Source organism: Anser brachyrhynchus (assembly GCF_964034855.1).
Source record: "Anser brachyrhynchus genome assembly, chromosome: 2".
NCBI lineage: Eukaryota > Metazoa > Chordata > Aves > Anseriformes > Anatidae > Anser > Anser brachyrhynchus.
In genome coordinates, this window is record NC_137695.1 from 7,838,090 (window position 1) to 7,909,226 (window position 71,137).

A 71,137-nucleotide genomic window follows, 5' to 3' on the forward strand; every position below is an offset into this window, starting at 1 on the left:
TAGTGCACCTGTGTTTTTATCAAACTTGTATTTACTTCCGAGTTCTGAAGCAGAATCTCCAAAGGCACTCGCCTCATTAGTGTCACGCTGTGAGCAATGGGGTTTCTGGCAGAAACAGCGAACAATTTTCCTTCAGATCTCACAAAGGTTTGTCCACACCACAGCAGAAGTGACGGCAGCAAAGCTGCACCGAGATGAGGCACCAGACAGGAATCCCTCACCTCTGCAGACAGTGAAGACAGGGACAATATGGGTTCTCCCAAATCAGCAGAAGCTGCCTTGGCTCAGCTCCAGGGAGGGCATTTCCATGTTGCCTTCTTACACTGTCTTCTATGTGGGAGGAGGGAAAAATCTATGGCAATTAAAGAGTAATCTCGATGGTGGGAGTCGGGTGTCTCATGCTGTGTTGTGGACATTGTACTGCTGGATAAAACACTGCAATGGAAAAAGCTAGGAAAAAAAGAAGCCTGCAATTTCAAATAATGTATTAGAGACATCTGATTCTCTAATTCAACTGTAGATGCTCATTTCTTCCTTTTTAATGCTTTCATCTTCTTTTGTACAAAACATAACCTTTTAGCAGCATGCTAGCGGTAGGTCTTCGCTCATACGTGTCCTTGAGAAATGCAATTACACAAACAAGAAGCTGCGCACAGGTACACGTGGTAGAAAACAAGCTATCCAGCATGAGCTAGGCAACAGCTGGGTTAAATTTCATTAATGACAACAAGACTGACGAGACTGAAGTATTTCAGTAATGTCTTTTATGGCTTATCAATTCCATCTTTTTAATAAAGAAATATGCATATGGGCTGTCCCATTGACTAATATATTGTAATGCTTATACTATATTGGATTCAATGAAGTTATGCATAAATGTAAGAATACACGTAGGTCTTGTCAGAGATATTACTTAATTAAAATGTTAAAGAAATTCAAATTAAATACTCTAGCTCTGCTAGAGGCCGTGAGCTAACCTACAGGCTATTTATAAACAAAAATACATCTCAAGTATGAGACAAAATTTAATTTTCAACCACTACAACCACTCTGAGCTTTTGTAAACTTTGGGCATGAAGATGTATGCTAGCAATTTATCATTTATTTTGTTGTGAGATACCAAAGGTGTTTTCTGAGAAGTTCTAATTTGTTGCATTAATTACATTGAAGAATAAAATTGTAAGACTGCGGTCTCAGCCTAACCCTCACTGAAGTCAGATATTATGCATCAGGCTATTTGAGGAAGTTTGCTTTAAATGAAGTTCTGTTTCAAGGGCTTTAAGCATTTTTCTCTACCATGGTCGTTACTCTTTCTCAATGCCTTGGTTGTCAGTTCTTCCCTTGTTCAGGTCTGCTCATCTGTTCCACCACTGGTTGTTCTGCCATGTGAATTCCCAGCTGGTGCTGCTCATGTGGACAAATGCATTTACCCACTTGGACACAAGTGGAAGACATGTCCTTAATTTGTGTGTATTTGCTGGTACTGGGCAGCTGTGAGTGTTTTATGTGCCAAAAGGGCTTAAGAACTTGTGCCTTGAACAAAAAGAGAGAGCTTTAACAAGAAATAAATACTTACTATCATGCATGTTTCTATGCTTTTGTACTTTGCATATCATGATACAGTAACACACATCTCCACCTAATTAACGTGCTGATTGGAAGTCGAAGTAACAAGTAAACATTTAAGGGCAGTGAAAACTAACAAACCCCAAAACTCAACCCCCTTTTCTCTGAAGAACACGAAAGCAACTCCACTTTGCGCGCTGTATTGAAACCAAATCCTCCTCGTTCGTTTCCACAGCTCTTCCTCCTCGCTCCATCCACGGCTTGGGAGGGGGACAGCGAGGAAGACACTCGTGAAGGCGGCAGTGTCTGGGAACCACCGTGACAGGAGCTTCTCCTGGTGGAACAAACCCTCCCGCCGTGTCGCCCCCTCTCCGCCTCCCTCACCCTGAGGCGCTTCGCAGGGCGGCGGGGCGCGGCTCTGCGCCTTCCCCTCCCCTCACACACCGCCAAGCACGGGGGCAGGGCGGCCAGCCGGGTGTACCCTGCCCTGCCCCGCACCCCCCCGGGGAGCGGACGGAGCGTTTACACGACGCCCGGGCACAGCGAGGGGACGCACGACCAACAAAGACCCCACAGCCACCTCACCGCCCGCCCGCCCTGAGGGAAATGGCGGCGGGCGGCGGCCCGGGGCTGGGGGCCCTGAGGGAGGGGGGGGAGGGGGGGGGGCTCACCTGAGTGCCCGACTCCGCCCTCCGCAGCGCGTCACCCATGGCGCGGCTGGGGGAGGGGGCGCCGCTCCCCGCTCCGGCCCCAGCGGCGGCGGCGGCCACTGCGCAGGCGCGTTGGAACGGCCCGCCTGTCCCCTCCCGGCGCACGCGTGGCTCAGCGCCCGGCGTGGGTTGTGGGGCGCTGCTCTGGGGGTCGCGGGTTCGAGTCCCGCTGGTTCGAGTCCCGCCTCGGCGCTTTGTGGCGCCTTATGGCATTCCCGAGGGACTGATCACTGCAGGGAGGCAGAATTTTGTTTTGTTATTATTATTATTATTATTTTTAAGAGCGTTTCTTTTTATATGTTCTTGGTGTGGGTTTTGCTTTTATTTTTGCTCCTGGTCATTATTGGTGGCCCTGAACCACCACCTTGCCCCTATGGGGAGCAACATCAGGCATGGCGCAGGTCAGCGTCCTGTGGGGTGCGAGGCTGCGGTGTGCCCTGCGGGCGCTGAGGGCATCGCCCCTGTCAGCCTTGTGGCCAGGGAAGTCCTGCTCCCTTGGTTTTGCATGGCGAAATGTGAGCAATGTTTCCCATCCGCGGAAATGGCCGTCTTGGGGCTGAAGTGACTCAAAGGAAACCCATCCGCGTGGCCACCATGAAACCCCGACGCCTGCGAAATTACTCCCGCAGAAGCCAGCTCGCAATTATGGCTTAGATGAAAAGAGCTCTGGAATATTTTGCATACATGCATACACCTGAGCGAGCCGGGCTCGCATGGCGTGCGATGCTCCTGGGCAGGATCCGACCGCCCGGCATGTCTCTGGCGTAGGCGGTGGCGTGCTCGCGGTCGGCAGTGGGATCTGCTGAGGACCGCGGCCTGTCCACCGCCACTGTGCAAGGCAGCAGCGTGAGGGATGACGAGCAGGCGAAAACGTGGAGAACCTGTTTGTGTTTTCCATAGGCTAAATGCTAAACCAGCAGGATAAGAATAGCAATCCCACTCCCCGTATCTGCATATCAAAGAGCAGCGGTGATATCATCCCTTTGGGTTTAGCAAGGTTATCAGCGATACTGCACGTTCTTACAGTTAGGAGGAGAAACTGGTGGTGGTGGAGTTCTTTGTTTCTTCAAAGAAATAAGTTTGTCTGTATAGAAGTCTCAGCTAGCTTGAGCCTGAGTACACCACAAATCTGAAAAACCTAACCTCAAATGAAAGGCATAGGCCTTGTTTACTCTTTCAACCTTCTTTCAGCCCCAAATATTCTCCCTCTAATTCAAAACACCCTGATGTTGCCACCCAAATCAAGGTTTTAGATACTTCCACAAGGACGGTCAGATTTGACCTAATTCCAGACAGTACTTCTAATGTCAAGTCCTAATATCCCTCATTAAATCACTGAAAGGAGATGGTCTCTTTTGGACAGCTGTCGTAGCTTTTCTTATTCTCTGTGTATGGATACATATGCAAAATTATCAAAGCCAAGGAAGGTGATTAGTGAGCTTGGATGGCTACACAGGGACACGTGGCACAAAACACAACTGCAGTACTTAGTTTAATTTTACTTGAAGGAAGCCTCTGCCTCACGTTTTGGGAAAAGCCACCACAAGGGACAGACAACCTTAAGAGTTGTGTTTCTGACTGTTGTTACAGTACCTTAGAGGTCTGAACCATATTCCCTGGAAGAGTTCAAAAGGCCTGTTAATTAGAAGTGATTGCCCTTGAAGCTGACTGATGATTGAACCTAACCCAACAGTAGAGTGGACTCATTGTGAATTATGACAAAGACACTACTCATTGCATCAACCACTTTTTTTTTTTTTTTAATTATAGCTTCTTTGTTGCTGTTCTCTAATTAAAGCTGCTGCGCTAATTTAAAAAAGTGATTGCTGTTTGAATTTGGAAACATCAAATATATAGTACGCATAAATGCCAGTTGACTGAAACCCCCTCCTACCTCGTCACCTATCACTGTCTGTATCCCAGTAGGGTCCTATGGGAACTCTTCTCCTGCATGGGCGAACACAGTTTTGGTATTACAATCTAATGCAAGATGAAGTGTCACAGTTGAATGGAGATCAAGTGACAAAGATTCCAGAGAGGGTAAAAGCATCGAATTCACCAGAACAGTAAAAAGTGGATATTTTAATGGCTTGATATATTTAGTACATAACACTTAGAAATGTGTAAATCAAACACAGCGGTCATCTTGATAGACAGATTGCTGTAACCACCTCTCATATGTTACCTTTGCATTCATTTGCTTAATACAGTGTGGCTGGCATTATGAAGTTAGAAAATTGATGCTTACTTTGACAGCACTCTGCCTTAATAAAGAATCACATTTGTGCTTTTTACATTTATTTGTCAGTACATGTACTTCTTTTCTCTGCAGATAAAAAAGCTAGGTTTTGGCAATGATACACACTTCAGCCTTTAACCCCAAGCCTTTCATAGATCCTTGTATACCTAAACTTCTGCTCCATGCACTTCAGCAGTCAACGCCACTGGCATCTTACCAAATTCAATATTATTATATTTTTTTCAAAACTGTATATGTATTTCTCATCCCTTTGTTGGTCTCATCCCTTTGCCTTTTTTTTTTTCTTTTTCCTATGTGTAGAGTAAATCTCAGCATTTACCTTGCTCCTGTGTAGAGTAAATCTCTGCATTTACCTTGCTCCTTTAGAGGAAAACATAGGTAACATAGGTAAGCAAGAAATCTCTTTACCAGGATTTTTTGCTCTCCTTTTTTTTTCTTTTTTTTTTGGTTCTATTTCCATTCTTTCATATTCCTCTGCTGCATTCTCGAGTGATAGTGAGCACCAGAAGTACAGGATCCTACCTGCTCCTTACTCTGTTTGTCTCCTAAATAGCAGAGTCCTCCTTAATGCAGAATCCTCCTTAATGCAGTATAGTTTTAAGTGGATTGTAGTATCCAGGGATTCTATGCTGCAGCACTCCTGTTTCTACAGGCAGAAAATTAGTCTTCCTTTGTTTGGCATGTGGGGAGCCTGAGGGTGCCCCTTGAGCCATAGGCACTGTTTATGTAGTGATTCAGTAGCAAGAGCAATGACTTTTCTGATAGCAGAAAGATCAGACTCTAGGGGTATGCATCTCTCTCTGTATAAAGTGTATATTGTGGAGAAAATCCCTCTTTCCCAGTCTAGATTTTGAACGTCTTCCACGGTGAGAGATTGTGTTTTCCATTGCACGTGTCTAAGACATTCACCATAGGGAGAGAAAATGACGGTGCTAGAGAGAAAGATATTTAAAGAGGAGTTGCAACCCTAAGTGAATTTTGTTTTTAATTTTTTTTTTGAGGGGTGTGGGTATTTGCTCATTTATGTGTTCATCATTGCTAATTTCAGCCAACAGAAGGAAACTGGGTTGGGCTCTGGGGAAGGAAGGACTTGCACAGGTGCCCCGGGGCTGTAGAGACCTGAGTCTACTGTTTATACAAATATTAACATTTTTTTTTAGGACACAAAGTCCTAACCTTAAATTGCCAGTTGGTCTGTAATACAGAGCCAGCCTAAAGAATTAACACCCTGTCCTGGAACAGGGCCTGAGGTAAGAGCTAAACAAAAGGGAAAAGCATGAAGAAAACCAATGTGGTGACAGGAAATTTAGATTGTGTGAGGATGTTTGCAAAAAAGGTTAAAATACTTCAAGCTACTTTTATATTTAATTAGGTAATAGCTAAATTAGAAACTGGAATTTAAATGTTTCCTCCTGTAAGCGATTTTTTTTTCAACCACAGAGATTTTGTTCCAACATGAGCTTCTTCATTTTCAGTGTATTGTCACTTAATGTTCTCTTGCAAGATTTGTGTGGGTGACATTCCAGCACAAACCAGCTCCAAACAGATCTTCTAGGTTGAAAACAGTTTGTCTCTGTTCATATAGTTGAATTAAACTCTTTCAGTAAAGTCAGCTGTTGTTTTTCTAATTAACCTCTAGACTCTTAAATACCTTTGCTCCAAACGTGACAAATTGGCTATCTGAAAATTCATTAAGCAGAAAAATCACTCCAAAAGTCAAAATAGGTCTCATTTTCTCCGTCTGTCTTATCTACTCCTTTGTCTGGTAATGCTCAAAACCCCAAAGGTTTATGAACTAAAGGCGTTCTCAAAAGTTGTAAGTCTCAGCCAGGATTAATAATAACAATTTTGAAAGTTGTGACTTAAGGTTTATGAACTAAAGACGTTCTCAAAGTTGTAAGTCTCAGCCAGGATTAATAATAATAATAGCAATTTTGAAAGTTGTGACTTAAGGTACACGTTGAGTCTGCAGGTGGCAAAGCAAATGATGAACTGCCTTTCAGATTATGTGCAACCTGTCTGCTGTGTGACTCCTCCAGTTTCACGCGGCTGATTTCTGCCCCACTGTTCCAAGTTTCTCTCAATAACTGAAGTGATCTGTCACTGGGCTTTATTAGATTTTCTTAGAGCAGATGGCTGATTCTTTTTACCTGGAGAGCTGCCACTTTCTTTAGATGCATCTCCGTTTTATGGTAGTATAATTTATCTGTTTACTTGACAAATAAACAGGTTAAATTACAAGGCTGTTATAATTTCAGTGACCTCAGAGAAGGTGATAGATTTGCTGTATAACCTGGAAAAAAAAAAAAAAGAACAAGAAAAAAAAGAATTTAGTCCATTGGTGGATCGACTGCTCGCCATGAAAAACCAAGCCCAAGTCATTACTAAATTCTGGCATCCATGATAAAGTTTCCGAGCTGGTTGCTGGATATTTCACTTTATATTTCAGCTTGCAGAGCTACATGGTGAATACACTTGGTCTGTGTAGCCATTCACATACACTTATGAGTAGACTTCTTATTTCTGGAGGTTGCCTTTTATCGGCTTGTATTCCTGAGTTTGAATTCCTCTTTGTTTATTTGCACCAGGTTGTTCTTTTCCTGCTGCTGCTTCCGTCCTGTTTGAATAATTCTGTGCTGGTTCATTGTGAAACTGCCAGATACGCCTCACGCAGCAGTTAACCACATAGATAAGGACTGGTTTTGTACCACTGACCTGCTGAGGGATATTTTCTTGCCTTTTTTTTTTTTACAAAAACTGTCTTTAATTGGAGCCTGATCTGAGACCCAGTTTAAGGTTAGCAATAAATAAATATAAAACATACAGAGAAGAGCATGCAATTTATATTGACGTGCTTCATAGTCAGTGGTGACTACACACAAAGTTTTGTTCTGAGTACTCTGGCTCTGACCTAGAGCCCACTGAGGGAGAGGTTTTGTATTTTCCCTTGTGAAGCCCCATCGCTGCTCAAACCCCATAGACAGGAATAATGCAAGTTTTGCCCCAGTCAAACGTGCTTTTGAAAAGGTTCTCAGGCTTCTACAAAGCTGTTCAATGAAGTATGGATGATCTTTCTAAATTCTACTCTTGCAAGTTCCCCTTTATTTGACTGTTGATGGTCTTACAAACCCCAGGTTTTACAAATGTGACAGAGAAGCCATACAGCCACTATGATCTTGTTGGAAAATAATGCAAATTCTAGGCTTATTGATAGGAATTAACTAGTACGTTAATTAATTTGCTATCTATGTTGCACTGGGTATGCTGCAAAAAGGTGCATCCAGGTAGTTGGAGCCTAAGCCGACTGGTATTCCTTAACAAAAGTGAACCAGACCTTGCCCCTGTGGTGCAGAGAACTAATGGACTAATGGTGCAGTTGAAATGTGCATTGCTAACCGTGAAACCATGAGATAAAGCCCAGGAAGAATAACTGAATAATCCAGGCCATTCCTTTTTTTTTTTTTTTTTTTTGGGAACTGACTAGGGAATCCCCATTTTACCCTTTTTACACAAATTTAGCATTAAAGTTTCTGTTTTCTGTAATCCCGACGGACCTCCTGTCAGCGTGAAATATACATCTATTTCTTTTCTTTTTGATCTTAACACTTGTAAGTAATAAATAATTGATTGCCAACGGAATTCTGGGAATATATTCAGCCTTAAATTGAGCACTAAACTATTTGCAAATGTGCTTAGGCACCAGCCCAAAAGATACATCAAAAGAATGTCAATTGGATATTGGGAAGTGAAGTGCCATCGCATGTTAGAATTAGGAAGCATAAAATATAAGCAGAGAGATAACAGCTGTCAGATCTGTTACTAGTAGTAATAGAAAAAGGTATGTTTTTATAGAAGGCTATAAACCTCTGTTTAAGCTAGACCACACTTTCACCTCGGTAATGACACTCCAGACCATTTTCAGGGAATGCCTCGTTTGCTGGCTGTAGTCTTGAAAGTGGGGCTTGCTAGTGAGCTTACCCAGGAGACACCTACAACTTTGTCTGAATCATCTAAATAAATCTATTAGAAAGAACTGGGGTGTATCTACTGCCGTGACTAGCCGTCTTTGGTACGGATGACAGATTTACTGTGGCAGTCTTATTGCAGCATGGCCTGGCATGAGCTTGGTCCATAAAGCTATAGTCTGTGCTCCTGTGGCTAGACTATTTTTAGGGTCTGAACTAACCTGATAATACTTACACTGCTGTGTTTGCAATGCAGACAAACCCCCATATCCGAATGTCTGTGGAACGAATTTAGATGTTATAAGATGTTGGCTTTGCCACTGCAAATGAAGCTCAATGTGCTTTTCATGGAGCACATCTCTCAGAATCCATTTCCAAACACACAAATGACAAGAAGGCAATAACAAGGAAAGACATGGAAAAGTGATGACAAGGAAGAGTGAACACGGATTTATTTACCAATGGTAAGTCGTGCTTGACCAACCCGGTTGCTTTTTTATGGTGAAATAGCTAGCTATGAAGACGAGGGGGAAGTGATGAATGTAATACAGCTCATCTGCAGTAAGGTTTTTTGACACAGAATTCTTATCTGGAAGCTGAGGAAGTACGGGTTGGGTGAGCAGAACGTTACATTGGTTGAAAATTGCCTAGACCTCAAGACTTGATGAACAGTCATCAATAGCTGATGCCCAGTTGGTGACTGGTAAGTAGTTGTGTACCCTAGGGTTGATACTGGGGCTGATACTAGTCAGTATTTTCATTGTGATCGGTGAGAATGGAGCCTCAGAAAACTTATGTGTGATGCTAAATTAGGGGAAATGACATGCACACTGAACAGCTTCAGTCCAGAGGTGCCTAAAAAACGTTTGGATTGGACCTTACAAAATTTAAGGTGTGTGAAGCTTCTTATCTGGAGCAGAATAGCTATGCAGCACTACAGACTGGGACCTTACTAATAGTACTGGGAACTGAGGCAAATTTGAGGGCAAAAGCCAGAGTTTTCATCTTGCAAACTGGATGTTAGCAACATTTCTGAAGTAGGAAGAGAGTACAGCACTGGAATACATTATTTCAAGTTGTGGAATCTCGATCCTTGGAGATTTTTAAGCATCAGCCAGATAAGGCTATTACTGACTTGATCTAGAGTTTGTGAGAGCCTATATTTGAGTGGGAGGTTGGTTCAGATGGCCTTCAGGAGCTTCTTGCAGTCAGTGTTTCTCTGATTCTGTAATCTTTGTTTCCACACAGCAGCTGGAAGAGTCACAAGTCCTCTCTACAACTACCTCAAAGTTGTATTGGGCTGCGGGTTGGTCTCTTTTCCCAAGCAACAAGTGACAGGTCAAGAGGAAATGGCCTCAAGTTGCACCAGGCAAGGTTTAGGCTGGCTATTAGGAGACATTTCTTCACTGAAAGGGTTGTGAGGCATTGGAACAGACTGCCCAGGGAAGTGGTTGAGTCACCATCCCTGGAGGTAAAAGACGTGTAGATGTGGTGCTTAGGGACATGGTTTAGGCGTAGACTTGGCAGTGGTAGGTTAATGGTTGAACCTGATGATCTTAGAGGTCTTTTCCAACCTTAATGATTCTATGGAGTGAGTTTTCTTGTGACATCCTCAGATCTGTTAGGTTTGTCTTGTTTAGAAGTTTCTTGCATCCGTCCAAATTGGACATCCGTGACCAGAGGTGTATATCGAAGACGGCCTTGCACTGGTTTTGTCAGAAGCTGTTCTGCCTTCTGGAGCTACGGGAAACTGCATCAACTGTGGCGTAGGTTTCATTAGCCTCAGAGATTCTCTTGTGTAAGGCAACTTGCAGTAACTCTTGTGAGGTAATGCACGTGTGGAGTGTTGCAAGGAGAGCATGCGCTGTCCATGTTCATCTGGCATGCTTGTGGTTCAGTCATGATGATGGAAGATGGTCAGAGGAGTGATATGGAATAGAGTCAGTCGAGTTCAATGATCGGTAGTTTTCCTATCAGGGATTACAGGCTGGTGGAAAACAAAAAGTTCTTATGGACTGTCTTGTGACAGAATGAGAAGGGGTCAGAGGGGATTTTCATCTTCATAACTGCAGGGGTAGGTTTTTTGGAAGTTTTGGAGACATCATCAGTTAACGATTTCAATGCGAAAATTGTCTCATGGAACAATATTCTTCTTTTTATAGCTTTTGAAGTTCGTTATGCTAAAACACTTGAATGGGAAAGGCCATAGCTGAAATGAAACATTTAAAAAATGTTCATGTTGGCTCACTGGTGGATTAGAGTACAAGACTTTGCTCTTTTGGTTTTGACATTTTGAAACTCCCCTAGGATGGAAACCTCTTCCTAGTGTATGAAAAAGTGAATAGCCATCTACAGTTATATTTCATTAGGGTAGAACAAAATATTCTTGTCGCTTGAGAACGTTGTCCTGTATTTTGATTTCTTATATTCACTGCATCGTTACACTAGTGAAAAAAGTCACTTTGTGATAAATAGCATTTCTCTGATTTTTAGATGTATTCACTTTGCTTGTGCTCATACCTATTTTAATACTTGATTTTCTGCAAATGTTCTGACAGTAAGCTGCTAATAGGAATGTTCACTGAGGCAGCAAATTTTTTAGTGAACTTTCAAGTATATCGTGAATGAAAATGAATTCTAAATATATATATAAAGTGCAAGATTTTTCATCAGCTGTATGATCTGTGCGCTCACATAAGCAGTCACAGCCTGAATTTTCGGATGGTGCATATGTATAACAAACGTGGTGAGACACAGTTTACAGAAGAAAACATCTTACAGAAAAGTTTAAAAAAAGGTTAGAACTGAGATCTGGTAATGGCAGTTTCTGGATAAAAAAAAAGTATATGACAACATCCTTTCTCTGCAAATGGGGTTTTCTGAAATGCTATCTCAGATTATGTAGATCATAAAAACATGGTCACCTCTTCCACTACCATAGTTTTTAATTAGCATTGCAACAGTGAATAAGGTTGTATTTAAACATTAACTGTGAAAATGAAGCACTTCAGTAAAACAAATTTGAGTAATTTAAGTTTTCCAACGTGGAGACTTAGGCTGCAATTGCCTTATGCTTCAAAATGGCATAAATTCAAGCTGCTGCTGCAGGACCTGTTCTCCCTCTGGGCTCTAGGTTCTTGCTGCCTCCTTTGTGCTGTACTGGTGGTTGAGAGTGAACCAGCTCAGCCCTGTGAGCCAGATGGGAGCTCATGGAGGCGAGGGGAAGCAGTCTGCCTTTGTTTTCAGCTGCTCAGCTCCCTGATGTGGTGATGGGAACATGAAGCCAGAGGTGAGGGAGGGCAGGACTGTCTCATGCTGGCAGCCTGTATTTAGTTTGGCCAGAAGTGACTACAGAGCCAGTTGCAGGGAGACCTCGAAGCACTGTTTAATCTCAAAAGGTTGATTTCTCCTCTGTGAAATTTACTGTCTCAAAAACAAAGCTTAAAATTCTGAAGCACAAAATGAAGTGTGCAGAAGACACCCTGTTGCTAGGCCATCCGGAGGTGATCCAAAGTGTTATTTGTGCCTGGCCCAAAGCAGGGCACTTTCTACCCTTTAATTTGTGAAGGAATTGCAGTAGGCTAAATTTTTTTTTTGTATAAATCCTCTGACGCCATCAGAGTTTCAACAAGGGTGATTTTGCCCAAGGTAGTGTCTGCAGCAAGAGATGTGTTACAATGCCTCCCAAAGACGTGCACGCAAGCACCAGCGTGGATTTATTAAACAGATGGTCAATAACAAAGAAGATTGTGTAAGACAACATGGTGAGTTGGGAAGGTGTAGCAGACTTGTGGGAGATGTCACCATAGATTTCTGGGAGCCTCTCCATGTCCGTATGGCATTTCACAAGTTACCAGCCATAATAAAAATAATTACAAGGATCCTCTGCATCAAGAGCAAGGTGTCTGATGCATTATGTCCATTACCAAAGGTCACTGGATTTCTGAGAGACCATTTCAGTTGCCAGCAAATCTTTCTGTTGCTGCAGGCATCAAGCTAAGATTAACAACCCAACTTCTAACTGAGCATAACATCGCTGAAATTGGTGAAAAAAGATCTGAATTTAAGGATAACATCATTAAGTTTTGAATTATTTAGACCATCACAGAGCCACGGGGACCCAGAATTGCTCTTTTCACCCTGTTATCTGGAGTCATCAGCTAACTGTCATATTTTCCTATCTTTCCAAGGTGAATCTAATAGTTCCTTTAAAAGGAACTAAATAAAATATCCAGACTTTCCCTCCATTCCCCTTTACCTCTTCCTCTTGGCAAACAAAGCCCTGACAAACAGAAGTCTTCACTAGTGTAGCCTCCAACCCTCAAAATTAAATTGAAAGGTAGCATGGAGGTAAAAAAAATAGTATGATCTGGGTAATTTTACCCATTATTATAATTAAAAGTGTTTATAAGCAAGTGTTCTCCAGCTTCTTGAGAAGTGAAGTGCCTCTGAGGATTTAAACAAAGCTGGGTAGATGAGGAGTCTCAGGAACAGTGAAAGGGAACACAAATAGGTCAGCTTGCTTTCCTTGCAAGCAGTTCTGCAAATGTTTTAATGCAGACATAAATCAGTGGCCTGGAGAGTGAAAAGGAAGCAGTCCTGATAAGTTTGATCGATTGTGGAAGCATCTTTTGGAGGCAGAGTTCCAACTTTGTCTGCATCTCCGATATTTTCCTTTCTCTTGGGACCCTGTCTTGGAAAAAAATATCACATTTCACAATCCAAGGTAATTAGCCAAAAAATGTGATTTAAATCATTAATTATGAGCATCTCTGCTTGCACATGACTATGCGTTGACCTTTGTATGGCTGGATGGACTCCTGTGTCGCTGCTTTCTTACATCTTTTTATCACTTTTTATGGCCCATCTCTCTTGTCCTCATGGCACGTTGTCTTTCTGTGCCTTGCCTGTGGGGCATTTCAAGCCAGGTAGCAGCCGTGCGCTCCGTGGATGTGCAGCTATTTTATTACATGCAGTTATTTTCGTTCAAGCTGGTGTCCTTTCCACTGGCACACTGGCTCCTCAGTGGCAGCAAATCCTCCGGATCTGGCCTAGAAAATGGTGGCTGGTGGATTACAATATTGCTGTCTTCACAGTGGCAGCCGTGCGTTGACCACAGCAAGAGAGATACATTTTTATTTTCTTTTTCTCTGGGTTATCCTCTCTTTTTCAGTTAAACAACAGGTGCATCAGGCTCAGTCGGTGCCGAGGTGACTGCTGACATTCTCCAGCTGTGCATTTATCATCTGCTTCTATTTTTTTTCCCTTCCTTTTTGTAGGATGAAAGTAACGACAATGTGGGATTCTAAATATATCCGAGTAGCTCGCAGGTTCTCTGATTGCGCCGTAGGCTGTGTGAAATCTGCAGGCAACAGGACGCCTGCTTTCAGTGTTGCTTTAGGTGAGAAGCTGTTTAGTGCCCTAAGACAAAGTCAGAGACATACAAAGGCCCAAAGGCTAACACGCTGGAGGAGACGCTGGCAGGGTTTGCCTGAAACCCTCCTTCTGTTAGCAGGCCGTGCTCCTGCTGGAAACCAGTGCGTGTAGCTCAGTGGTAGATCCCCATTACAGTGAATTAGGCACCCACCAGCAGACAAAGGTTTATCCAGTGAAGCAGTGCTGGGATAGGGCAGAGGAAGGACCATCCTCGCAGGGGAACCCTAAAACTAACTGATCCTGGTGAGGCATTAATTTTTTAGGGCCTCGGGCCTGCTGAAACCATCCCTTCTGCTCTCTCACCTCTTCCTCCGGCCAGCCGCTCCTTCCCGCTCCCTTCGTCCTCCTTCTGCTACCCTGGCACAAGCATTTGGACATGTGGTGAAGTGCAACGGGAGAGATGGTCTGGCTGAAAACAATCCTGGCTCACAAAGGAGGGACGGGGGCTAGCCAGCTCAGCTCCCTGGCCTGGTCTATCTGCTGGGGGCACAGGGAGAAATGATGCAGGGACTCCTTAAGTAGACGGAGCCACTGAAAATAATGCTCCTCGGGCTATGGTGGGATTTCCTTCTTGTGATTACTTCTTCCTGCCACCTGCACGGAGACAAGGCTGCCCCATTGCAGGTTACTTGGAGAGGATGGGGCGGAAATCACCTCACGGCCTTCAGCACTGGGCTCCTTAATTTTGGGGGCTGGGATGTGAGCTGAAGGGGGAATTAGAACAAAGGGCCCTGTCAAGATCTTTTAGATCCTTGTCTGTTTGGCATATAGTTCAATTTAAAATAACAGGTTTAAACTAGTGAAGCCCTGCGTGGTTTGAACCTTGTTACCTCCAAAAAGAGGAACTGTTCAAAAGCACTGCTAAGAGAAACCAAGAGACTATTAGAGAAACGTCTACGTAAAGGGAAATGTCTCCTTGGTTCAGGAGTACCTTAACTGTGCTCAAAAACTTTTATTGTAGTGTTAAATATTATCATTACATTTATGTGTATATCAATATTTAAATATGTTTCTTTTATTTTTCAGTGTTACGTACCTCTTGGCCTGAAAAAATAACTGGAGGCTACAGAGGGCACTTTCAGTGAGGAACTTCTAAAGTTGCTCTGAGGATCTGAGGTCGCACGAGTGCTTTGTAAAACATGACCGAGGGTCACACTGGACTATACCCTGCTGCTTCAGGGTGAAATAATGCTTCCTGACCAAGTCCTGGCCGCCAGGTGGTGACCCCAAGCAGCTGAGCAAAGTGCTGGGAGTCTCCAGGTAGTCAGTGAGGACAGCTGAGAGGGCATTTCAGAGTGCCTGAGGCAACACCTTTCCTTCTGTCTGTAATGAGCCCACGAGATGAGGAGGTCTGAGGGAGAAGCTCTTGTGCTACCCAAGGGGAAGTGATGGATGAAGATGTACCCGAGACCAGGTGCTTGATTGGGACTGCCCGGTGGGTGTCTCTATCCCTTACAGGCCAGGAGTACTGAGCAGGAAGGTAGGTAGGTAATGAAAGGTAGGCTCATAAATGGAAAAATGCAAGTAGTCCCCGAGTGAGAATCAGTTTCCTACCTTCTAGAGGTCTTACTATTGATGAGTAAGGAGTCGGATTCATGCTTATTTTCTCCCTGGCCTATTGAATGCTGCCTTCTTAGCAGCTCAGTCCCCCAGCTGTAGTAGGAGATGTACGGGATGGGGGCTGAGCACCTGTGTTCTGATGACTGGAAGGTCTTGCTGAGATATGGGAGCAGGGACAAAGAGGAATCTGGGTCTTTCATATCTTAGGAGGATGCTACAAAACCCTCCTCAGTTATGATGCAGAAGATTATTATCTTCTCCACGTGTGTTCTGCAGTGAGTGCCTGTGTAAGACTCACTCAGATACACAAGGACGGGTTTTGCAGGAAGTACGAAAGTTTCACAGCAAGTTTGAGACAGTGTTAGGGGCTCTGCACTCTTCTTCTTTTCCAGCCTTAGGTAAGTTTGTATTCCAAACTGATGACAACAGCTGATTTTCATTTTGTTTTTATTTAACATTTATTTTAGTTCCTCTGATAACTATTTGATACTATGGTAAGTGATTCGAATCACTATATGAGAGTATCCCCAAATTGGCTAAAGTTGGGATTTGATGATGAAGTAGGTGTGGAGGATCTGGCCTTCTGGCTATTAAATTAAGCTTTTTTTTTTTTTTCCGAATTGAATTGTGTTAGAGAATTACAATATGGAGCAAGTCCTTCGCGTTATGTTTTTTTTTTTCATTCCAGCAGGAATGGCTGGGGGCAGGGAAAGGAGGGGTGTGATGCACAGAGATCAGCCCCGACTTTGTCTTTAGAAAGTAAGGATTTACAAAGTGATGAGGCAGTGGCTGTGTTTCTGTTGTGTGCTGGGCAGATTGTGACTGCTGGATAATCTTTAAACTATTGCCCCACCCTCTAACACTGAGCTCCCAAGTTACATTAATCTCATGTTTCATCTGTAAAGCTGTGAAGCAGATACATTTTTCAAAGCGTAAGAAACATTTTTCTTTCCTATTTTTTTTTTCGTGCCAATTCCATATCTTTCCTGAGAGAGCTATAATGCCTGGCTGAGTGGAAAAGTAATAGTGGGGCTGCAACAAGTAGATAAGATGGAAGGCTTGCTCTATTGTACAGGGTACAGCTGCTTGATTGCATCTGCTTATTTTGTCTGCGTGTGATATCCACTTTCTAGTTGTCAGAGTTTGAGATTATTAGTACTGCATCTTCACCTCATTGCTTGCATCTACTGATAGCCTTTCTTATTTTCAACCCCATCATGTGATAGTCTCAGCTACTGTAATGATAGCTAAATTTATGAAGGAAAAAAAAACAAAAACAAAAACAAAACATAACTGAAGCAAGTCGCAGCACCCACACAAGTTCCAGAGAAGTGCTTCTTCCTTAGCTACTCCACGGAGTTGCTACAAGCCTTGACATTTGTCAGAGTGGGATTTTAGGCAGGGGGAGGTTTGGTATGCAAGGACTCACCCAGTAATGGAGTGGCCACGCATGTCTACCTCCGCTGGGGGTCTGCTCGTAGCATGGGCGAATACGTTTGGTTTGGCTTTGATCTGCTTTGCTTGGGCAACAAGCAGAGTGAAGAGATCACAGGAAGTGCCACCCACTTGGTTAATCACCCACAGCCCGATCCATGCTGCGGTGTTGACGCTGCTGCCTATAGCTGAGATAGGCAGAACAGGAACAGTTTGCAAATGTTTACAGGGGCTGCAATTTTTTTTTTCCAGATGCAGAACAGCCCTGTTGTTCTGTGGTGTATGTGAAGGTATTGTGTGAAACCAGGGGTCCGTGGATTTGAAAGTCTTTGTTTTCACAAATGCTGAAGTTAAGATATAGGAGACCTGAACCAGGGCGTTTGGGCTTTATACAGAATTAGTACCAAAACATTTCATAATTCATTAGCAAAATTCTACCATTTATGGAAACATCCTAGTTCGTCTGTTAGTTGATGTGTATAGCAACCCAAGAAAAAAAGTGGAGGTGAATGCCTGGAAGCATTAGTGGAGATATGGGAGGTGAGAGGAGAGAGTATTTGAGAAAATTAGGTTTTTCCGTGTAGCAGAAGATGAAAACACTAGTTTGGGAAGATGGGTTTCCTTTGATATCTCATGTAGACACACGCTAAGTTTTGGTGGTGACTGGGCTTGCATAACTTAGAAAAATAAGGTGGGCATAAATCTTTATGGTGTTTGAGGTACAAAAGCAAAAAAGGGTAAACCAAGGGACAGTTGTCAACAGAACTACCATAGCTATGAGTGCTCTGCAGTAGGTGGCAGCTGTTGGATGTTGGATCTGTGAACTGCAAGTCAAAACAACACCCCTTAATCTGCATTTTTACTGCTAAATGGAAGAGTGCTTGCTCTGAGTTAAGTCCAACTAGAGATTTTTGGGATTCTTAATCAGCTTTCACCAGTAACTGCCCCCCAAAATTTATTTGCTTAAGGTAGAAGTAAGGTCCAGCTCCAGTTTTTGTGAATCTTTTTGTGGAAAGGCCTTTGTTGGAGGAAATGACCCATTCCTCTGTTGTCAGAAAAAATATGTTCTAATGTTTTCATACTACTGAAGAGAATTAGCCTCTGGCCTCTGTGGAAGGCTGGGCTTCCACCTCAAAGTACTGTGTGGCCAGTACCAGCCTCAGAGCCCTTCTGGTGCGTGACTTGTTGCAACCTGAAGTATTCACAAGATTTTCCCCAAAAGCCTTTCTTAAAAAAAACAGTTCTGCTGCTTGGGAAAGTTAAACACAGACTTGGAAAGGTATTTCATAAAAACAGCGGGGGGTTAGGAGATGAGGAATGGTGTGCTGCTTTTAAAGGTGCCTCTTGGGTAGGTCCTGTCATGTGCATCTTGGATCTTCATGATTTTGGACAGCTATATATAGCTATAATAAATATTTTTGTAAAGCCCGATCAGATCAAAATGATGTTTGTGTTGTGCTCGAGGGTTCTTGTGGTGACTCGGTGAACCAAAGACTTCGTCTCCACAGAGCGGCTTCTTGATATCTCTGGTTTGGCTGAGTAACAAATGCATTTAGTAACTGGAAAAATATGTTGCTGCTTTGTTGATGTGTTGACTCATTTGATGTATTGAAAAAAAAAACACAACAACAAACCGATTTGCCTGTCCAAACTAGTCTAACTGACATGTCTGCGGAGGTAGGCTGGGCTGGAGGATGTCAAGATTGGCTCTCATCAGACCATTGTGATCTCTTGTTTGCTTCATGGTCTTTATGAAGAAATCGGTTCTGTGTTACCAACAGCTCTCCTGGGCCTCAGATGAGGTCTCATACGGCATTGCTGTGACAAACAGATCTGTGCTTTGTGAGCAGAATGTTGTGGGAAACTCACCAAACCACGAAACATGAGCATATTTGAGATTTGATAAAAAACTACATGAAAAAAACTACATTTGATTGATACTGTAATGACTCAGTAAGAAGAGAAAATATTCTATTCAGTGCACAGGGGATGAGATTGGCAGTTTCCAAGCTAGTGTAATCGTGGGTTAGTTGAACCTGCCGGCAATTTTAAGGGTGGAAACTCTCAGGGAGGAAGTTTTGCACATATTTGTGTAGTCGCTTTTGAATGATGCACTTCTCCTAGTGGGGGTGGTTCTATATAGCGCGGAGCTGGGTTATTGTTTGCATCCTGGTGTTCCCATGAGGGAGTTTGAATCCATCTTTTTAGTGTGTGCGTGTCCGTCTAGGCGGAATTGCCATTTTGGGAACTGGCTGTAATGCATCTGTTGTCTAGCAGATAAGGATTATCTGCAACTATCAGAGAGAGAATACAAGCTTTTTTTCCCCAAGAATACCAAACTGAAAACTCAAAGATGGAGTTTGCGGGTGAACACTACAATTAATATAGGAACTAGAAAAATACAGCTGACTTCACGCTATTCCCATGTTCATTATGGGCAGTCTTCTTTTTTCCCCTGAAATTTGCAATTTGTAAGTGTATCACTGGCATTGTTTAGGAAGATAGGGATGAATAGAGTAGTTCAGACCTTCCCTGGGTACTGGCTAGACCTCTTGTTTTCCAAGTTTCTTCAGAAGTGCTGAGGTGAAATCCCCTGACGTAAAACCATAGCTTCTGGTGTATTATTTCTAAAGATAGAGGTGTGATATTTGGCAAGCTCCATGACGCTGCATCATAAAGTAAGTTGAGTATATGGAACAAAATGTTGTATTAGTTTTTAAAAGCATGTAATGCAGTTTTGTCATACATATTGTGTTTATACATATACACATACATATTCAGAGTTTTACCAGAGTTAATAACCAGATTTCAAGGTAGACATGATAAGATATGAAAGTGAACACTAGAATTTACTCAAAGTCTGCTTGCTTTACTTGAGTTTGATGAACTACTGCTTTCATTAATTATGAATGTTGTAGCATAACATTTCTCTTAGAGTAAGAAAGCTAACTAAATAAAAGGATATTATTAAAATAGTTGTCAGAGTTACTGTGGTTGATATTCGCAGCTGAAACTGGGTTCCAGGCCATGCTGGACTGGTTTCAAGTTTCAGACTGTTACTTGCAAAGAGCAGAAGGGTAATTTCTCAGCTGGGGTAAACTGAAGTTGTTAGAACTCGATTTTAAAGGCAAAGAATTGGTGTGGTTTAAAATAAGCTTTGCGTAGCCTCTACCTCAAAGAGACTTTCTAAGGCATTCAGCTACCATGGTGATGAATGTGGTATAAATAGAAAATAGATTAGATAGAATCCAAAATGTTTCCGAGTAGATCTAAATTAACAGTAGCCATTCGGGAAAGAGAGGTAGGAAATCACTGTGCACAGTTTAAGAAAATACACCAGTAGTAAATCTAGAGTGGTTTATACAAAGAGGAAGGTAGGAAGCGGTCGGTAAAGCCATGGCTGGGAATGTAATCTCAATGGGAATACTGGGTTCCGATTCTGTTCAACCCTAGCATGAAAAAAAGCATAAATAGAAGATGTACTAGAAACCTGAGAAGCACAGAAAAATTCTACCTGGGGCACAAAAACCTCTTCTGAGCAGGCCAGTGTTAGAAATGGCAATGTTGCCCCATCTGCCTATGGGGCGATTAAAGGATCCCGCAGCCACTGGGAAGGGCACTCAGACATAAGTCACCTGTTCTGCAAAAGAGGTACAACTCTGTCCCCCTTCAACCAACCAAACCACGGACTCTTTTAAACTTGTCGTAAGAGAAGACCCCAATATAATTTAAAGACAGCAAGTACTTTATGTTCTGTTTGTACACAAGCAGCTTGTGGCTTTTTGCCACAATATATTCAGGTCAACTGTCTGGTAAAAATTAAAGCTTGTTTAGGCCCCAATTTCCAGTTACTTACATGGTGTACAAGTTTAAGGATATGGATAATTTTGTTTTTAGTGGGGCTATTCGTGTGCTTTAAATTACAGATGGTCTTACAAGTAGCTGCTAAAGGCCTATGTAGGTATAAAGAATATACAATAGATTAATGAATGCTCTACAGATACATCTTTGTAAGAATAATTTGTGCTGTGTTGCTGTTACCCCCCACCCTTTGCTGCTTCACCCCTCTTTGCTCCTTGGTTTTCTGCCCTTTGCTTCTTCTTCTTTTTTTTTTTTTTCTTTTTTCTTTTTCTTTGGCTGCAGCTGAGGGAAAAGCTTAGACTCTCCAGCAATTTACTTCCCAGTGATTGAGTAATACTTCTGTGATTTCTAGTGTGTGAACACCATTACTTGGTGACCTTTCCTAGTGATTGTATGATGACAACTGTATAACAGCTGCCCTTAAACTGGCCTCATGTCTGAGATGATCAGAGGATTAAAGACCTGTCTTTCGTGCTGTTACTTTTTGAGCTTCTGAAGTGAGTCTTTTTTCATGTTGTTGTCATTTTTGCTAGTTAGAAAAAAAAACAAGTGCATACTGCAATTATGTATTTGTGACCAATATGTAAGCACATTTTTTGGCTGATCAGATGAACAAAATGAGAGGGTGTGGTTTATCTAACTCAAAAACAATTCACAGAATATGATCTGATAACAGTTCTCTGCTACTTGCCCAAAATCAAGGTCTAGAGGAACAATGCTGACCAGCCATTCATTTAGAGATTGAAGTTTTAGATTTCCAAGTGCCTTTTAAAAAATACACAGCTGAAATTATTTTGGATGGAGGATGATGTCTGGGTAGAACAGAACCTTTTGGGGATGTGCTGATGGTGCTCTCTCACCCTTACGTTACTTGATTCAAGATACCACAGACATAGCTGTGGGGTGCAGGAGAAAGTTCTTGGGGGGCCTCTGTGCAGGTTTCCACTAAAAAAGTAGTGATGGGGTCAACACAACTATCCCTTCAACTAGAATTCATCACAAACATATAGCCTGAAGGAAAGCTGTTCAGGCAATGTGAACTTAAGCGCTAGCAGTGTCATCCTTTAGATCTTAGGTCTTATCAGTACCACCACGTTAGCCTAGTGCTTTTACAGATCAGATCAGCAGTGAAGAAGAGCTGACTTAAGCTGATCTCAAGCAGGGGGAGAGGTTATGTAAGCAAAGAAAATCTTATTTGTAGCTTCGTTTATTTGAGGGTAGGCAAACACAATTAGTTAACTTGTTAATTAATTTGGCAGTGTCCCTGGACTCTGAGCTTTTGCATGCATTTTGTTTAGGAACCCTGTCTCCTCCTGGCAGATTGCATATGTAACTGAAGCTGGGTTTCCATTACCCCTTCTCCAAAATAGCAATGTGATATATCTGGATATGACACTATCAGCTTTTAAGATGCATGATTTAGAACACAATGTGCAGTTCATCTTAATAACACAAAGCTAGTGCAAGTGCATCAAAACCATCCTCCTCTTCCACACTGACTTTTCATAGCTGAGCTCAGGCTCACTATTTCAGTTATCTGACAAGTTTCTTGAGGGCTGCCCTGTTGCTGTTGAATTAGTCTCACAGGAGTTAAGGGTTATCAAAACTTCAACACCTTCTACTTCTTTAGATTACCTTCTTTATTGTAAACATAGAGTAGCATCAACACTTTAAAATAAAAATCCTAAAATAAAAAACAACCATTTGCTGCCTACGCAGTTCTCCCTTTGAGAATGAAATGAAAGAATGGCAGATATTAGCCACATCACTTAACACGTTCCTCAAAGGCATTTGGATGCTGTGGTGAAAAAGGGTGTAGTCAAACTGATCTAAAGGATCTTCAGTCGTGTAACTCATGGTAGGCTCTACAGATATTAAAATTGAGACCACTTAAGTTTCTTGGATGTCTTATTTCCCTTTCAGTATAGCTTAAACTTGGCACAAACTGTTGTGGCTTATATTGTGCAAAAGGTGGAAGGACACAACGATCCCTGTTGGCTAAAAGCATGAAACTACAAATAATAATGGCTGTGTTCTGAGAGGAAGCTATGACATACTTCAAATGATGAAGAAGAATCTATCATTCACTAAGCTATATAGATCAGGCGTCTCCTCCTTCTTCCTCTACCTGAGGAATTACTTACCATTATTTTCATTTAAATAGTCATTAGCTAGTTGAGTTCTAATGCATCACCCGGACAGATGAATGTTCTCACATTTGTCATTGCTGCTGGATAAGATCACTAGCTGATGTATGTTATCATAGTTTTATGGCACAGTTTTTGTTCCAGGTTCTCCATGGACTTGTCTCTGTGTTTCCTAGGCTATGGACAGATGTCCTCTTCTGGATCCAGCTGGAACAGCTCAAGATGTTACTGTGCTTTACCCCTCCCCTCAGTTCTGCTAACAAAGCAATTTGTTTGAGTGCTCCCTCACCCACTTCAGGCACAAGCAACTGAGTTAGCTCATAGCACCTATTCAGACTGTTTGAACTATCTCAGCTGGTTTTGCTTGAAGTGGGTTAGGGAGCACACCAGCAAACAGCTGGGAGAGCTAGGGGGTAGTAATCAATGCCCCAGGGACCACGATAAACAGCTTGAGAAGAGAACAGCAGGGCACAAATGTTTCAAACCTCTGCAGCTGTTTGCAAATTGAATTTCTACACGCAGGCTGCATGTGAGCCATGGCAACGCCTCTCTTTCCAGATGAGGCTTTCTCCTCAGCCATCACAGCTAGAACCTTCTTTACAAGAACAATAAAAATTAAAAATTAAAAAAGTGAAATTAAAAATGGTAAGAAAGTTTAGAGATGTGCCCAGATAGCATACGAGCGCATATTCTCTGAGCATAGCATATTGTGCAACAGCATGAGAGGGAAACTTTTGGCCAAGGAAGACAAAGTATATTCTTTCTTTTATCTGTTGGATCTCAAAGCAGTGCCTTTTATGTGCTGTTCAGATTTGACTGTCCTGAAGAGGAGGCAGATGATTTTCATCCAGCTTGAATCCCCAGTTCCAGAGCCTACTTACTAGAGCCTGCCTGTTAGCTATTTCAACACACTGATAAGGGAGCCTTTCCAACAAACAAATTGGGCTGGCTTCCACTCCACTCTGTTATCTTCCAAAATTTCCACAGGGACTGGAGTGAGCAAATATGTTCAAGCGAGTGTGCTCGGTTTGGGTAAATGGCTGAACAACCCCCTAGGGCGTCTGCACAGTCTACAGCTATTGCACCAAAGACGGCATTTCTGAGGACCAGGGGATGCATTTCATTCACAGTTTTACGGACAACCTGTGTCTGTACGAGCTTCTGTGTAGCGATGTGAGGCTGGAACAGGGCGGTAGGAAGCAACACCCTCATGATTAACAAACTTGTCCTTGAGGTGAACGCTTGGGTCGAGGCATCTGCAGGGCCTATTTCTGGCATGCACACACAGTATGACCACGGCTGAGTCATGTATGAGAAGGCATTATCATATATGTAAATAGGGTGTCAACAACTTTGCAGGTGATGTTTGTTGCAGCCTATTTTTTTTTTCAAGCATCGTTGAGACCTGTGTCTGAATTTACTGCCTTCTGGGCCTGCTTATGGCCAACGGAGAGGATTTGCGGGCTGTGCCACAGCCACCTGCACCCAGAGAAACCCAGCTTTGTGTTTTTACAACTGGCTGATAAATGGTGGTGTTTTTCCGGGGGCAAACCCCACCATCACTGAAACGTTAACCACGAGGCAAGTCTTGCTTGGAAGGGCAGCAGCATCTGTGATGCTCGCTGAGGGGCGGCGAACCCTTTCTTTCTCTTCCTTCCTTCATTCCCCCACTTTGTGGCCATGTTTGAAAGAAGCTTTTTAATCTGATGAACTCAGTCAGCGTGGACTTGCTGAGGTGAAGGGGCGCCCCTCGGAAAGCTGGGAGATAAGCACAACACCCCTCGGAAATCACCACGGCATCAAGCCCTGAAAGAAAACCACAGCCCTGCTGACACGCATTGCCCGTGACAAGCTCCTCCACCCCTCTCTGGAGCCTGTAACAACGCGACGAAGCTCCGGGACGGACCCCACGGGGGCACCGGGCGGCCCCTCCAGCAGCCCCTCCGCCCTCACCTAAGATGGCCGCCCGCGAGCGGCGGAGGCGGGCGGGGGCCGCGCCGTGTGGTGGCGGCGGGCGGCGCATGCGACCCGGGGGCGGCGCTGCCGGGCGGCTGCATGGTGCCGGCCGCCGCTCCGCCGCCCATGCAGTGAGGCCGAGCCGGGCCGGCCCGGGGGGAGCCGGCGGCGGCGGCGGCCCGGGTGGTGGTGGTGGCGGTGGTGGTGTAGGACCCGCGTTGCCGGCTCCCCAGCATGGCGAGCTACCTGCCCCCCTGCGTGATAGACGGAGGCACCGGGTGAGTGCGGGGAGCTCGGGGGGGGATTGGTGCTGCCGGTCCCTGTGTGGGTACGTGGGAGATGGGGTCTGTGCCGGGGGGGCGCGGCGGGGCGTCCTTTTCCCTCTCCGGGTCTGGCTTTCCTTTGTCACCAGCCGGGCTCATGCTGTGTGTCCCGGTCCCCTCTATCCGCTGCGGGCCCCTTTGCTGCTGGGCAGGCCGCTGCTTCCCCCCGCCGGGTGCCCTCTTCATCCTCTTCTTCCTCCTTCTCATCTTCCTCCTCTCCTTCCTCCTCCTCCTGACCTTCCTCCTCTCTGGCAGCCGCAGCAGGGCAGGCCGTGTCGCCCCCGGGGATGCTCCGTCTCCCTGTGCCCGTTTCTCCTCATGAATCCAATTTCCATTCACGTTCACTGACTTTAAACGATCATAGGGCTAAAACACTAAAAACACGGGTGGTGTTTCGAGTGGCTGCGTGCTGAGAGAAGCCCTGTGCTTGTCTTGCTTGGGAGTTGCACACCAGAGGTGACCGTGGGCCAGGTGAGGTGTACTTGCTGCGCTCTGGCATCTCCCTTGCATTCAGCGGCTGGACCACGGTGGCCTTGATGGGTTGTATCTGATCGTACCTCTAGGAGTGTACATCTCCTCGAGCCTTTTGGGGTATTGCCTTCAGCCAGCAGAGAGAGGAAAGCCACCTGTATCATATTAGCGGTGTTTCTTGGTGTTAGGTCATCCCTTCTTAGCCCTTGTCAAGTCAACGTGAGATCTACTCTACATTTAGCCAAGCCACGAGTTTTGTAATTCTCAGTGCTCCAAGGACTCAAATGAATGTAAATTGCAGAAGCTGTGCTGAGGAGGCATTTCTCTTCTCAGAGGAACAGGTCTTACCTACCTGTCTGTGGCTAGAGAGGACCAGTCATCATCAAGTTGGTTGTGCCTTGGGAGTGGGAAGTGTCAGAGGGAGCGGTAATGAAGAAGGTACTGGATATGTAATGTGCTCTTGCTAATCTCTTTCCTTTGGCCCAGCAGTTACGGAGAGCTTTCGGGAGGAGAGGAGACACCGGTCCATGAGTAACTGTTCAGCCAATAACTTCACCTGTCAGGCTGTGGCTCAGGGTCACTCATTGCCTTAATTTATTACGATAATAGACCTTCCTTCTGCAGGGAGCTTGCTGCGCTATTTTAATTTATGTAATGCTTGGAATTTACCTTAAGATTTCCAAAACTGAGCCATCATATTAAGAAAAAAAAAAAAAAGAGATAACCAGAGGAAGCACATTACATTGACATGGTGTCACCTTATCTTCTTCTGAAAAAGGGTTTTGTATTTTGAAGTATGTCTTTATTAAACTGTGACAAAATTTTAAGAAGTCTCTTGTCCTGTCTCTGTTTATACCTTATATTAGAAGAAATCAGTTCAGTCTTCTCAGTGGAGAATACTGGGGTCCGTAGCTGAAAACTTTGGGAGTAGAATAAGAATGGGTTTCATCTTGCACCTGATTCTGCGTGAGTTAGCTACTCCTTGGTAGTTCCCCAGGTTCAATCTATTTATTTGCTGAAGATGCTTTAAGTATCTGTTCTGCACAGAGCTGTTGGTGTTACAGGAGTATTGATTTGCAGTTTTGAAGAGATTTCCTGGAAAGCGAGGGGAACTCTAAGTGAATCCTTTACAAAAGCTACAGTATAAACTACAGAATTCAGAAAATGCACAAAATACATCAGTGTCTTTCAGGAGACCTCCTTTGCGCTAAGTTTGTGAAGTGATTCCATTCCTTCACTAGCAGTAGATATTACTGACCAAGAGTTGTACATAATAAATAAGGACAGAAAATAGCTTACTGCGTGCCTGCAGAAAAATAATAATTGAAGTGGAGTTTCTGAAATCTGTTTAGTGCTTGCATGGCAAAAATTGTTGGATGTGTGTGTGCTTGTATATCAGTTTGTTTCAGAAAGGGTTCAGATATCCCCCAAGTGGACTTTTAATTTCCATGCCTCCAAACAGGCTTAATTCATGAGACAACGTGGTGTCTCTTCTGATGGGACTTTTGCTTGGCTTTGCTGCACAGCACCTACATGTTGAAGAGCTTTTAGCAATGAGGTTACTAAATCTGAAATAAATAATCTTCCAGCACGAGAAGAAATATTCCGAACAAAAGCAGCCAGAAGAAGTAGCTTGACTCACTGATACAGTCTCTGGAATTTTCCTCTGTGTGGGTTGAAAACCTTCTTATTGTTAGAGTGAATCTACTTTGGGCTACAAGCTTCAAACAATTCATTCAAATTATGCATGAAAAGGCTTTCAGATGAAACGTTTGGAAGAGCATAGCGGAAATGAAAAGGTATATGCAGACGCGCTGTGGAACGTTACGTATATAAAATACACTTTTCTACTTCTGTGTCTGGTACTGAATGAGGTGCTTTGTCTGGGGACTAATCCCTGTTCTTTTCGTGTAAGTGGATTTAAGAAGTTTGTGAAAAGACTCTTTCTGTTGTTGTTTTGTGCACAAGAAGCCTGGGTGAATTTACTGTTTTTAGCAGCAATAGGCCTCGGTCCTGCACAACGCTGGAGTTCCTCAAAAAAGCAGCAATGGGTGTATAGGAAATAGGTACAGGGTTTTGGTGAGAAACTTACTGTCATAGCAACAGGTTAACATTCCTGTATTAGGCAGACGACTTTTTCTTTATGAATGAAAAGAGAACCGTTTATGACAAATGTTTGCAGAGCGCAGTAACAATTCATTGGATATGATTGCTCTTTTCCATTAGTATTTGCAAATGACTTGTCCAATTTTGATGCGCTACGTCTTCATTTTCTTTGCGTGAGGTTTTTCTGGCGGTCGGGTTACGTGTTGCTATCAGTCTTTTTGTGGAGAAGGGCACGCTATTTTTAGTTTGTTAGGACTCCCAGGCCTTTCCGATGTTGCTGTTTTAAGTAGCTTTAAACTTCATGACTGGTTTTAACAACTGGCATTTAGTGGTGGGACGTCAGCGTGCTGGTAGGTGGGTGCGCAAAACAGAGGTGGCTCAAAATACTTCTCTTCATTGTGTGTATTTGCAGACACTGAGGAATACTTCTATTTTGGGTTTATTTTACTCGAGTCATTTCATTTTTATTTTAGTAAGGAAAACTTATTTTGGCAGCGCATTAATGATCAGCTTAGAGGTAACTGCTTGATTTCTGGGTGGAGTGAGCTGAACTTGTCTAAAAATTGGGGGCATGTTGTGTATTTGTTTATTTATTTTTAATTTTTTGTGTGTGTGTTGTTGCTGGGCTGTTAGAGATAACATCTTCCAATGTTCCAGCTACATTTTTCACCCCCCTATTATATGTTTCTGGTGAGAAATGGGTTGCTTTATGCAAGTATTACCTCTACCCTTTACACGTGAGACTTGCAAACAGCCATTTCTGTAATTGCTGCTCTGGGTCTAAGGAGCATGGGTTAATTAGCTGTTGTTTCTAATCGCAGGTTTCAGTCCTGTAAAGGTCTGAATCACAGGCCCCAGTCCTGCTAGACTCTCTCAAACCTATAGCTCTGATCTGTAGTTTATTACTGTAGTGGCTGGCGGTGCTTCTTAGTAAGTCGTGCAGACATAATAGATTGGGGTTTGATATTTCCTACTTTGCATTCCTTCTTTCTTTGTTCTCCTTCCTTTGTCGTGTCCTTTTTCATTTCAGAAGTGCTTTTCCACGTCTTGATGATGACCTTGCACTGCAAGTTTCTCAGGCGTATTTGTAAGAATGAAAATGCAATCTGCTTATGGCAGGATGTCGTGACAGGTGTTCTGGAAGTAAAAACTGCTAAGTTTTAGCATCATCTGAAGTTTTCCCATTACAGAAGTTATTATTTTTGTTTCTTTACAGGACTTTCTTTAGCCCTTTTGATATTCTTCATTATTTTTTCTCTCTTCAGAGCTTGTTTATGGATGTAACACACTGCTTTTTGGTTCCAACCTTTAAAACAATAGAAACGAAGGAAATTTGAAAATGTTCACAGCTGGGCCTTGCTCTTCTGCATAGCTGTCCAGAGAAACATTGTCTTCTGTTTTGAGATGGATAAGGCAACTGTTTGAGTTTGTGGTCTTATATGCCTAAATCACGTTGTTTTTATGCTTTGGTAAGAAATTTCCCAAATATATCCCTCTTTAAAGTGGCCGAGGGGTCCATATATCTTTTACAGGTTTGGTCTATTTCTACATCTTTGCAGTCATCTTCCTGTACATTTCATTTTTCTTTGGATTTCTTTTAGTATCTCAAAAGGACCTCAGGAGAGGCAGGGGCTAGACTTACCGTTCCTCATGCCAAAGCTAGTTAAACTGATTTGTGTACTAACTGATCACCTGGGAAAACAGTATATATTAAAACCCATTTCTTTTTTAATTTTTAGAAACTGTTTCAACAATACATAATTTTCAGGTGACTTTTCAAAAACTGAGTGTTTCCTTCATATCCCCTTTCATAATTTAGCTTTCATCTATTGGATCACGTTTCTCGTAATCTTTAATGAAGTCTCCAATATGCTGCATTTTGTAGAGTTTCCAGCAGGTTCCTATCTCACTAGCGATAAATCTGCTACTTTTAATGAAATTAAATTGACATACGCATTCCCTAAAGCTGTCTGTGTAATGTACAGATCATGAGATGTCGCATTACCATTAGCCTGCTAGGCTGTTGCCCAGGAGAAAGAAAACCATGTTTGAGATGCTTAAATATTCATCGGAGAAGGGACTGGAGAGCAGGTAACCTCCCCAACTGCTTAAGTCCAGAGCCTTTCAGGTCGATGAATATTCAAGTGATTCGTATAAAAGGGAACAAGGTCTGTAGGAGGTCCTGAAAGTGGGTCACCCAACGCTTTAATGGACTCTTGGGTTCTGCTCTGGGAGGTGGGACGTGCTCAGGTCCTGCTGGGCAGGAGGAAAGTCTGGGGCCACGTCTGCGATGCTCTGAGCGAGTGGGCTGGGTAAGAAAGGGGAGCGTTGTTTGCATCGTTTTTCTTCCTCAGTGGCTTTGAGAGTACTTTGAGTTTCCCTTTCATGTGGTTTTGTCAAAACACCTGAAATATGCCACAGACACTGGGAAGTCTCTGTGTCTTGTTTGGTCCTAAATAGATTCTTTTTTTTGGTTTGTTTTTGAACATGATTTTTTTTCCACTTCCTTCAACACGAAACTGAAAATACAGTTATTTATATAGCTCTGATATTAATCCTTCATGGATTGATGGCATGCAAAAGAAACCTTTCCGGATGATGTCTTCTGTGAGGTACGTTCTTCCAAGGGAGCTCTTTTCACTGATACTGACAAATATCAGGGAGATTTTTCTGGAGCAGAGAAAATTCAGCTAGTGACAAAATGCTGAGCTATGGCCTGTCGGTAACTGCTGAAGTAATTCTTCTGGTGGGATCTGATCCCTATTTGGGTTATAAGGTAATGTTTTTAGAGGCTGCTGCCCCAGATTGGCTCTTTGAGGGTGTTTTCTTTTTAATACCGTGATTGACTTGATGAGTTTGGCAAGCGTTTGGAGAGGGGAAAGATGGCAACCCGAACTCCCCTTTGGGCCACTGTTTAGCTTAAGAAATAAGTTTGGGTTGTATTGCAGGAACCTTTTAATTTTAATTTACACACATACAAATAGTATTAAAAAGTTTATATACATATTTATATACTTATACATATGTGTATATATGTATATAGCGACTTATTTTGTGTCAGTGGGGCTTGGAGGGCTGAGGTATGACTGATATTTTCATGATTTCATGAGGCTTCTGCATGATTGCCATTTCTAAGGCTTAGACGTAGGCCTTCTGAAGCCAAAAATGGTTTTCTTGGATGCCATTATGGGCATGCAAGCCAAACCCCTTTCAGAGAGACAAATGAAGAGTAAGTATCCTGTAATGCATCTTAAATCCCAGTGTAACGCCTGCTTTGTTGTTGGGTACGTTTCAACGGTATTCCCAAGGTGGCCTTCCTTCTAAAATGTGCAGAAACGAAGCAGTAATTATCAGAAGAAGAATTCTTGCTAGTAATGGCCTTCTTTACAAATCAGTCTAATTTAATGCCCTGATTATATCTTTTGAGAGCCATAGAAAGTATGCATAAACATTCTGGATTATACAGGCATATGCTTTCAGTCTAATGATGATTAAAAATACAACAAACCCTTGCCCCCAAAACACAGCCCTTGTCTTTTTAGCCTTGGGGAAAATGGCTTTTTTTTTAAGATTACTTGAAGTCTATTGAAGCTACAGCTTTGAAGAGATGTTGAAAATGTAATATTTAAATTCCAAGGTCATTGCCAATTCAGTTTTGATTTAATTTCTTTATCTAAGCAAACTGACTCTTAATGAGTGTTTTTATGCCGAATACTCCATTAAGAGAACTTTTTAATCTGTTAATGAAAAAACAACCCTCAGTTTTAGGGATGTAGTTTGCAAATATTGAGAGCAGGCTGTAGGTGAAGATCCTAAATTCACTTTAGGACCTAGGTTGTGATTTTGTGATTGGTCTTATTTAAGATTTTTGTGGCTTTAGGTTTTCAGGGCAAAACTGGGTGCGAGTAATGCTCATTCCCTCGCATCTTGCTGCTGTTGTACTTTGTATTAGTCTAATGACAATACTGGAGGAAAAGATCAGTCTCTGGAATAATTTTTGTTTTTCTGAAACTGCTTCTGAATGTATTTGTTTATTTTAGGGATTAGAGCTATTTTTCATAGTCTGGGATGTTAATTATTTCTAGTTGCTAAAAGCCTGAGCCAGCCTGTAGCCAGTAATGTCATGCAGAGATCTTGGGTTTTGTGTCAAAATTCCTTTTCTTTTTATTTTCCTTCCCAAGTTACTTGTTTCTTTTTTTTTTCTTCTTTATACTTTAGTTGATAAATATATATTATATGTATAATGAGACAGACAGACAATGCTTCGTACCATCTGCTGTGTTTTATGAATGCCTGCTTGCTTCTGTGTAGTATGTATATATTACCATACCATACCTGTGGCAGAGTGAGTGGTTTGTGCAAGGCATGAAAAGAAATTGTACTGGGTTGGAAACTGAAGTTCTGAACTGTGGTTTGTACTTAAGGCACACTTTCCCCCTCTCCTCTGTTTGACAGTATTAAATATGCCATGTCTCATGACTACTTCCCTTATATTAGCTTTCTGAAAGGTAAGATCTCCATCTTCCTTTAATCACAGTGTGGCCTGCCCAAATTTTGTCACAGCTGGTGAACAGGACGGAGGAAGTAAGAGCTGAGCTCACAGATTTCACGGTTCTGAAAATCCACTTCCGAAATCTCTGGAAAAGCTGAAAGTGTCTAAAAAATAGCACCTAGAATATTTACGCCTTCTGAGTTTTCTTTGCAGCAGGTTTACACCTCAAAGCATAACGTAGAAAATACAGACTTGGTATGTGCATGTTTGGCCTTCAGTCTGAGAGATGTTGTGAATTTTTGCTTGTGCATCTAATGCGTCTAGTGACCTTTTGATCATTCTTTTCCCAGGTACACCAAACTTGGCTATGCAGGGAATACAGAACCTCAGTTCATTATTCCATCATGTGAGTAGTTTTTTATTTTTGTCCCTCCAGTACTCAGTGCGCACTGCTTATTACTAAGCACTTCGGTGAGTACATGGCTTGCTTTCCAACTCCCAGCGTGGCCTTCGTAGTCTCTTGTCCATCTGGGAAGTGATATTCACCGTGTTAGCATCGTTGGCTGGAGCGTAGCTCAACAGAACTTGTTGTTTGCAGTTAGCTACGACTGTTGCTCATTAAATCAGCTCTTGGTTGCTATGACAAACATGAAGAGACCTCCAGTCCTATTTCCTTTTTATCTCCATTCTTATTCTGCCAGGACCCTTAAGTAGACAGAATGCAACTCACCTCCTGTCTACCTGACACCATGGTTACTGCCTGGATAATCTGGGGAAGGCTTCCCATCAAATTAAGTACTGAAGTGCAGGTGGCGTCTGCCTTATTTACGTTTGTCTGGGGCTTCAGAGAGCTCAATAGTCAAAAAAAAGACTAGATAATGGTCATTTTTAGTGGGTAAATATAAACCAAATGTTGTTACCCATTTGTTTTATTGAGCAGAATTACTATTGTAATTTGTTTTGTATGTTAAAATTGTTTAAATTAAAATGTTACACATTTTCAGTGTTCTTGATTTTAATCGTAGTCTTAAAAGTTCCTCTCAAATGTTATATATTTGTATAGATGGTAGCACTGACTACGTATTTAGTTTCCTAATGGCACTTACCGTCTCATAGTTAATCTCCAATTACACTAAACACTGTCTTTGCTTTTTGTGAACTTCATCAGTTAACTCCTTACTAAAGCGTCTAGCCTGTCTTTTGAATACTCACAGTAGAAGGTATAAAAATTAAAAAAATAAAAAGAGGGTAATCAGGCTGTCAAAGAGTCTTCTAGACTACTGGTTATAGTCTAACCGTTGTAAGTATTGTTTAAAAAAAAGTCTAACAAAAATTTCTAATGTAATTTTTTTTGTAAAAATTTAAATGTCTTATGTTAAAGATGTGGGATAGCAGGTGTTTCCCATGAATTTGTTTTAAATACTGTTACATAAAACTGAGATAATGTGTGGAGGCTTGAATGTGTTTCTGAAGGAATTGTTTGCTTCTCGGTAATTTTTGGTCCTGGTACTGCTTGGTGTGTTTGTGGATGATGCCTGTCTACTGTGCGTTTTCTACTCTGTGTGATTAAATAAGCAGTGTTTTACAGTACTTCATTCCATTTTTATTTATAGCTTGCCCCAGATTTTTTTTTGCTGTCTCATCTTCGTGCCTATAGCAGCCATCTAATAATTTTAGTGATAGTTGCAGGCTGATAATGGGACACATGAGAGTCTCCAAAGATTTCTTTGTAGCACTGCAAATCGATTTCTCCCCTCCCTGCTTCCTTGTTCTCACCGATGGGGATAATGACTCCAATACTTATTTCTGAAGTACATAGCTTTTCTTCTCCTGTGCTCTTTTTCTTAATTCTCAGAGTCGAAACTGAGAAAATCACGTCACTTGCTGACTTAAAGAGTATTTTTTGGTGGAGTGTTGTACTTGTGCAAGTTTAGTGACTGCTGTAGGCCATAACAAAATGCATTTTTCGAGATTTCTTCTGAGTTATCATTGACTTTAACGAGAGAGATGACCAAAATCCTACCTGAGAGCATGCTGAGAATGAATTCTGCTTTATTGGTTTGTTAGTAGGTATAATTTCTGCTTTCTGGCAACTTTCTATATTCCAATTTTTATTCCTGGTAAAGAAATCTTAATTAAAATATGCATATCAATTTTATTTTTAGCTATTTTAATTTTGCTTCAATTGGTTTTGATTTTATTTTAAGGTATTGCAATCCGAGAATCAGCCAAAGTAGGTGACCAGGCTCAGAGGAGGGTAATGAAAGGTGTTGATGATCTGGACTTTTTCATAGGAGATGAAGCCATAGATAAACCTACCTATGCTACAAAGGTAAGAAAATATTCAGTATTTTTTTCAGAAGGTTTCTCATATTTTCACTTTTTTATTACTAAGTGTTGTCCTAGAACTTCTTGATAGCTATTTAACAAACACATTGGCTTTCTTGTAAAATATTTTTGTGGCATTTTAACAACTGCATAAGGTTTGTTGGCCTTACCTCTTTTAAATGTCTGTTTTACTAGTGCTGCCCTGTGTGATTGGTGCTTGATGACTTTTGTAAATATCCACTGTACAGTGCAGTTGTTCAGTTTTCAAAATGGTTCGCTATTAAAATAGTCATAAACACTGAATATTTAAATTCTTGCTAAAAGTGTCTCCTTTTAATGTGGTGTATGAATTGGGGAACGTGTTGGATACTTTTGCTTCAGGGAATGTCACAATTGCTTTGTGGAAGGCTGTCTTCAGTGCGGCTTCTGTGTGAATCATATTTTCCATATCCTACTAGAGGACTTGTTGTACTTACAAGATGTTAACAGCTTATGAATTATGTGGAAAAAATCATATTTTATACATCCTACTGTATTACTTAAATGTCATCTGTGTTCTTAACATTGAACAAAATGTAAACATATCAGAATGTATGTTGAAAAAGGTATTGCCTGTATGGTCTTTATTTCTTTTTATAGATTGGCAGACATACTGAATATGAGTATAATTTTCAACTTTCTAAATGATAAAATTGATACAAAAAGAAATTGAAATACAGTGCTGCTACAAAACAATAGTGGGATTAAACACAGTCTGGCTTGCAGTCCTGCTACATAAAATTGCAATTGGAATTACCTGAGGGTACAAGATACCTTGGAAGTAGTTAACTCTAAATTAAAGTGAAAATAGAGGATTTGATAATGTGACTATGAGATGAGATGTTTTAATTCTTGCAGAACATGTAAGGCTTTGTGGGCTTCCAGTGTTGCTATTTTTGGTTTTGTTTATTCTCATATGGTCTAGAAGGTTGACGTGTTTTCTTGCTTCAGTGGCCTATACGACATGGTATTGTTGAAGACTGGGACCTCATGGAGAGATTCATGGAGCAGGTCATTTTTAAATACCTACGAGCTGAACCTGAAGATCACTATTTTTTAATGGTGAGTTATTGAGACTGGGGAAAGAAAACATTTTTGGAAGGAAAACAACATTTTTCCAAGAATATGTTTGTAAGAGGAAAAGTAAATAATATTCCAAGCACAAGCTTCCAGTATTCCAATTCCAAGCTGTGTTAGAGGATTTTTCTCTGTATGTCTTACATTTCTTCATCAACTGGAAAAAATATCTGTGAAAGTGCATCAGAACCAAATTCTGTTCATTTTGTGATGTAGGCTACTGAAGGTTGGATTTTGTTTTTGAAAGGCTTTAGTTGCTTTATTTAAACTGAATTTTATTTGAAATTAGTGGCTGAGTTTACAACGTAGTAGAGGATATTCTTGCTTAGTAGAGCACCATATGTTAGTGGTAAAGCACAAATGTATGAAAATTTCTCTTAAAGATCAAATTAGGATACTAGTTTTTAACAAGTAGTTTGCAAATTTGACTTTAAAAATTATTCTTTATATTCATTTGCCCTTATGCCTAGTTTATCTCCAGATTTTTCATTTTCATTTCCTTTAAAAGAGCTCTTTGTTGGTTCTAGTTTGGACGTGACTTAGAATCATGGAATCATCTATGTTGGAAAAGGCCTTCAAGATCACCAAGTCCAACCTTCAGCCTGGCCTACTGAGGTCCATCCCTAAACCATGTTCTTTAGTGCCATGTCCACACATCTCTTAAATACCTTCAGGGGTGGGGACTGGACTGCTTCCCTAGGTATCTTATGTTAGAGTAGTTTAACAAAAATTCCACCTCCTGCTAACTCTATGGTATCTCTCCCCGCCTGGCTAAAACTGAGTGTAGGCCACATGCAGCCATCCCATTTCCCCAGCGTGTCTTATTTTGTAGCACCAAGCAAGTGTGGCAGTGTCTCAGCCCATAGTTGCTCAGTGCACTTCATGAACATGGAGGTCTTCCTCTGAAGCCTGACTTCCATCACGTTGTGCTCCTTGATCTGGGTTGTGCTGCGTACACTATAGATCTAAAAATTCAGCAGTGCAGTGACAAACTTCTGTTTTGCATCCTCAAGATCCAATGCCATTTCGAGGCTAGCTGAGTGAATGGTGCTAGTGGCTTTAAACTTGTTGATTTTTAAACATTTAGTAGTTTGCACAGATTGAGTGAAAGTGTATTTGTAAAAAACTGTGGTATGGATGTGATTGCTTACGCTATATGGTTGTGTGTAAGAAGAAATCTTTGCTTATGTGGAATCCTGCAAAATATTTCTAGCATTCCATCCTTTTCCAGGTAGGAATATCTGGGACATGAGGAACCTTCTTCAAAGATAGTCTGCGCATAGTATATATGATTAAACTTTTCTCCTTTGTTTAAGCATTGAGTACTGTGTTTTTTCCTCTGAGTAGTCCTTCTGAAATCAGCTGTGCTACTCTAACACATCACTCTCCTTTTCTTTGTGAACATTTGGGTGTTGAAATCATGCCACTCTATCTAACCGCAGTGAGACAGTATGGTACAAAACAACATTTCTTGTAACATGATTGTTACTTTCGTTTGAAAACTTAATTTAAATCATCTGTTGTGGAAGATAACCTCCTTGCTGCACTTCCCAAATTGTATGAATTCTGTATTTTTAGCTTTGGAGCTTGTTTGAGACTTTTGAGTTCATTAAGAATTTTAAAAGTTTATTAGCATACTGAGCTAGTCATTACATTAACTGTTAGGACACTACTGAGGAGCTTTTTCAATCTTTTTCCTTTTTTTTTTTTTTTTTTTTTTCCAGACAGAACCTCCACTGAATACACCTGAAAACAGAGAGTATCTTGCAGAAATCATGTTTGAATCATTTAACATACCAGGACTTTACATTGCTGTTCAGGTGAACAAAGTGAATATATACTTCTAAAGTACAGTATAGCTGCAGTATGTATAGTCTTCCATATGCACATGTCTATAATGCTTGAAACATTACTTTCTGAGATTGTAAATGAGCGCATTCTGCCTGCCACTAAATGTGTACTGTTTCTCATATAGGCAGTGTTGGCCTTAGCTGCTTCTTGGACATCACGACAAGTTGGAGAACGTACTTTGACTGGAATCGTCATTGACAGTGGTGACGGGGTGACCCATGTGATTCCTGTGGTATGTAGCAGGGTGCATTTTGAAAACATCGGTTGTTTGGACAAGCATACGGTTTATTTTCTATAGATTAAAATAAGAACTGTCAAAGTAAACTTTGTTTAAAAAATTTTAGAGTTGCTTGGTTGTTTGGGACTTTTTTCCTCCATGTGGAGGTTTGGCAAAATTTGTGTTTTATTATGTGGCTTTATTTATTATTTATGGGATTATTTTAGCTGTCCAGGCTGCGTGAAGACCACAGTAAGGAATCGTTAGGCCATCTTTTGAAGAATATTTTTATGTAACTCCTTGTCTTGCATTATTGTGATGCCTCAGTTCTGTTCAGTATTAACGCATATCACTGGGTCAAATCTCCTGCATGCCTAGCATGCTTCTTGTGAGACATCCAAACTTTTTTTTGATGTCCTGCACTTTGTGTTGTAGACCTGGTGTCTGCTTTTCATGTGCTTTATTTTTTTATTTTTTTTTTGTATTTTGGAAATTAGTGAACTCTGATTCTATGGAAGCAACTGCAAGCTTGTACAAATGCATGTTCATATATATGTGGTTGATTTCAGATGGCTTAATTCTGTTAGGATGTTAAAAATACCCAATTATCTGTGCATTACTAACATCTGCTCTATTGATGACAGTGTATTTCTGAAGCATATAGTATGCTTGAATGATCAGTTATTTTAGAAATGAAAGTTTGAGTCCTGTTAATTTCTTGCATTTTGGTATTAATCTGGTTATGTCACTACTGTCTTCAACTGGGAAATATTAGGAAAAAAAAACAACAAAACATATTAAACATATGAAGTTCTGAAGAAATGTATGTAAAAGGCAAGATCAGAAATAGTGTCGGCTCAGCAATACCAGTGTTCTCAGTCAATACATCCTGGGAAAAAAATCAACAAATAGATTTCTTGTTTTCATTGTACTTACTGTTAGATATTTCTTCATTTGATTTTTTTTTCTGATCATTTTAATAGGTTTATACTTTTTCCTTTTTGTTCTTCACTCTGACACAGGACATGAGCAGTCTATTCATATTACGTTATCTTTTCAGATTATGCCTGAAAAAAATAATCTGACCAGAATTCGGGTTGTAATGTGTGCAAGGTGTTTTTTGTCTACCACTTGTGTGTTTCAGTGTCTGTTATCTAGTTAGTATCTGCTTATATGTTGTAATCAAGTTTTTTTAAATAAAAATATCCACCTCGCAGGGGGTTGCTTGTACCTTCTTATAGTCATTTTAAAGTTTCAAGATTTTACTTTTTGATTAAAAATCAAAATAAAGCATTATAGAAATGAGTGATAGTTTTGCTGTTTATTGTTGGTATTCCACATTGTATGAGTATGCCTAAACGTATTTTTTTCTGTTGTTGTTTTTCTCCCTCTCCTCCCACATAGGCAGAAGGCTATGTAATTGGAAGTTGCATCAAACATATTCCTATTGCAGGTAGAGATATCACTTACTTTATTCAGCAGCTCCTAAGGGAGAGGGAAGTAGGAATTCCTCCTGAACAATCTCTGGAGACAGCAAAAGCCATAAAGGTACACCCTTCTTTATCTCATAATAAATATATAAATAAAATTCCTTGAACTAATTTTTTGGCTTTAACAAGTTGCCGGTGGCTCACTTAAAAACGCAAATACAGGCACTGTGTTGTAATTACACAAGCTTCTGCTGGTTTGTCCCATCAAGTGCAGGGGAAGGAGAAGAAGGAAATCTTCATGCTAGACTCTTTGGTAGAGTTGAGTATGTTCTGCAGATTAAATCAGCATTTTAAGCTTGAGATTTGTTTAAAATTTGCTTTTTAATTTAATAAATATGCCAGTAGGCTGATTGTATGGGTCTGATCTTGCCATGAAAGCTTGTCATTGAATTTCCCTGTTGTCTCACACCTAGTGCTTGTGGCATTTTCATTTTGAGACAGACTAATCTAGATGAGTTGGTGTGGAATTTTATTGAATGTGTGTTGTCTTGGATGGTTGAGGCTTCAGCATTCATTTGTGTACAAACATCTGTTGAACAGCCCCATCTGTAAGAACAGTTGCATCTTTTTGTTTTTCTGTTTGCGATACGCTGTAATTCAATAATGGAATAATTATTTTGTCAAATTCTAATGCATGGTATTTCTTAACAGGAAAAATACTGTTACATTTGTCCTGACATAGTGAAAGAATTTGCTAAATACGATGGAGATCCACGAAAATGGATCAAACAGTATACTGGCATCAACGCAATCAACAAAAACAAGTTTGTTATAGATGTAGGTTATGAAAGGTTCCTTGGGCCTGAAATTTTTTTTCATCCTGAGGTAAGAGTAGGTACTAATAGTATTAAGTTACAGTCACTTTATTGTGTAAATACAGTGCTGGGGGGAGGGAGTTACAATGATTTTTGATGCGAGTGCGCCATCACGTGGAAGTGAGGAATCAGTAAGTCTCCTAACTCAAGCCTTGTAGTCTCAGGTAACATAAGCACAGTGGGTAATTATTTTTTGTGTCCCATATTACATTTAAACCTTCGTATTTTGTTTCTTTAAAGGCAATCTAAAATTGAGAAGGAAGTTTTTGAATTCTCAGATGATATGTAGTATTTTTATTCTTTCTTTAAGCACAGGTTTAAACTAGTATGCTTTTATGCTGTGTATTTGGTTATGTTGCCAGTCATTTTGGGCACTGCTCTGCATGGTAGCATTCCACTGATAATATTTTAAGGCTTGGACACTGACTTTTTTGTCCTTTCTGTTGATACTCAGTCAATTTATAAAGCATATATGCTAAATTTCTCCCTGAGGAAGTCCACTGAAATCTGTTGCTGTGGTAATAAGCAACATGTACGATTTTGGGAAACATTTACAGTACCTAGTCTGTCTGGTTTTTGGTAGTTCAGTCTGAGTGAACGTCAGGATGTTGTGATATCCTGGGAGAAGATAGAATCGATTTTTAATATGTTACAGCACGGCAGAGTATGTCCTCTCTATTCAGCTTATTGCAGTCTGTAAAACTATTAAAAATTTAATCAAGTCCATATTAACACTGAAGTTTCTTCTTGTCTACCCTCTTCGTATTGTAAGGGCATTTGAAAATCTCATTCTCTCACCTTTTGTCTAAATTCCAGCCTTAATCTGTTTGCGGTCAATTTATAGGCATCTAATCTTATGTTACCATTAAACCTTCAGGCTAAATAGTTTCTCCTCCCTGCTGTTTGCCCATGTGATTCTTATAGAATCACATTTCAGACGTTGTTTTAATAGTCTCTTTCCATAGTCCTACAAAGACTGTTAGGAGTAGGATAAAGGACTAATTTCCATTTTCTTCATTTCTTAATAGTTTCTTGGCTCTGTATTGAAAAGAAAATTGAACTGACTTTCTAGACAAGAAAAACACAGTAGATGATACGTACTGCATCCAAAAAGAATTTCTCGCTGGACTTCATTAACCCCTCACTTCAGAGGGTATCACGTTAGCTTGGTAAAGCTACCTTTGGTAAAGCCATCTTGTCATCTTATCCTATTTTCAGTTTATCTCTGTCTAAAAGATTTCAGAAAAAGTTTTGTAATTCTCCTGAAGTCAGGCTTTGGGGTTTGTAGTAATTCAGATTATTTCTCTACTTTTAAAATAAGTACTTAAGTATTTTACTTGTCATTCTCTAGCCATATGGTATTCGCTATGAGATGTAATTTCACAAATCGGTTCTCTGGTCCCCTTTCTGGGAGCACGTTATGCTCTGCTTTGGATACCATAACTCTAATTTCTACATGTCCCTTCTGCCCTGCTCTTTTATCAGTATACTTACTGGAGAGGTCAGGAGAAGATTTCTGGCTGTAGTTCATTCATTTGAGAACTCTCCATGTGAAGCAACACCATTTCTTTCATTATTCTCTTTTAATTTGTATCTTAATGTTCTAACTTCTTGCATGATTAATTCTTACAGTGGAAATTAGCTTGACTTCTTGGGGATTTTTCACATCATTCTTATGGCTCTTGATCTCCAAGCCAATTTCATTTGCTAATTTCTCTTTCAGTTCAATGTATACTTTATGTTTTGGCTTTTTGTTATTCATCCAGTTAGATACTTCATCTCGCTTAGGATATAAATCCGTAATAGTTTCTGCACCTTTGGGAGAGTCTTAAAATTATATAATAACATATCCTAAAATAATATCTATTTCTCAATAATTCAAATTACTCAAAAATTTATCTCTGAAAGGGCAAAACCTAGGCTACAACCTTTTTTTTGTTTTTAAAGCATGTGTTAAATTAACAAATGGAAAATGGCCAGTAGTCCAAGATTATTTGCTAGCATTAGCAACTCTGACTTTCTAGTATTTATAAATGCAGACATTATGTTAGCACTGTACTGATATTTGTATTGATGGGGCTTCCACCCAGAACCTAGAATGTTTATGTCTGTTTGAGTATAGGAGACTTTTCTGTGCTTGGGGAGGGGAAAAAAAAAATACAACAACAACAAAATCACCAGCCCCTCCCTCTCCCCCTCCAAAAAAGCCTCAGACAAAAAAGCCTCAGATTTCTTTGTGGGAATTTAACATGTGTGTCTTAGTAGGGTTGAAATCTTTTGCGTAGAACATTCTGATTTGCGCACTGATGTATTTGATTTCTATTAAAAGGAAAGACGTGACTTCACAGTAACAGCCTATTTAATATTGCAGGAGAACTCAAACTCACGTCACATGCAGTAGTAGGCTCCTAGTGCATAGATTTTGAACAGTGAATTTATGAACAAGGAAGAGAATCGGAATTTCTCTACAAGGGAAATAAGAATTCCTTTTTTGGTGTAGAAGTGGGCTTGATATAATGTAGAATACTTGGTGAACAGGAGTAATATTGGCTTTTATTTCCCCCATCTCCCTTAAAAGTGCTATTGCAAAATTGCTCTACAGTCTCACTTCTGCCTTTTTGCTTCTTCGTTCTTCTTGGAAGGAAAAATACAATGTCTGTTCTGTTTGATTCTAGTTTGCTAATCCTGATTTTATGGAATCCATTTCGGATGTAGTCGATGAAGTTATACAGAATTGTCCCATTGATGTCCGGCGTCCGTTATATAAGGTATGACCTTTCTGTTATAAGATTAACTTTAATTTGATAGCTAAAGATCAACGTCATCATCATGAGGCATTTATATATGGTATGCATAGCTACAATTTCCCCCAATATGACAAATGTGATCTTTGAATAGAAATAAAGACAAATAGGGTGTTGCTTCTGAATGAGGAGTGCTTGGTATTCGCTGCTTTTACTTTTGAAAGAAGGATTACCTATAATAATAGTGGCTTGATACGTAGGTAAGTATTGTCCCCAAGGAACTCTATTTGTATCTGACATTTGCAATATAAATTCTTGTGCATAAAGGTTTTAGCCCATTTTAAGGGACCTCATGGTCTTCCCTTTGCATAGTTTTATATATAGATTTTTTCATAATCTTAACATGCATATGTTCACTGTCTGCAGTTTTAGCCAGGTGTTGAACCCATTGTTAAAGTACATGAAGATCTGAATTCTTTTAGGAGACAATGATTAAGCCTGCTTAAACTTGTCTAGGGGTGTAGTCCAGAGAGTTCTTTCAGTCACTGCTCCCTTAAGAAATGAAAAGGAAGGTATTGACAGGCATAGCCTGTGGCAAGCTCTCTTGCTGTATTGGCAGCAGACCCTATGCTTCCTAGTTGCTTTCTGCTTGTGCAGCAGCAGTGCTCTTTTGGAAATAACAGCCTAAAGTGAGAGTGTGGAGAGGTTTGCTTTCTCAGGTAGAAGGCAGTAGTTTTTGTCTCCTGTTAGAATGAGCGTTACCCCATCTAGAACAAGACATACTGATTCAGAGCAAATCTGGAGCAGGTTGAAAGAGGAAGTTCAGCTACTTTCCAAGCTCAGATGTAAAGTGACTTTTGTAGTACTTCAGTAGCTTCAGGCTTAGGTATGCTGCAGAAAGTTTTAGGAAGTGCTTAATGCCTGTCTTTCGGGTCTGTGTTTTTCTCCTGCAAGACCAAAGTTTCCGTAGAGAAGCTTCTTTGCTTGCTAGGGTAGGGATTAGTAGTGACTTCTCGAAAGTGGTATTCAAAGGTTGAGGTTAGTTACTCTTTCTGCACCATAATCATCAGGCAAATAATTACTGACAAGCCAAGAGAAAGTTGGGATGTTTTTTTTTTTGCCACTTTCTGTTTTTCATTATACTTCCGTAATTAAAACAATGTTACACAATTGCCTACTGAATGTAAATCAATGTCAGTAGTTACTAATACTTACCATCTCATTTAAGCAAGGTCATTGCAAAGGGAAGAACATCTCTATTGTCATCTGTTAAAACTGTGTAGGTGCAGAAATCCATTCATATTTTCTCTTAATTTGTGTGGTTTGTCAATTCCAGTTGCCCACACTGCTGCTTGGTGGCCAGCTAAGGCCCTGTGCTGTGGTGCTGGGCTTCCACTGAATATATTTGGATGCTTCATCAGTGTTCAGGCAGAAATTATCTGCAAGTGCCTTCTCACAAATTACATGTGGTATGTAGCCTTTGAAGAATTACTTGCAACCCATCTTTTGATGTCCTATCATGTTTCTCTCAGGTTTTATTGCCAGTATCCCTGTTTCCTGATCTTACCAACATCTCTCTTAGGAGGCCAGTTATCTCTCCTTATGTCAAGGTTTGGAGCAGCAGGACCTTTACAAGGCTGTTGTTTGGCCAATTCCTGTAGCTGTTCAATAAATAGCACATGGTAGCATTCTTTCACACATTGTGCAAATGAAGCACGTTCATTCTTTTAAATTGTATAATGGTTACTAGTGACACTTTTTTTTTTTTTTTTTTTTAATTCCTGTGATTACACCATCTTAATGTGTTTGCTTGGAAACATTGTTTTATATTCAAAGAATCACAGAATGGTTTGGGTTGGAAGGGACCTTAAAGATCATCTAATCCTACCCCCCTGGCCATGGGCAGGGTCACCTTCCACCCACTCAAAGCCCCATCCAACCTGGCCCTGGGCACTGCCAGGGATGGGGTATCCACAACTTCTTTGGGCAACCTGTGCCAGTGTCTCACCACCCACATAGTAAAGAAAACTATGTCACTTTTATTTCGTACTCTATTTCATCTTCCTTTTTCCCCATCCAGAGTCTCTCCCCGGATACTTCCAGAGTTTTGACAGTAACAGGTGATGAGAACAGTTATTGACAGGTCTGAGGTCTGTGCCTTCTGCCAGTAGGAAGGATGCAAGTGCAAGGTCATTGGTCATCCCCATGATTTTCTTCATTTTCTGCTGTGGTTTTGGCACAAATGTATAGATGAAAGACTTTAAGATAAAAATAATGTCTGACAGAGCATTCACCTGGTTTCAGAAATATCTCTGGAAGGTTCTAGCCAAGTAGGTTTAAATATTCAGGATTCAATTCAGGGTGGATCGAGGTCTGGTATCCTTGGCCTCAGACTTTTTAAGCTAGCTTTTCAAACAGGAATCAATGCATGAGGAAGGAGCTGTAGCATGTTGGAGAATGTGGGCTTTCGTTGTGGGTGGATCATCCAGGTTTTCAGCGGAAATGGAGGTGGGACAGAACTTTAAAGATGCTCGTTCTTTTCCCTAGCGATGACTTTTGGTTGGGTGTGCAACTAATGTAGGAAATTGTCAATTTGAGCTTGCTGCTGCAATTGAGATTTGGCGTACGCTTGTTTTGTTGGCAATCTTTCAGAAGGTTAAACCATTGAATACCCAGCTTGTAATGACCCATTGTCGAAACCTGGACAGATCCGGAGTTAGGGAGGCTAATCAGGGGTAAATATCTCTCTCATTTCACCTCTAACTTAAGTTACTTTTACACACTTTGTGTGAGAGCAGCTTCCCATACGCTGCTTGGTGTGTAGATGGCGCTGTCAGACCGCTGTGTGGTGTGCGAGCTGCAGGCAGAAATGCTGGCTGTGATGGTTCCCAGCTTGTTTGCCTTATCAACTCTGTCCTTACCTTTCCCCTCTGCAACTGTAGGTGTCCTCGTGCAGAAGACTAGGTAGGGTACAACTGACTTCTGCTGATCTGTGCTTTAGCAAAATGATGTTTGTTGTTAATCACTAATGCAGAGGGGGGTCACTGGGGGGGAGTTAAGGCCGGAGGCATTGCCAGGCCTCTAGATCTGCATCGTATAGGCACTGATGGTAAGTCATGGGGAAAGGAAGGGTGTTCCTACTACTTAAAATGGAAGCCCCAAGTGATTAACACTGTTAGTAGCACAGGAGCACTGAGAAAAAACCCTTTATATGCTTATCCCCTCTGTTATTAGCTCTATAACATTTCTCGTGCTAGCTGGTCTGACAGGAGCTGAATCGCGGTTGCTTTTGTGTCTGAGTGCAGATGTGTTCCTGCAGAACAGCAGGGACTCAAACTGGTAAATAGACATTGAAAATCGTAATTTTAAAGAAGCATTATTTTTTTACTTCATGATTAAAATAAAATTCATTTCAGAAATAGTGTTTCTTACAGTACATTTACTTTGTTGTGGAGACGATGTTTCTTGCTCGAGATGTATAGTATTTCTTCTTACACTTTCCGTACAGTCTTGGCAAATATTGCCCTGTTTTAACTAAATTAACAAAACTTAATTCACTTGCTCATGGAACACTTGGTTTCAGATTGTGAATCTTCCCATTTTTACCCATGATAATTTTTATTAACAATCATACATTCCTCTAGTTACATGTCTCTGGTGGTGTGCTTGTGTCATATAAAAATCTTTTGGCTATTATTTGGAAGGACGGGAGCTCTGTATGTGTTGCTGAAGTTCGTATTGATTAGGAAAGCAGTAGATGCTTATCAGCAGGGTGCTGCAAAGTCTGAAGTGTCCAGCTGAGAGTGTTCTTACACTGTGTTGCATCTTTACACTGCACCAGGCAGAAACCACTTCTGTACCCTGTGTTTGATAGCGTGGAGCTCTGCAAAAACTTCGAGATGTTTCACCCCCAAGTTTCCTCCCAGAAATGGGCTGCTTTTATTACTTGTGGTTACCTTAATTCGAGTGCATGGAAGGTCTTCCACCTTCTCTTCTAAGGAAATATATTCTTTTCTTCTAAGGAAGTATATTCTTTCAAACCAATGTAACTTACAGCCAGTTAGCTATAAAAGTAAAAATCAGCTGGAGTTTTTTTCCATCAGATGGTAAGATAGTCAGTGTCAGCTGTGTGAAACCTGTGCTCTGTGTAGAACTGTTAAACCAGCTGAAGTGTGTTTTAAGTACAGTAGGATCAGAAGAAATCTCATTTAAATGAATCAGCTGTAAACAGGTACTTGAATCCTAACTCTTGATGTCTTTTTCGGAGAGGCTCGAGAATTCCCAGGCAGACTGGAAACCCACATACCACATTTAGCATAATTCATTTTTACAGTGTTTTTCATTCCAGTAGATACGGGAATCTTTGTGTTATGCTCAGTTATTCTAGAGTAGGTATTTGCTGTTTTTTTTTTCTCCCTACAGTCTTTTGCTACCGTCACTGTGTCCTTTGTGAATTGTGGTATTTGCTCAAGGGGTGGGGAACGTGTGTGGATTCTGCTTCCGTCATGAACGCTACCTGTCTTCTGCCCTCCTTCCAGAAGATTGACCTGCTGAGCTGTGATGACTTGGTGAAGCCCATATGTGAGCAGTCTTCTGCTAGAGCAGTAGGAGAGATTTGGCCCAGTGCTGACAAAGAAGTGCAGGGAACGGGAACTGTAACAGTGTATAATTGTGTTATGATGGCAGTTGGTTTCACCTTGTATCACACATGCTGCATGGCCTGGCTTTTCCAGATATGTGGTAATGAGGTGACTCACCTTTTCAACCAGTACACCCTCTTCTCCTTCCCCTTGACATGTAGAAATACTTAAATAGCTATAATCTGAGGAAGCTGTGACCTTTTAGCTTCTTGCCCTGGAATGATAAAAGATCCTTTCAGTGTTACCACTATCTCTGTAGCTGCATAAGTTGGTCTCAGATGTATTCACACAATTATTCTCAGGTATATTCTGAAATCCATTTGTAGTGGTAGCATTGTCTACTTTATGCGGTATACTCAAAGTTTAATTTGCTTTGAACAGAATTATTGCTTTCACTCTCTTTGCCAACTTCATTATCTCCAGGTAATATTTTCTGATGGCATCTTTTTAATTGCTATTTCATCACTCAAGTTAGTTTTTTTTTTTTTTTCTTCCCATTAGCAGTTTTCTCATATAGAGTGTATGACCACTTTGATGCAGGGGAGGAGATGTTCTTGAATATGAAGGGAAAAGGGGGATCTACCCTCCTGCTTAATTTTCTGACCAACTGTGGTTTCTGGCTCCTGCTTTACATCTATGGCTCCTTTGTCCTCCTCTTATGAGAAATCTTTCAGTAATGCTATAGGGAAGTGTGCTTTTCTTTTAAGTATCTCTACTCCTGCTTTGTTATATAGTTTTTTATACTGTAGATAATCTGAAACCATGAAGAAATGGGTTTTCCTTACTGTAATGGTTTTTATGATGTGCACAGACTTTATTTTTTTCATAAATAAGCAAACAGCTTTCTTCTCACTTAACAGGGATAATCTTGTTTGTGTCTTGTAATCTGTTGCTTAAAATCCAAGCAGTTACTTCTGCAGCCTGCAAGTGAATGCTTATTATGCATGTCTTCAACTCCAGATCTGTATGCAGGTTTCCTGGCCATATTTTTTCATTATGTGCACAGTTTTGGTCTACAGTGTCAAAAACTATTACCAAGAGGTAACCCTTTGCCCGGCGTGTAATGAACTCTTGATGTAAGTCTAGCTCCTTGTCAACGTGTGTCTCAGGCATAGAAGTGATTTTAGTAAGCGCTTGCTGGCATTTGGTTTGCAGTAGCAGCACTATGCAAGGGCACACATGCTGTTCTGTCACTTAAAGTTCATTTTTTGTTAGTGAAGTGCATTCTTGTTGCCACCAGTGTTATGTTCTAGTGTTCCTGTTTTGAGTCCCCTTACCGTTGAGATGACTTCTGCATTAGTCTGTGGCCTTGCAGCATTATCAGCAGAACTAAGGATGTGACATTCTGGAACCTGTCTTTAGAATCCAAGCACAAATCCCACTGTCAGGCTGTCACTTCTGCTCTGAAAATGAAGTAATACCAGAAAAGGGGAAGGCACTATATTTTTCTCAGTATTGCAGCCCTCTTTGGAGGCCTGATGCATTTTTGAAGAATCCTTGGACTTGCTGGCTACCGTGTTTAGGAGTGTTTAACCGTGTTTAACTCCTTAAAAAATAATAAATTGAGTTCTAGATAACTTAACAGATTGTGGAAAGACACTAACAGTAATATAGTCAGGCTAGAGCTTTATTTGACATCTGGGCTAAAACTGCTTACTGTGAACATCTCTGAAACTTCTTTCTACTGCTCTGCACTTAGAGAGTACTAGCTCACTATTTTAATGGAATCCTTCTCTTTTGTGATAGCATATTCTACACAAAACTCTTCTTTAAAGAAAAAAGGAGAGAACATAGGGGGCCGTGGACCTACTACAGAAAAAGAGCAATGCTTAAGGTGTTCTTTGTTGCATGTCAGCTTCCTAATACCTTTTGGGAAACTTGCTTGAAGGTGGATTTAAAGAGTGTGTCTTTATTTTCTGCACAGAATGTGGTCCTCTCAGGAGGATCCACGATGTTCAGGGACTTTGGACGACGACTGCAAAGGGATTTGAAAAGAGTAGTGGATGCGAGATTGCGACTTAGTGAGGAACTCAGCGGTGGTCGGATAAAAGTAAGTAGGCATTTCAAATGCGTTGATTATGAGAGTAATAGAACAAATGAAGTTCAAAATTTTCACCTCACCAGTGAAAACAGTGCTGTAAGATGAATTATGTGTACGTATGTATTACTAAATCTGTTGGTAGCCTTGCAATATATGACATGTCTTTGTAGGAATTTTGAAGTTACTGTGAGCAGTCTGTAAGGGCATTTCTAGTAGTATCTTTCTAGGAGATAAGTGATCTTAGCAGTAGGCAAGAGGGGTTTAACTGTTGTGTCCTTCAGTGTGCTAATCAGGAAGAGTTATTTGACTTGGTCTCCCAGGGAGTATGGTACACTGAGTAATAAGAGTGAGATAGCGATGCTAGGGGATGAGTGAAGATTTCGGGTTATTTTCAGTTTATAAGGGTCTTGCCAGGAAACGTAAACTGACTAAATGTGAACTGTTTCTCTTAGCCCAAGCCAGTTGAAGTTCAAGTGATAACACATCACATGCAGCGTTACGCGGTTTGGTTTGGTGGTTCCATGCTGGCTTCAACAGTAAGTCTTTGAGAAAAACTGTTCTGAATTTTTTATTGCGTGTCTTCTGGCTATATTTGATCTGAGTACTAACTTTTAAACCTTCTAATGGTGACAGCATGAACTATGTCACAATCTGGAATCCTCATGCAACTTCCATCACAGCAAAATTTGTACAGGTCAAGTGGGAGCTTTACTTGAGTAAGGATATCATGGTATGACATAAGTCTGAAGTAATTTTTATATGGTAGCTGTAATATAGTCCATTTATTCTTGAAGATATCATTTGGGATTAGGCAGGACTTCAGCAGTATAGGATCCAAAGCAATGTTCTTAAAACTGAGAGAGAATCAAATGGAGGAAAATGGAAACAGTTCATGTCTCCAAAGTGGGATTTCTTATTGCTATATTTAAAGGAGTCTTTTGTTCAGACAAACTTTTATTGATTGCCTTCATATTTTAAATTTTCTAATTTTATTCTGTTGTGAAGGTGTAATACCAGATCATAAAGCTGCAATCTGCAAACATTTTAAATCATTATTTATTTGTCTGTTTTAATACTTCATGTATTCTTATGTTTTTGAGAGAATTTGTTTTATATTTTCATAGCCAGAGTTTTTCCAAGTATGTCACACCAAGAAAGACTATGAAGAGTATGGCCCTAGTATTTGTCGTCATAATCCTGTTTTTGGAGTCATGTCATAATGCTCGTATAATGGAAACAAGGTCTCTGATTTCTCGCTCGTGAAGAAACTTGTGTAAAGCAGAGGAAGGCAGCAGGTACTGTAAATACTGAAACAAGATGTGGTTATCTCTCGGAAGCATTTGGATCACCACCGTGCACTACAGCACAGCTCACAGCCCCAAGTCATTTCAGTGAAAGCCATTTCTCTGCAGACTACTTCAAAGCCTATCCTTCTTTCTTCCTAAACGTGAGGTAATTGAAAGTAGGTAATTCTCTGTTTAGGAGGTTGTGCAAATACTACTGAAATGGAATCTAGAAGAATAAGGCAGTGTTTTACTGCTTATGGAAAGATTTAAACCTTTCCACTTGCCCCGATTCTGCAATCAAATCTTTAGCAACGGAGCACTAAATACCACATTGCCTTCAGGGGAGTTGGAATGGTTGCAGGTACCTACCCAAACAGATTAGGTTGCAGGATTGGGACTGTACTTTGTAAATGTAGTTTTTTCATATCATTTTGTATTTTATTATATTGGTAGGGTGAACTGATGACTAGTTCTAAGCACGAACTGCTGTCAATGTCATGGAGTGACGTTACGCATTTCTGGGTGTGAGGCATGTACTGGAGTTGTGCTGGTATGTTTTATTTTTGGGGAGAAAAAAAAGCCATGTATGCTAAAAACCGATGTGTTCTTGTTTGAATGACACAAACTAAGTGATTTACAGTATTGTATGAAGTTTATTATAGCCACTGTAATTTTGTTTTGAATTTTCTGAAACTGTTTTATAGAAGATGATGTTTTGTTTTGATGTTGGTGAGTGGTGGATGACACGCGGGCCTTGCACCAGTGAAATAAAAGCTGTTAACATCTTTCCGAATGTCTGTGGTAGTCCTGATTTACATACTCCTTTGTCTTATCTCCCAAGGTTAGCTTTTCATTTATATGTCATTGATATGTGGAATCATTTATATGTAAAACTGCAGCTGAAAAGGGAGATCTCTGGTCAAGACTTCTGGTCAGGGCAATGCTTGCTTCAAAGTTAGGTGTGGTTGCTCTGGACCGGTGAAGTTTCAAGGATCTTTGAATGGTACGTGTTCTTGTGTTAGAAGAACAAACACTGTGTGCCCATGATTTCAATCTTAATATGGTAGGAAACTCTGCTTTTTTTAGGGTAGGAAACTCTGCTTTTTCCCTCTGTGCTGATATTTATCTGATCTTTGGCAACAGGCTTTGCAAGTCTGCTCTTGTAACAGTTCGTGGAGCCCAGTAAGGATTTTGCAATCGACATCAATTTGTTTTTAACTGTCATGGAAGGAATGAGACCAAGCAATTATTTGTTCAGCATAAATTAAATATTAAACAAAGCGTAACTCCGTGACTCAAACCTGGTTCTGAATGCTTTTGAACTAAAAGTTCGGCTCAGGGTGAATGTATTGAAGCTTACTTTGCTCAAGTCTTTCCCTAAGAAAGAAATGGATAATCCAATGTAATGTGCGCTGTTTCAGCTTGTTCCAGTGTTACACCAGCTTGTCTATGTTCAAATATTTTGCACCAAGTCTTACTGCAAAATATGGTGAGGTACAGACTTTAAATAGGTGCAAATCATATGAGAGTAAATCGCTAGGAATACACTTAAAATGCTGGACAAGTATTCTTATGCAGCCCTGAACTGAATGAGTTTTTTTTTTTTACCACTTTCAAATCATCTGCTTAAGCAAAAGCTTGAGGAAACAGAAACATGGGAATAAGCCTGAAGAATTCTGACATGTTAGCCTAGCATATGTTCAGAGGTTATTAATTCAAGGAAAATGGGCAATCCTGAGAATAATATGCCTCAAAATTACACACAATCAAGAGCCATTAGCACCATCCATTCGGCTAGTCTCAAAATGGCGTTGGTTTTGAGGATGCAAAATAGAAATTTGTCACTGCACTGCTGAGATTTTTTTTTTTTTAGTGGACGCAGCAGAACCCAGATCAATGAGCACAACGTGATGGAAGTCAGGCTTTAGGGGAAGACCTCCATGTTCAGTGCACTGAGCAGCTGTGGGCTGAGACACTGCCACACTTGCTTGGTGCTACAGAATAAGACATGCTGGGGATGTGGGATGGCTGCATGTGGCCTACGCTCAGTTCTAGCCAGGCATTGAGAGATACTGTAGAGTTATCAGGAGGTGGAATTTTTGTTCAACAATTCCAGTGTAAGATGTGGGCACCTTTTTTTTTTTTTTTTTTTGTGTGTCAAAAAGCAAGCAAGCCTCACTTTGAAAACAAATGGGGAAATGAAGGAAAAAAAAAAAAGGCCCACCCCATTGATAGCTAGAATACTAATACAGACCATCTGAGTGTACTGAAGCTGGGTTCCCCTGCTCTTCAGCTTTTTGGAAGGCTGCCCTGCCTATCACACGACAGAGACCATGTGAGGTTAAAACCATCATTGGGCAGGAAAAAAAGTCCAGATGAGATGTCAGAAGACAAATGTAAATGTGAGTTGGTTAGCCCCTTTATGCCTAATTTAAGCTTGTTGGCAACTCAGCTTGCTTTTTTACAGATTCCTTGCAAACAGTTAATGAGTAAGCACAGTTCTCTGTGCACAGCAAGTTGAAATGTGCTTCCTTAACCTGCTGCTCTGGGCACTCACCTGAGAAGGAATGTGTGCGTTGGGTTTAAATGTTCTTGGGCAGGGGAAGGAACTGAACCCAAGATGTACATCGAGAAGGAATAGGTATCTATTCTTCCTCCAGTCACATGCACCACCAGTTTTTAGTGTATTTCTACAAACCCCATTTCTTAAAGTGTGTGCTCTTAATACCTAATCTTTCAGGGCAAATTTCTGGAGCCCTGTGAGGCTAGTGGATCAGTTACTCGTTCCTCTAAGACAAGTCTTTCTGTATATTTTCAGGAACAGAAAATGTTGTGTTTAGATGGAAAAGTGCCTGTTTTTATCTACTTTGAAGTGGTGAGGTGGTGTTGGTATTGCTGAAGACTGCATATAATTTGGGATTAAACTCTGCCGAAGCACGTAGGACTCTGTAAACTAAAACAAGTTGGAATTTAGAAGTAGCTAGACCAAGTATTAAGTTTGACAGGCTATTTGATTTCACCTACCACTGCAGCCTGAGTGCTGAGACCCAGTTTGAATCTGAAACAAGGGATCATTTGCCTGGGAACTGCTGTGTGGTTAAGGTGGGGTTTCAAAAGCACCTGGATTACTCTGATAGCTTGCTGCTGGAGGGCTTGTGGTCCTGCTTTGTCCCTGCAGCAGGCTCTGGTGATCACAACACTTCTGTGAGATGATTTGATATGCTAGCCTTGCAGAAATCTCGTTTGTCTGTGTGTTGTTCTGTCAGCCTAATGAGTTGAATTAACTCTTTGAGAGTCCAATAAGCACTGGAGCTGAGGCAGTGGAAAGGTAATAATATGCAATTTGAATGGTTGGGGTATTCTCCCCCACCCTTTTTTTCTTGCATGCAAAGATCTGCTGGATTGGTTCACCGTGTTGGGTGAAGCTGTAAATTTACCAAACCGAGCTGCGACCCTGGACCTGAGCTGGTCTTGAGCTTTGCTGCTTGTTGCTCGATGAGTCTGGTGAAGTCAGATCTTCTCTTTTGTTCCTTTTTACTTTGCTTGTAAACTTACTTGGAAATCTGTAGAAAAGCACTGTAAAGTCCTAGGTCAGCATCATCGCTTCAGTAGCAGGACTGCACGAAGACTGGATGCAGGTAGGCTAAACTGCAGCAGGCAGTTGTCTGAACTGCACAGTTATAACTGGGGCTTCTGACTTGGGGAGTTTATGATACCATGTGCCTGTTAGGAAAGGGGTTTATCTGTCCCCATCAACCAATTAGCAGATGATGCATTTTAGCCTTGATTAACTTTGACTTGATTTGAGTCAATGCTACAGAAGTGGAAGGTATTGTTTCCTGCTACTGATCCCCTGAGCCTTTTTCCTTTTGCAGTAGTATTTAAAAGCACTTAAGGCTTTTATGAACCTGAAGAGCGTTGTGCATATGTTCAGCGTGGTACTTTCAATTAAATACAATTAGTGAAGTCTTGACGTGAACCGGAGTGCTGATCTTTCTTTAAATAATTCATTCTTTATGATATAACTAGGTTCTCTCTCATCTGGAGAAATTACTGTTGTGCCAAACAAGCGTTGGAGATGGAACATGTGAAAAGCTTATTTAAAACCACCAGGGATACTCAGAAGAGATATGCAACCTCCTGCTTAATTGAAGAGTGCATTGCATAATATTAAGAAGTGCTGTGTAGTGGCTGACAGATAGTTACAGTGAATGAAAGCTCGGGTAAAACTATGGTAAAGAAATAGCCAGTTTCCTCGTTTTCATACAGTGGATTTTAGTAAGAACATTTCTTCAGAAGGTAAAGAAAAACACCAGAAAGGAAAGTAGCAAATGAGTGTCTGTATGATTTTTAACTTCTTAGGCTTCTTCTCTGTCCCTCACAGCAAGTTGAACGTACGTGGTAGAAGATGATAAGGAACTGCACGTATTCACAGCTTGCTTCTGTGTCTTCTTTTGTTCTTGTTTCAGCTGTGATGATCATCCTGTTGATATTCAGAGCCTGGCCCAAAGTCAATGAAAAAGGCTCCCTTTTGGGATTACTGATCCTGCAATGTTCTAAAGCACTTGCCATTTCTTGCTGCCATCTGCCATTGTCAGTCTTAAAATTGCATCATTTTGGGGAAGTCGCTTCACTTCTGTATGCTTTTTGTCTTTTCTGATCTTTTCCTAGGGGGCTGCCTCTTAGTGCCGTAGCATTTGTCTGCTCTGATTTAACTATGAAAAAGTAGGTGAAGATGCCTGACATGGTCACTCTGGCTTCAAAGGGAGTAGCATAATTATATCTTGAGGGCAAGTTGTCTCTTCCTCAGATGTGCCTCTAAAGCAGGTCAGTTGACTCATCCTTTGGTAGTGCTTTATCCTCTCTATTGACTAGAAAAGGCTATGGTGTCTAGCACAAATATTACATCTAATTGCTGAAGGCTCAAAGTCAGAGGAAAATCCCAGCCTGGCCTTGATTTTGGTGATTTTGGATGGTCCAGGTGGTGATGGAGCAGGCTCACTGAGGACGACTGACACTATACCCACGAAGATTGGTGACTCCTGAAGGACGAGGGCTGTGTTGCTTCTGCTCCCAAACGACACAAGGGTGTTTTACTTTAACGTTCTTGCAATGAACAGCCTTTGCAGTCCTGCTTGTATGTTCACAGCTTGCCTAACTGTGCCAAGCTGTTATTTGTTTGGTACACTCCATACCTGGTTTTGTGAACGGTTTAAAAGTAACTCCTGTAAGCTGCAGCTTATTCATGTGCAAGGTAAGTGTGTGTTCCCACAGCATCCAACACAGAGCCCCTGTGTGGCAGCAGCTTTCTCTTGTGCACCAGCACTCCTCACATTGGTCACGAAGGAAATTCTGGCCACTCCGCCTCTACATGCAGTGTAAGTGGCATTTGTGTCTTGCAGCACTCCCCTGCCAGGCAGATGAAAGGCTCTGGAGCTAGCCTAAGAAAGTCTGCTGCCTTGGAAGCAGAGGTCAAGGTAAATTAGGGCACTTTGGGTTATTTTTCAACTCTCCCTCTAGTGGAATTGGGGAGGGGTAGGGAGCACTTTATAATTTCCTAGGGATTTAAATGATATTTGCATTTTTTACAAATAATTACAACAAAAGCTAGTGTCACACTGGGGAGAGACATAGGACTCATAAGTACCTGTAAATGAGTAAGCAAACTCCCTGTCACTTTTCCTGCTTCTCTGCTGCTATATCCTTCTGAGTTCTCTTGAGTTCAGCTGATGAGTATAACTAGGTTATGTATTAGTCATTGTTTTTTAGCTACATCTAGCTTGAAGTTTGCTGCTGTTGCTCTGCTTGTGGTCCCAGGAGCCTGCCTGTTCCTCCCAGTTACATCAGCTATTCTAAAATTAAAAGATCTCACATTTCCCAACAAACACCGCATCGTGCTAACCTGAGGGTTTTTTTTTTTCTTTATCTTGTCTTCCTCTGCAACTGGGGCAAGGGAGTGACAGGGCTACATGTAATGGGAGATACGTAACCCTCTAAATGCATGGGAGACAAAAGGAGTGGATGTAGACTGGAAAAGACTGAAAGCGTTGGGTATTTATGAGGGTGATGGCCACCACACAGCCTAGTTTGTGATGCCTTTGCTGTCATGGGCATCTGCATTATGCTCCCTAAGCGGTGACCTATCCAGTCTGTTGTACATCAATAAACCGAGGGGCAGTGTAGTTTGACTGGAGAGCTGCGCTCGTCCTGGACAATTTTTCAGTGGTTTGCTGTGAGATTGTTTTTCCAGCGCCTTGCAGGGTAAGGACAAGAGCTGGAGCCACTTCTACAAAAGGAAGCTTGCTCACTGCCTCTGACAGGTGGTAGATGCTGTACATGAAGAGAGACACATTTTGTCTGTGTCCTAAATCCTGTCCCTCCTCTGGAGCAGCCGATTAAGTGCTTCAGGAACACTTTAGATCCAACAACCAGTAGGTTTCTGGGGTTTTGCATTATCCTCGTTCAGAGTTCACTAACTTGGCAGGGCTGAGTCTCTTTAAACGTGGCAGGTGATGCCTGCCTCTAAAGAACTAACCTTGGGGTAGAACAGCCGCTGAGGAGGAAATTTCTCGTTAGGTTTAAGTGGTTTCTTGTACTTGTGAAGTCTCTTACACCAGGAGAGGATGTGAGGGCCCATCAGAGACTGGAGTGGGCAAAGGGGCCAAGTTCTAGCTTCTGTACTTCAACTGTTCATGCATTTGTATTGGCAATCACTGGTTAGAAATATAAGTAACTCTCGGATCAGTGAAGAAATTTTTGAACAATGTATTACCTACCTGAGACTAATGACTAGGCTCCACATTATGTTTCCTTTTAAGCTTTTTCTTTCTGGTCCCATGCATTGTGTGTGCTCTTAAACATTTCACTTACCTGCAGCCTAAGCAAACTCTGTGCTTCCTTGGCTTTTATTTTCCATGATAAAAACAAAACATTGACAGTGTCAGTGTAGAGAATGTAAATAAGAGATGACCAGAAGAATAGTCCTCATTAGCAGCTGGATGTATGATCTATTGTAGTTTAATTGCATTTTGGACTGGGTCAGCATTTACTTCAGGGAAAGTCCTCGTATCTTCTTTCCGAAGAATTGCTGGAAGTCTGTTTCTGCCCCTTGCTTGATGGTTGGTTGACATAGGTGGCAATTTATGACAGTTCTTTCAGTAGTTTTATTCATCCAGTAGGGTACTTTAGAAAACCAACTATTAGTGCAACACGTACACAAAAGGAGAGTAGAAATCCTGATATTTCTATGCTGTGTATTCTGTTGCTTATTAATTGTGCATCTTGTTTAATAGCCTGCATCACCGTCTATGCTACTGCTTTAATGTGGCTTGCTTGCAGGATATTTTAGTACGTTTGTTCATCTAGTCATACGGTATGTCTATAACACATTAAATGATATTGGCAATTAAAGGATTACAGCCAGGATATAATTATGGCCCGGTGAAATAAAGTTTTCAAATTACTCTACCACAGTCTATAATTACACCGCGTGTGCCCTAGTGCCAAGGATTAATAGGGGGATTACAAACTGTTTTCCCCTAACATGCACTTCATGGATACACAGTTCACAATTTGCTGGCTTTAAGGAGTTAGTGACCTCTCGTGGGGAACATTATGAAAGGATACAGTCAAAATGGAATGTTTTTGTGTTATATTATGCTTGTTTCCCTCCCTCACCTGGATTTTATCATGCAGTGACCAGTCAGAGTAGCCCGTGTCCTGAGTGTCCAGGGAGTGAGAACAGACTAGCTTCAATGAACACAAAAGACATCCCAGCACGATATTCTGGATTCTCCATCTCTGTGGGATGGAGATGGGAGCCTGTATGATGAATTGTGCCGTATTACGCTCCTAGTAGGATTTAAACATTTTATTTCTGTATATCTCGAAATGATTTGCTCTAAGAACCTCTGCAATCAACACTTTTCTAAAGAACTGCAATTATTTGGTTGTAATGAAGATAAACCAATGTTAATGCTATTTAAAATGGGTGAGAATGGAACTAAGGATCATCTCTGACAGCCAAACAGCATTGAACTGTTGGTTCAATGGGAAACTTTGGCTTCTTTCTACCAATTTGCAGCTAAACTAAACTCTGTTTAGTTTTGTGTGAACTTGGAACTCTCTTTAAGGGTAGTATCAAGCCTTATATTAACTTTGAAATGCAGCGTCTTGCTTCCCATGTCAGTTCTGAGTGGTTATAACAATGCTTATAAATTAAACCTGCTCAAAACCCTTCTCTGGCACTGACATCCTCTTGCATGGGAACAGCCTGCTCTTACTAAACTCTCCTGCCTTTCCCAATAAAGTGACCGCATGCAGATTGACTTTGGGATGGTCTCAGGACTGTGCTAATTCCTGAGTCATGCTCTGGCATTAGCTGGCTCAGTGGTAATTGGCCATGGCCCAAATGGTGCTATGGATCATGCTTACAGTCTTACAGCCATGTTGCTGATGGCACCCCTGTGCCTGGGAACGTCCCTTGGCACCATTTAATTTATCAGCATAAATAGAACCTGTGTATCTGCAGTGGCAGAGTAATACCAAATCATTTAAATAATGGGCTATTTTATTTTCTTAAGGCTCCAGGTCTTTGTCATGCTGTTTTTTATATGAATCTGTTTTGTGTTTAAGGAGAATGCTTCTACTATAGCAGAAACATAAACCTTGTGCTGTCAGTAATGATGACAAATAAAGTCTCCATTAAAAAAAATAAATTATAATTTTCAAGCCAGTGTTACAGTTCTTTATGTCAGAATAATATTTAAATGTGCAAGTTGTTCATACGTAGAAGCACATGTCCGTTTATACTCTCAACTTTCCATGCTGTGGGGTCATGGGTTCTGCAGCTTTTCATTGTTAATGCTTTTTTTCCTCAATCTTTTCACTTCCCTATTTTGTATGAGTTACCATCCTGTAACCTCCGTAAGGCTCCAAGATTACAGAGATGTATCTAACATCTAATTTGTCTCTGACAATCTTTCCTCCTGATGGGAACATGCAAGAAGGGAAAAAAGAACCCAGCTTGACTTCTGCATTTCTCCGGATGGCTTTACGGAATTATAAATCGAACGATTTGTTCTGGAGTATTGCCACAAATCAGGCCGGGCAGCTGCAACTAGCCTGCTATGCACATTGCATGAACATCAAGGCTTGCAAGTCTTTCTCCTCAAGCAGAAGTTGCTTTCAAATTGTGGTAAAAATTCTTTTTCTTTTTTCTCCTGTCACGTCTGCGTGGTGTATTCCCTGTTTTTTTTTTTTTTTTTTTTTTTCTTGGTTTTCTTCTGTATTGGACTTAAGAATCTTGTGTGGATGTTACAGTGAATGATTGAATTAACACAAATATCGGCTGTGACAAAATAGCAACTGGTGGAGGTGGGAAGATTTTTTGGGCAACCATGCTAGAAATAATCACTTAGTATTTTTTATCCAAAGAAGGAATACAATTACCAGTATTTGGAAAGATGCAGTCTTCTGAACCTACACATTCCCAAATGTACCAAAATTTAAATTGTGAAGCTGCTGGCTGCAGTTGCCATCATGGTTTGCACAGCAGCAGAATAGCACTGGAAAATAAACTGTTAATACCAGCAAAAGAAAAGTTTAGTAATGGCATCGTTTTCTTTAAAACCAAAGAAGAAAGCAAATCTTACACAGCATGATGATTTAAATCTTCTGCCCTGTGAGTTACAGACAGCTGGTCATGAGCCTTAATATAACCAAAGGTAACCCTGAAATGAATTCCCCTTTCCTGCTCGGGGGCTACATGTAATGGGAGTATTTTCATCAGTTACACTGCATTGATATGAATATCCCCCCAAAACACTGAGTAAATTGCAGCAAAGCCAACTCAGTTCTTTCCCAAAGGAAGGTCCTGCTTCTTCCAGTCACGATTTGTACTAGAGGTGTTTTTATAGCAGGACTGCCAAAATCTTACAAAAATTGTATTAGAGTGGGATCAGCCACCCTTAAACATATTGGGCTTCCAGCTGTGAGCAATCTGTCCCAGAAGCCCAATGAGTTCTGTGTGAGGTTCCTAATTTTCTTAAAATCTTCTTTAATGATGTCTATTATTAAAGCTCTTTCTTCCTCCTGGGCGTGTACAAAGAAACAAGCAACTCATGAATAAGTCCGTGCTGGCGTGCCGGCCGTAGCACTTACTGATTCATGAGCCATTGTCTCTCCAGAAGCAAAAAGACAACTACGCTCGAGAGCATACTTTAATTGTTCGAATAGGTGCATTAAACTTTTACACTTGAATAATAAATCGGGTGGAAGTAGGCCTGCCTCTTTGCAGCTACTTTCTATCTGCTTCAGCCAGCACCAGGGGGCTCTTTCAGGTGGCTTCAGCCCACTGGGATCCTTCGGGTGGCTTCTGGATGCATCCAGCAGGCTGGAAATCATGGGCTGATGCCTTTTCCAGGACTGCATCTTGAAAAAAGATAAAGGCCTGGTTGGAGTAGGAAAAAATAGTATTGAAAAAAACTCATTTACTGTATTTTATGATCAGGCAGAAGCATAGTAAGGCACAGCACTGATGAATTGGGAATGAACGTAACAAGCAAGAGCACACATACAGTGTGGATATCATAGAGTCATTAAGGTTGGAAAAGCCCTCCAAGATCACCTGGTCCAACCATCCCCCTACCACCAGTGTCACCACCAAACCATGTCCCCAGGCACCACGTCCAACATTTCCTTGAACACCCCCAGGGACGGTGACGCCACCACCTCCCTGGGCAACCCATCCCAATGCCTGACTGCTCTTTCTGAGAAGAAATGTCTCCTTATTTCCAACCTGAACCTCCCCTGGTGCAACTCCAGGCCATTCCCTCTAGTCCTACCACTAGTTACCTGTGAGAAGAGGCCGACCCCCAGCTCCCCACACCTTCCTTTCAGGTAGCTGTAGGGAGCAATGAGGTCTCCCCTGAGCCTCCTCTTCCCCAGACTAAACAACCCCAGTGCCCTCAGCCACTCCTCATAAGAAATGAAACCCACCCTTCCTTAATTTATTTTAAACTTGCTTCATTTTAAGTAAACTGTTACCCTCATTTACCTGACTATGGGCTCTGCTCAGATTCCCAGTACCTTACTCAAGCAGCATCAGCTATGGGGAGGATTTGGGGATCAGCACAGCTGAGAGCCGAACTGGGATGGATTAGTTCAAACATCAATAACAACAACCACAAAGCTGACCGTAACTGTACCTTGTGATACCAGCACTTAAGGAGAGTTCTTCATGGGCTGCTTAGCATTTCTCAGCCAGAGTAAGCTAGTCCAGAAACCTCCTAACCTTTTTTAGATAAAGCACTTTCATTAAAGGAGTTATATTTATTTATTTTTTCCTCTTCGCCCATAGAAAATAAAACATTTCGTTCCCCAAACTGGAATTGTTCCTTTCCAAATTATGCTAGTGTAAGTATTATGGATGAGGTACTGTTATGCTGTACTTCACTACAGATTGGATTTGGTAGGGATTTACCTTTCCTTTGGGATCCAGGCAAGTGCTTCCAAGATTTCTCACCAGCCTTGTTGGTATCGTGACAAACCCTGTCCTCCCTGAGAGCTTACCAGAGACAAGTACCAACAAACAGAACCCAAACTACCATGTCTTTGGGGTTAGCTCGTGCTATGTTAACAAGAATGTTTTATTTTTTCAAGTTCTCTTGTGAAGAAGTTTTTATTTCAATGAGAAATATTAAAAAGAATTTGGTCAAAGTGCTGTTTTCAGCTTTTGTGGAAAAAACTGCAATAAACCTGATATTTTGATCAGTTCTACTAACTGTGTCAGTGCTGTGCTCGGTATGTTACCAGACCTTCATAGGGATAATGAACAGATACTAATTTCCTTCAATCCAGATGATCTCTCATCTAATCAGGGGAAGGGTGCGAGCTAACCAGGAAGGCAAACATATGGCAACCTGGCATGCTTGGGCTATGCTAGCATCTCTTGCTCTAGATTTCTCTCTCCTTTTTTTTTTTTGGTCTCGTTATATATGCCATCACTTTTTCAGCTGTCCGTGGGCAGCTCTTGTGAAGGGCAGCAGAGTGAAGTTAGGGAGGAACGTGAAGAAAAGGGTGCTCACGTTTGGTGTTCTTGCTACCTTAGTGCTAGCGGCTAGCCAACTAAATCGCTGTTGTGTGCTAAGAAAATGGAATCATAACCCTGAGACTAGGTGCTATTTTTGAGGACATAATTCATCCACTCTACTTTTAGGGTTCTCAGAGTTAGTTATCTAAACCTGAGCTCATCACTTTGGGGCCCCCTTATAATCCAAGGAGAGAGGTGTGTGCCTGTGAGGGCAACTCATACAGGTCTAAAACAGGCCAGATGAACAACTCCACGGCGCCGCCTGTTTCTTTTTGTGAAGTTAGATCAAGATACGGAGCTGAACTTAGGTGAAAAGAGCTCTTTTCCCAGAAACTCTAATCTGTGCCAGAAGCTTGGGCTCAAATTTCTGGTGGTGCATCTGGTCTCTGACAAGAAGACATTTGCTAACCCTTCTTCAGAAGCATCAGATCTTTTCCTGAGTCTGAGAGCATCAGAAAGGAGGTTAGGACTAAAACCTCTGAAAAGTTGGAAAAACCTGTTTACTCCTGGAAGTAGGAAAGGACCCTGCATTTCTTAATGACATTTCTGGTAATGTTTTCGTGTTGTCCCGAACCTGAGTCGATTCAGACATCCATTTACCAATTATCAGCGTAGAGTAGCACTAAATTGAGTGTAACAGTCACAATCAGACGAACTGCGTGTTTCTTCTTTTCACATAGCCTTTCTGCATTATTCAGTTGTGCTTTGTGAGGCTGTATCTTAACTGCCCGCTGTAATTCGTGTGAGTCTGCATGTTCCAGGTTTTCAAAGGCCCTGGGCTGATGCACAGTGTCAGAGTTGGGGAGGTTCATTTCACGTTGCTGCTATTTATGACAGTACAGCTTATGTTCAAAGATCTTCTGACAACTTTGAAATCATCTGACTGTGGCTGCTTCTTTGTGTTTCGTGATTCTGCCTTCAAAGTTATTTTGCTTATCTTCACTGAGCTATCAACATCTCCTCCTTCTGGAAACCATGCTGCATTGGCTTGCTGTATTGTGTTTAATCGAGTGATGGGGGCATAAGCTGAGACATTATAATTTTGTGGTTCAATAACAGAGAGCTCGTTATAGGAGTCTGTCATATTGCCCTAAAGGCAGCTGTAGTACGTCGGTGACTGTAATTCCTGTTCCTGGGTCTGCATCTGTTGCCACTGAAGACAAAGACCAAACTTTATGGATTCATTTTGTATAATTTGGGATTGGTTTAACCTTTTCCAAACAAAGAACCAGAGCTTCTAAGAAAGAGCAGACAGAAGAGGAGGTGGAGAGCAATGTGTTAGAGTTTAAACACATGTGCAAGGAAAAACAGATGGGGACAAAAAGCCCAAGCGAGCCCCTGGGGGTAGGAGGGCAGCCAGCTCTTCTGTGGAGCCTGTTTTATAGCGGCTGTGTTTGGTGAGTGAATTCTATGTGGAAAGTGCTATAGGATCAATGGGGCACTGTTACCTTTTGTGTTTATTTTAATCATAATGGAAATTATTAGACCTGAGACAGCCATGCCATGACTTCACTGCGTGTGTCCTTTCCAACGGCTGGCCTGCGCTTTTTGACATCTCTGATTTCCTGTGGCGTTGACAAAGAATGTGGCCCATATTTACAGGGATGTGAATAACAACACCCAGCTCAATGCTCTTTCTGATGTTCTTCCATGACATGGTGCTGAAGGTCTTGGTGAAAAAAAGTGTGCCAGTTCTCGTGAGGTAGTCCCTGTGCAGTGCTTTAGCTCTTGGTGTAGCATGAGAAGAAGTAAAGGACTTGGAGGTCCCAAGTCTTCCCATCACATAAACTTAGAACAAATAAAAGACTAGTGACAGATTCATCGGCCAACAGTTCAAAAATCACTTCTAGCTAGTATGAAGCACTACCTGTTGTTACCTTAGCACTTTGTTTTCAGGACACTTGGGCACCTACAGCTCAGCTGTGTTTTTTCATTGTTGCTATAAAACTGAACACAGTCCTTTCCTGCTCTCAGCTGCCATATGATGTTGGTTATTATACAGTTGTTGTCTATCCAGCTATTTGTCTTGCACTGAAAATTACTGCCAGGTGTCCTGTTGTTTCAGCCATGTTTGCTTCTTGTAAGGTCATTGCCTGTCTGGTCTGCTTATGTTCTGTAGCAAACAGCAGCAATTGCCCTTGACATGACAGTGCTGTAAGTCTACTCTCTGAATTTTGAGGCACATCCCAAGTTCCTCATCACAATGATGTGGTTCAAATCGGGAGGGTAATTTAACCCTCTAAGAATGACTCTGAAGAAGCAAAGGGTTTATGAAGTAACCTGTTTGTACCATTAGAGCTGCTGTTCAAACCACACCATGGTTAAAAATGTGTAATCGTAACAGAGATTTTCATGTAACATATTCCACGTCACAAGATTAACATCCTCTGCTTCCATGTGGGCTTCCTTTTTGCAAGTCAAGATTTGTGCAAGGTGACTAAATATTTTTATGGCCCTTTCACAGATGGAGGAGCAAAGGCAGAGGACAGGTAAATGACTTGCTGTAGAGTATACAAGGGATCGGTGGCTGTGGTGAAAGCAGAGCTGAAGTTTCAGAGGTTCCTCTCCGAGCTCAGACTGGCGAATTCCCCCTGCTTCCACCCCAGGCCATTAGTATTCTCCTGCTGTGGTCTGCCGTCGTACGAGCACGCTACTCTGAGGATAGGCTTCTAATTAAATTGTTTACAGATGGGTGATTTGCTGGACTACCCACATGGTGTCTTACTAAAACTGCCTGTCCCGAGGGTGGAGGGTGTAAGAGGAGAGATTTCAGCTGCCTGGATCGGCTGTGGTGGGCACGTCATGGGGCTTTTAGGTTCATCACAGGGAACTTTTCCCTGCGTCTCAGCCCATACACTCAACTTCAGATTGGCAGAAGCAACGCAAACAGCTCCGATGTTGGTTCTTGCAATCTGTGTTGATGCTGTTCAGAACAAGTCCTTTTTCTTCGTCTGGACTGTCTGTCATATGAATTTTCTACGCACTGTAAAGGCATGCTGCTGCTATGGGATGTTGGCAATTGTAGCAGACCAATGTTTCATGGGTGAACGTTCTTGAATAATGTTCATTTACGTTCTTGAATAATGTTCATTTATTTCGTTATTTGTTAGAAGCTTTAGAGCAAAGTTTGTGAGAAGTCAGTGTGCATGCAAGGACCAGTCATATCTTTCCTTCTTGGCTGGGAAGGATCTTGACAATAGATACGTGTACCAATTGGCTGAAATTCTATATTATGCAACTCCTTTCAGAGATTGCTAGGTTTATCTTAGTATTATGATTTGTCCTGTTGACTACCACAGTACTTCTGATAGCCCTAAGCAAGGACCTGAGTTGCCGTGCAGGTGCATGATGTGGGAGAAGATATGGTGATTAATCCCATGTGATCCCTAGGGAAAATATTTTTATTACTCTGCAGTTTTCACTAGTGGAGTTGCTAAAAGTTCCAGTGCTCTTAAAAAAGTTGATTTAATTTTGCCTATTTGTTGTTGTTGTGCTTAACGTGAATAACAAATTGAAAACATTTGGCTTTCTCCAATTTGATGAAAAAGTTTGTATGAAAGCTTTCCCAATTGCCAACCACCACCACTGTTTTAGACAGCATCCATTAACCTGTCTGCTCCTGCTTTCTGGTCAGTTTTAAACCCTTCTTGCAATGTTAAGATCCTGCTGTTACACTGGTTAATTAACAGAAATCCAAACTTCTGGCCAGCTCATTGCATGATGTTTTAACTGATGCAAACCTTTTACTCTTCAGCTAACATTTGTACAAGCAGAAGGAAATTGGAGCAGCATGGTTAGCCTACAAGGAGCAGATTTTTAGCTATTGGGTAGCAAATTCCATCCTTACGTTGATTTTTGTGTAGGTAAAGTACTTCTGGTATACTGCCAACCTATTTTTTTTTCCAGGTTATTTCTATTAAATGCACCATACAGCTTAATTCTGCTACAGCTCTCCCTGAGCAGGATTATGAATTCCTGTATGCTGGAATAGTATCTTTTGAAAACCTACCTCGGATATATTTTAAGGGCCTTACAGAATAGTGAAGCAGTCAGGTATTAATTAGTAGGGATGCTTTTTAAAGGATTTTGAAGATTATAAAAACAACAGCTAACTGAAAACTAATATTCGCCCCAGTGCTCTTTCCTGAAATTTAACTGGGACATCTGATGGAAGTGTGGAAGCAGCCCAAGAGCCTTAATTTACCTTCTCCATTTCAGATGTGAGTGGGAATCAGCAGAGGAGAGTTTTCAGGTAATGGGAACCTGATGGACAGATTTTGACATTTTGATGTGCCCTTTCTACAGTCCAGACATGTCTCTGATCAGTCTTTGCAGGATCCCAGGCTCTGGGGAATGATTCCACCTTGCAGTGAACAGTCCTTGCTGCCCCACTGGAGATCAAATACAGAATATGATGTTCGCAGGGAGTTAAGGTGAGCCTGGGAAGGCAGCACGTTCCTCATCCTCTATTTCTGCCAACTGCAGGAGGGCACAGTTTAGGACAGGTGGTGGGGTTGGAGGATTTGATCTCCATGGGGATCTCACAGTTTGTTTGGGAGAGGGGAGTCTCGGTTCTTCCCTGTAATGCCTATGTAGGATCCTGTACCTGGATCAGCGTCTGGTCAGGACAATCAGGAAGAGCTAGAACACAATCCAGTGTGTGATGTATAATTACAATTTGTATTCCATTTAGATCTCAAATGCAGTAATATTGTGTGTTTGCATCAAAATGATACAAATCCGCACATTTTCCCAGCCACAAAAATGTCAGCACAGTTATTAGCTCCTATGATTAACATTTATGTTTTTGGTTTAAAAAAATTTAAGAAAACCCTTAATTAAAATAGGTATAGGTGGCTGGGTTGTGTCTTGTGCTTTTTGCAGAACACCACATGTAGAAAAATTCAGATTTATGAAGCCAAGAAGGGTGAGCAGCACCAAACAATCAGAAAGAAATAGCCCAGTACACCTACCCACAATGTTTAACAACCTTTTTGTTGCCGTGTGCATATATTCATCCCATGCTGCTCGTCAACCCACAAGACCACAGTCATCCAACGTCTCATTACCACCCAGGTGCCCAGGCAGGGGGTCTTCTGTCCCAGGAAAGGTGTGGTGCTCTGCATTACGACCTCAACTGTGCTGACTTCCCCTTATGAATTCCTCCGTCTTTCACTAAAGCAGTTAACGTTGGGAAATTTGCTGAGTGCCAGTAAGAGTTTTCCATTCATTTTGCTGGTCTGCTCAAGGGAAGAGTGGCAAGAAGGGGGAAACACCCTTAAAAATGTGTTTGTATATCCTGTTTTCTAATTTCTTGCTTCTTAGAAGTTTGACTTTTTCATAGTCCGGTATTTGGGGAAGGCGTGATACTGGGTGGTAATTTAAAGTTGGAGCTCCTTATGATGGAATAATGCAGCTTCAGTTTTTGATCTAACTGATGACAGGCAGGAAAGCATTTGTGCACAACAACCCAGCAGGGTTAAGATTAAACATCGTCCTACCCAGTCCTTGGGCTGTCCCTTCTGCCCAGCTCACGCTGCTGTGCTTGGCAGCCTCTGGTTTGGATTTCATGCAGTCAGAGGAGACTGCATTTGGTAACCAAAGCCAACACAAATTGCCAAATGGACCTGAGAGTAAAGTGTAGGTATTGATGACATGTTTTACAACAGCCATGTTGTCACCTACCCCTTTTCTCCCCTAATCAGAAGTACCCCGTGATGGTCAGTACGGGTTTAATTTCATCACAGAAATTCACCATGTGGCAGTGTTTGGACACCAGTGCAATGCCAGTGGTCCACCTGCTCCTGGTAGATGGGTGTTAGCATCCCCAGGGCTGTGTGAATTAAAATAAACTAGCAGCCAGCACTTGTTTGTTAGTTATGGAAAGGCAATTAATTTACTAATTGGAAAGGGGACGCATAAATATGACTGGCATGAGTAGGAAATACCTGAGGAAGCTGACAATTCATCTCTACAATGTTGTTCCTCAGAATTTCTAATTAGAGATAGCAATTGGATCCTTTTAATTTTCTTCCACATGCACTCCAAGCAGCACGAAACTAATTAACTTTCTTATTGCATCTATACATTACTTTATGTACAGAGCATAGTGATAGAAGACAGTTCTATTTGAGTTCTTGCCTTTTGGCCTTTAATAGAAAATCAAATATTTGCTGTTTATTAGACTATTAGGGAGTATGTAGGAACACTAATTTTTATCTTTTTTTTAATTTAATTTATTTTTTATATATTTTTTTTCTACCAGAAAGGAAATCCTAGACTTTTATAGTTCTAGAAATGTTTTTGTACAGCGCTCGTGATTTCTTACCAATTATATTAACCCTGATAAGAACACACATTAATTAAGTTTAGATGAAGGAAACTTCTTCACAGTTAATCTTTGAAACCCAACTGCTGTTCTGTACATAAAGCTCTCCTTGGCTAGGAGTAGGTATTTAACTAGGATTTTGTTTTGGGGGAAGGAAACATGCAAGCTTAAGTCTGAGCACTGTGCACATGCGTACAAAGGGTGCGCTTTAAGAAAATTTAACCGCTTTGATACACCTTGGGATGATTAACATATTTAACTTTTCTCTGCCTGGCTGTCTTCTCTTTAGATGGGACTTATTTCTCAGGGAAATTTTGAGTAGGTGGAACCAACCCTCACTGGGATGCAGAATGATGTTAATTAGTGTGACTGCAGTGAGCACAGGCATTGCCCTCATTAAGTTCCCAAGAATTTATTTTGTTGGAGTATTTTCCCCTTTCTCCTGGCCAGTAAGTAGTCGTGTATCACAGCTATCTCTGTTTCAGCATGCTGGTTACTGGGGGAATGCTGAATCTCCGCTGTTGCTTCCTAACAGTTTAACTCATCCTCTGGCTAGTGCTGCTAGATGGATTTGAAGAGGTCCTTTGTCACCTCCCTAAAGCTGCTGAATTTCAGGGATAATTGAACAATTTCTGCTTGGCTATGTCCTCCTGGTGAACTTGGAGAGAAAACGTAGGCTGCATTACGTGGATTGACTTAGCAGTATTGAGAGCCGTGATTTTTTTTTTTTCCCCTAAGATACCAAGAGAGTTACAAGAGGTAGCAAAACCTCTTTGAAGCTGGAATGGATTCAACATCGAGGAAACAACCTTGGAAGTGACATCTCAGGAAGCTGAACCTGATGGCTTACTTGTTTGTATTTATTGCTGTCCTCTAACCTGTGGGGTGATGAGAAGGAAACTTTCATACTGTACGTACACTATACTGCAATACTTTCTGCAAAGCACGACTTGTGCACGCACAGCATCGCTCTGTGGTGCATGTTTTGTGCTACTGAACACTGCTTGATTAGCCAGAGGGAGCTCTTTGTCTAACATATATGCTTTTTCAGCCCGGCTTTTTCTTATCGTTAAACAGTAATTTTAATATCACCAGCCTGTCACAACTATTCTTTTCCAAACATGTTTTAAAATGACATTTAAAGATTTGGAACAGGTTTTCTGTATACAAAACTGATTTTTGCTGAGTCTGCTGGTCTGATCTCTGGGAAAAGTTTGGTCACGCTGGTAGGAGGATCTTTGTGCTTCCCTTTTGACAAATTCATTGGGAAAACTACTGTTTGCTGGCTTCATGTGTGGGCATGCTTTTCAGACCCAAAGGGCAGCTTTCTTAGGTGGGGGCTCCAGGTCTGTCACCAGTCTTGCTTACAGGGAAGGTATCCAGATAGGACGGTGCTATCAGAAATCAGGGCATGGTAAAGCTGTGCTCTGTTTACAGGACCCCAACCTCTCTTGTAAACCTTGGCTTATGCTCGAAAGGAAGAAATATTAATGAGTCAGCTTTAGGTGCTGAAGAAAACCCTGAAAACAAGACCTGTAAAGGCAAATAACTCACTACCTGTTTGAAAAAAATATATATATCTTTTTAGTATCTGATGTTGGTACAGCTGTACGTAAGTGGTGTTTTCTGGGGAGAAGCATGCTTGCTCATGGGATGCTTTGCTCTGTAACAGCCCGATCCAAAGCTCTTGCTGTCCTTGGGATGATACCCAAAGACTTCAGCAGTCTGATCCCAAGTATTTCCTGCTAGACAGTTACAGCTTCATACAAGAAGGCTTGCAGTATTTGCAGGTTTCAGATCTTTGCATAGGTGTCAAGAGTGCAGCCTGTGACTCTTTTCCTTTCTGGTCAAGCCTTTTGCTGTTTTGTGTCTGAATATATCAGCACCTCCATGGTATTTGATA

The 71,137-nt window shown here is 41.2% G+C and overlaps 2 protein-coding genes and 1 long non-coding RNA gene across 6 annotated transcripts in view; 1 reads left to right on the plus strand and 2 right to left on the minus strand.

The window, feature by feature from the left end:
* Positions 1-2,393, minus strand: part of XRCC2 (X-ray repair cross complementing 2) — a 10,725-nt gene extending 8,332 nt beyond the window's left edge. Inside the window, exons 1-2 of one of the 2 annotated variants that reach the window (XM_080578890.1) lie at positions 2,238-2,379; positions 1,297-1,533 (exon numbers count right to left, since the gene is read on the minus strand). In XM_080578890.1, coding sequence (XP_080435016.1) covers positions 1,297-1,299 — 3 coding nt within the window. In that variant the 5' untranslated portion in view covers positions 1,300-1,533; positions 2,238-2,379. Of the gene's footprint in view, positions 1-1,296; positions 1,534-2,237 lie in introns of both variants that reach the window. The other variant, XM_080578891.1, reaches the window with a different exon arrangement.
* A 9,984-nt stretch (positions 2,394-12,377) lies between these two features.
* LOC308189136 lies at positions 12,378-15,416 on the minus strand. Its single transcript, XR_013946040.1, has 2 exons — positions 13,300-15,416; positions 12,378-13,190 (listed from the first exon to the last, which is right to left on the minus strand). It is a non-coding gene; the product is annotated as an uncharacterized lncRNA (long non-coding RNA).
* A 456-nt stretch (positions 15,417-15,872) lies between these two features.
* Positions 15,873-51,608, plus strand: ACTR3B (actin related protein 3B). Of its 3 annotated transcripts, none has more exons than XM_080578888.1 (12): positions 15,873-15,895; positions 32,638-32,693; positions 34,495-34,619; positions 35,606-35,716; positions 37,456-37,551; positions 37,707-37,814; positions 39,204-39,347; positions 39,941-40,114; positions 42,780-42,872; positions 49,413-49,538; positions 49,982-50,065; positions 50,654-51,608. In XM_080578888.1, exons 3-12 carry the CDS (start codon positions 34,548-34,550, stop codon positions 50,747-50,749), a joined length of 1,104 nt encoding a protein of 367 aa, XP_080435014.1. In that variant the 5' UTR covers positions 15,873-15,895; positions 32,638-32,693; positions 34,495-34,547; the 3' UTR covers positions 50,750-51,608. The 3 variants fall into 3 exon arrangements, with proteins under 3 accessions (XP_080435014.1, XP_080435013.1, XP_080435015.1); XM_080578887.1 differs by lacking the exon at positions 15,873-15,895 and adding an exon at positions 24,961-25,173; XM_080578889.1 differs by lacking the exon at positions 15,873-15,895 and adding an exon at positions 24,961-25,173 and having other exon boundaries at positions 50,658-51,608.
* Positions 51,609-71,137: the final 19,529 nt, after the last annotated feature.

Excerpts from the sequence above, each read along its gene's own strand:
- ACTR3B (XM_080578889.1), top strand. The coding sequence starts at position 25,130 with ATGGCGAGCTACCTGCCCCCCTGCGTGATAGACGGAGGCACCGG. Across the intron at positions 25,174-32,637 it reads GTGATAGACGGAGGCACCGG|GTACACCAAACTTGGCTATG; the intron begins GTGAGTGCGGGG and ends TTCTTTTCCCAG. Across the intron at positions 50,066-50,657 it reads GTTCCATGCTGGCTTCAACA|AGTTTTTCCAAGTATGTCAC; the intron begins GTAAGTCTTTGA and ends TTTCATAGCCAG.